Genomic DNA, 58,630 nt, shown 5'->3' on the forward strand with positions numbered 1-58,630 from the left:
TATATATGTGTGTGTATATATGTATATATATATATATATATATACATATGTATATGCTGCAAAACCTTTAAGCCCTTTTTATTTGAAGTGAACATTCGATGGTACAAAAATATCGCTAATGCAATACTTTTTAATTTCTTTTTTAAAGATAATGCACCATGACATGTAACTATCAAAATATTTTTGTAAATTGCATAAGCTCATAGAACCAACAGAAAATGTTCAAATTTTTTTTTCAAACTTCCTGAATAAAAATTTTAACTCCTTTTCAGCACTGTTTTCATTCAACGAAAACACACTTCGAATAAACTATATAGTTGTAAATTTTTTAATCATTTGCTATTATTTACAAATTAATATAAATAATGATGTTTATTGATATTTGATATTTGAAGCTAATAATTGTACTAGCTCCCTTTTACATGTTTGATTACAGAACTGTTCTTTTATTCAATGTCATGTTATTTTTCATGTTATTCTGCCTGTTATTTTTTTGCAATTTGTATGATGCTTATTTACTAAGCAGATTGTAAATTATATTAAGTTGAGATTGTTATTAGGTCAGTATTGTTTCTTATGTAATTTTAATGTTGAATCGAATAAAATCAATTGCAAATAGAAGCATTTATTGCTTGAATGTTGTATGCATTTTTTTGAATTCACCCAATGAAATATGTTTTTATATTTAAACAAATGATTGTAGCCACTAACAATTAGTTTTGTTCTGCTCGGTATTATAGGTTACATAGGAAATATTTTAATCAACCTCTTTTAAAAACATTGGTTCAAATCGTTCTCTCTTAGACATTTTCCTATTATAAATATGCTCACAACTTTAAAACAAATGATCCTATCAGCTTGTGGTTAGTTTTATTCGATTGGATATAAAAAAATTTATAAAATATGGTACTTAACTTTAAAATTTTATGTTATGAAACGATTCTTGATTCTTGATATTCTTGATTGATTAAAATAATTATTGTTGCGAAACTTCGATGTGATTGATGATAATGGAAATCCTTTTCAGAATCAGCATCAAAACTTTATTAAAAAAGCTATTAGTTTTATGAAATCTGACAAACAGTTTAAAAATATAGACTAATCTTATTGAGTTAATCTAAATATTTGTAAGAAAAAAGAAAGAAACTCTAATTACCAAACTTATAAGCACGATAATGAAAGATGTAGTTCAATTATGGGAAAATAAAAAATGTTAAAATTTCCTAATAGCATTGGAATTATGTATTTAAATTTCTATAAAAGATTTACTACTGGTATTACTTTCTTCAGTGTGTTTTATTTTGTGGTTGTGGTATCTGTCACACTTTTAAATTGTTTTAGATATGAGGATTGAATAGAAAAGTTAGAAGTGGAAAACCATTTATCTGAAAAAGAAATTTTATTTCATCCAGTTAATTTAAATCATGGAAAAAAAATTATTTTATTTAATTGATTCAGTTGAAGATAATATGATTTTAGTATTTTAAAACCTGCACCTATTCTTTTAAACATGACTTTCTTACTAATTGATATTTTTAACTTTTAGGTTCCAATACTTCTAAGTTTCAACAGAGAGACGAAATCAATATTTAAAATAATTCTTTTGGTTTGCAAAAAAATGAAATTTTAGTTTTATATAAAAAATACTTTGAATGTAAACTGACTAATTATTTAAATTTGCAGTTTTATTGCTTTAAAAATTCAATCACCTTAGATATCTACAGAGGTTAAAAATTAATAAACTAGGCGGAGCATATAACACCACAAGTTTGTGAATTATTACTCAGTATTTAAAAAAAAAAACTTTCATCTTTGGTTACACGCATCTTTGGTTAATAAATTAATACCTCTAAAAATATAAAAATATAGATTTGAGGTTTAGAAATAATAGCCTAGGTAGAACATCGAACAGCTCCCGTTAATAAAAAATAACTTTTCCAAGTGTCAAAAAGTACACTGGAGGTTGATTTATACTAACCGGAAGTGTAAAATGGCACACCTTAGGTAGATAAATAAATACCTCAACAATCATATAAATCTACATTTGAGGTTGAAAAATAATAACCTAAAGTAGATCATCGAACACCCTCCGTTCATAGCAACCTGAGGTAAAAGATAAAACGCCTAACGTTAGTAAAAAATTACCTTTACAACTGTTAAAAAATACACTTGAGGTAGATCCAGAATAACTTGAAGTGTTAAACACCTTAGGTAGTTGAATAAATGCTTCCACATGTGTAGAAAAATATAGTTCAGGATAAGTAATAATCTAAGGAGGAAAAGGAAACACATTAAAGTAGTAAATATCTACCTCAGATGTAACCCACTGATGTAAGATGAAGCACCTTAGGTTGATAGACATATACCTCTGAAAGGTATTTTTGAGGTATTCATTTGCCCCCTTTTCAACCTAACCATGTATTTAAATAACTTCATCTATACCTTTGAAAAACACCTCATTTATACCTCAAAAATACCTCAATTTTTCCTTAAGGGATACGTTTTTACACAATGAATGATTATATTTCATGCAAATATTTGTGTGTGTACCATGTATGACCGTATCTGCATACGCATGTATATACAATGTATTTTCTTTCGTTTGTATGAACATACATGCACTGTATGTACAAACGCAAAATAAAAAACGGACCATCCTGAATGACTTTTGATCTAATAATTGGACATTCATGTTCTAGGACTCATTCTTTATGATACGAGGAGGTGACCTCAAATATTCTAATTAATTAGTGCAGACGATATTTTAAATTATGAAATCAGACTCAAAAGTGCATTTTCTCTGAACGTAAACATGCCGTTTTTTCAACCGTTTCCCATTTCTAACCCCCAAAATATAGTGAATATCAGCGAAATATGGTCCTCATAGTTTGGTCAGGAGAACGATCTAAAATATGGACGCCTAAATGTTAATTTTACTTTTTGCGTATTTCGCCATATCTCAAGAACTTTTTAAGCGAATAGAAAAGTTTTTACACACAATTATGAAATTCATTTATCCAAAGATAATTCAATGTAAAAAATAAATTTTAGTAAATACTTATTATATTTTTATTATTTTATTAGTTGGCAAAATTTGAATTGTAAAGTACAAAATTTTTTTATCATTTTAAAGTATGTAATTTTAAGTAGCAAACTACAAAATTTCGCTCAAAATGCAAATTTGGAGCGAAATTGGATGTATAATTCCTGAGAAATCGAATTTTAAAGAAGTCATATCTGTAATCTGTAAGTATGAAGGATAAGTATTAATCTTCAATTTGCTAATGAAAAAGAAAAGGAATAAATCTTGCATTGTACATTTGCAAAACAAGCCATAAGTTAATTCTAAATGATTATGTGAGAACATTTTTTTCTTTTTCATTTCATACAAAATTCTTGGCAAAAAAATAAGCAAATAAATATTATAAGAGAAATGAATATTATATGAGAAATAAATATTATAAGAGAATTTTTAAAAATAAAAAGCATATAATATAATACAAATAACTCTTAATAACATGTATTTTTAGAAATCACAAACATCAAAAGCAAATTCCATAATAAAAAACATTCTTTAGTTGGACATCAAAAATGCTTCAAACCCACCGCTTTGTAAGATGATATATTATTGGATTTACTCCCTTATTGGTCGAAGGTTTTAATTACAAAGAAAATTTATGTGAAAGATTCAAGTAACCTTTTGGACAGCTTCATGGCGTACTAATATCTTATTATTTAAGTTTAGTGGAGTTTGTTTAGTGATCAAAAAGTGAAAAAATGCGCTATTAAAATATTCTGCAGCATGCAAAAAATGCTAACAATTAAAACTTATTTTTAATTATCTCATAAAATTATAATAACTAAAAAAGTTAAACAATTTTAATAAATGAAATTTATTGCATTTATGAGTTTACTTTAGTACCTAGTTAATTCTAAAGAAAAATTCGTATTTTCTGTTATTATTTGAAGTTTCCGGAAGAATTGTAAAAATGGATAATTACCACATTAACAAATACTTCATAATATCTCTCCTACAATTTGAAGGAAATTTTAATTGAGTTTAAATAGCAGTCTCAAGAATGTTCACGGTTTTTTGGTTTGACATTTGGTATTTTATTTATGCTTATCGATTTCTTTAAAATAAGTTAAAAATAATTTAATTGATGATTATTTAAATATATTTACGAAAATAGCTTGTAAAAACTCGTCATTTGCTTTTCTGAAGATAGAAATGTGTTGATGTTTTGTTTTTGTAGTCGCAGAAAGCAGTCTGTACCAAGTGATAACGGCAGTCATTTCCTCTGAACAACATATCCTTCAGTTACCTGATCTTTCCTTCCATAATTAATAATGTTTTTACTCAAATGATAATTATTCCATCTACTTGTTAAAGGCTATTATGTTGTATTATGATTTTAGTCAAAATGATAAAGGAAGCTGTATAGACAAACTAACAATGAGATTATATTAATCACTTAATTTAGTCTTTAAGTAATAGTATACCATCAATTTAGTTCTTACTTTGGTTCAGCTCACACACAAAAAAAGGCTCCTAACTGTTGTATTGAACAATCAAAACAAGACATGTAGGAATTTTTGAGCTTAAAAAGTAATTTGTACTTTATTTGAGGGTATTTTAATAGTTTAAGATGATTTAAAAATTTTACCATCGGTAAAACTAGAGTTTTTGTAATCCATTGTGTAAATTAGTTATATCCGAACTTTCTAACGTGACAAATTCTATTACTACTGATTACTACATGAAGAATAAGGTAAGTGTCAAAATATAACCTTTAGTAGCCTGTTACCAATGAGAAGTAGTTGTTTTTTTGTTTCGATAGTAGAAAGGATATTCTTGTTTACGATTGGGCTAACACCAAGAAAAAAAAAGAAAGAAAATGACGCTCCCAGGCTAAAGTTTCGCATTCAAAAGTCACAAAGACAAAGATAAAGTTTTTCCAACATTTTTCGAAACGAAAAATTTGTTTCATGTTTAAATATGTAATTTTTTATTATTATTTTGTTAACTTATAATGTCATTTTTATTCGCAGATTGCAAGAGGTTACTTGTGAATTGTATACAATTTCTATTGAAAGGCATGGTTCATAAAAGGTGCGAACAGGGGTTACTTTGGTCCTAAATTTTAAAAATAGTAAAAGAGGTTTTTTAGAAAGTTTATTAGTTCCTTAAGTAGTGTTAAAACTCAAATTGAAACCCCCATTTATTAACATTATATATTATTATATATTATAGTGACATTATATATTATATATTATTATATTACATTACATTAACATTATATATTATTATATTACATTACATTAACATTATATATTATTATATATTTATTATATATTAGTGAAAAAGTGACTCAAGTTTCAAGAAGAAGGTTAATTTTACGTTATTTGGGAGTGCCGAAATTTCTTTTAAAAACTCTTTGAAAAGTAACATATATTTTGCAACAAAAAATCAGTTTGAAGAGAAAGTTCCTAGAATTTCGGAAAGTATCCAAAAATTGTATTAAAATTGGTGAAAAGTGTTTCACTTCATGTTCTAAAGCCTCTTCAAGATTTCACTTACTTTGAATCTAATGTTATGTCTATAGAAAACAAGTATCTATATTTTTTTCCCCTTTAGACCTGAACTTTAAATAATGGCAGAAGCTGCGATTTTTGCTTAGCTTAGCAGAAAGTTAATTCATGAATGCAGTCAAATATTATTTATTTTATTTTATTTTATTTATTTATTTATTTATTGAAAAAAATTCAATTCAGTATTAAACTTGTTTTTAGTTATATTCAATTGCTACATAAAAAATTATGTCATTTTAGTTTCTAGCTCTGTTCGAATAATGTTTTATATTGAATTTCCTCACAAATTAGTCAGGACACAAAATACCCTAAACTCAAATAATAAATTATTTATATGGCATGAAACATTACTTGAAATGAATTTTTCACTTTTCATTGTAACTCTGACCAATGAGAGTGAAACCAATTCTACTTCTACATCAATCATTTTGTAAAAGTACATAATCTTTAAATGTATACCAAATGTTGTCCAATATATATTGGGGTCTCACTATAATTAAAGTAAAAAACTATTTATTTGTGCTTTATTTATACTCTTCCTTACTTTTTTATTTTTTATTTATTTATTTTAATTTTTTTTTCAACTCATCTACCGTAAAAAAATTCAAATAATAGGGATCTATCTTCAGCGCACATATAAATGCAGATTTCCACTGTAGCGGAAACTTTTACATTATACGCTATTGTTAATATAAGAGCCGTTATGTAAGCATGTATTTTGGCACTTGTCAACAAAAATAAGCAAATGACAAACTCTCTAATCCCATGCTTACGTAAGAAAGTCCTTCTTTCCATGTGGCTTCCATTTTTACTGTAGTAATCTAATTTTAAAAATTTTAGAATTCAATGCAGATAAATCGTGTATATTAATAAATATTCATTAAAAAATTTATTTTATAAAGTTTTAAAACTTTTTGAAAAAATGTTTCTTCTACTTTTTCTTTCCAAGAATTTATTTTTTACTGCAAATTATAAATTTTTCTGTATGTGATTTTTTCTAAATTCTTGCTACAATTATTTTGCATATGATAAAATGAGGGTTTTGGAGTCTTACATAAATCAAGTTCATTTCCCACTTTCCCCTTGTCAGCAAAAATAATCAACTTCCTCCCCCTTTGGGAGTTTACATAATATTTGATCTGTCCCAAAGGGAAAAAAAAATTGTACAAAAATGTTTATAAGTGGTTTTTCCTTACTTCTGAAACAGTATGACGCAGATGGGAGACACCGTTTCATCATGTGCTGGGATCCTCTTGGTGGTGGAAATATTTTATTCGTCTGTAGAATTCTGCTGTAGAATTAATTCTGCAGACAAACGTCTTTTATACGTATAAGCGTTTATTTTAATCAGCATTTGTTTCGTAGATTTTTGCTCTATAATTATTATTTTTTGCTTCCTACTCAGACATTTAAATATAATATAAAAAAAATATTTTATCTGACTATTATTTTTCTTCTCTGCTTATATCCAAAATTTGTCTAAATTGTTCACATATTTTAATTGGAAGATAAATATTTTTAACTAGCATTCTTATGTTTAACAAGTAAAACTTTTCATTGAATACTTTGAAAACAGTGTTGATTGGATCGTATGGTATATAATTAATAATCTCTTCATCTTTAGTACATGATTTCAAGATACTACTCTGGGAGGGATGATAGATTTAATATGGCTTCCTAGAAAATTGGGGTATTGTTTCCAATTTATTTTTCACCCTCAATTAAATCAGATCAGAAGGATTTTTTTTTGTATCGAATCTGTTTTGGGCTTATACCTACTTACGCATTTGGTATTGCTATCTAGGCAAGTGACTAACCATTCTTTTTTTTTTTTTTTTCCTTTCGCTGAATTGAATGAAACTAAAACAACGTAAATAAAACTTGAATTGTGCTTAATTATAGACATCTTTGTGCTTATACTTATTTACGTGCCTGTCTTTTCTATCTAGCCAAGTGAGGTAATCTTATTTATGTATTTTCTTAAATGAATTGAATGAAATCAAGTTGATAAAGTTGGTTCTTAGAGTTGTTGGTTGGTTGTAATAAGGGTGCAAAGCTTGATGTCCCCACCGTCTACGTTGTTTCCCGTCTTCGGACATTTGATAAACTTTATTTTTTCTTTCGTTTTGTTTTTCTCTTTCCTGAACTCTATCAACATATTTTGTGCAATTGTTACCATGATTAACGTACTTCATACATGCAAAGAAATTCATCCAAAATAAACTGTCACAAATTTTTGCTAACTGGATAATGCTCATACAAAAATGTATATATTCTATATAAAGCAAGAGAGGTATTGATTCCATTGTATTTTTAAGCAAAGCAAAAGAAACATTTCTGTTCACTAACAGCATAAAAACTATGAAAGATTTGTGCATAAAAAACTACAGTTTTGTACTTTTTTTTTACTGACATACTTAAGACTTTCATAACTTTTTAACTGTTAGTGAACTGAACTTCAGTGGACTTTTGTATTGAATTATTCAAATATTTTCAAAGGTTAGAGGTCATTCAAAAATCTTCGAAAAAACTAATGAATATAAATCACAAAGAGTAGTATATAAAAAATAATAATAAATAAGTAAAATAAAATAAGCATATGTTTGGTGCACATTTGACGAGACCTTAAAATCTCACCCACTCATAAATATCCCCAGCACGTCTTTGAGATCTCTCTTAGATTAAAAAAAAATTAATGCTCCCAGATCCAGCAGAGATTTCTGAGATATCTGAATATCCATGAAATTTCCGACAGAAATCCAGGGGTCGCATCTGTGTGATATCTAGCTAGCAGATATTTGGATATTGCTATCTGCTATATATCCAAGAGACATCTGATTGGTATATGTAACTTATCACAGTTATCCATGAGATAACCAGCCCATAACAGTGATATTTCAGGGATTTCTGACTTCCACTAGATATGAATTGTATATATTATTTGGATATTTGAGAGATATTTTTATTGGATATTGAAGACCTTACCTTTGTTCTTCAAAAACTTGACATGAACTTGAAACATTTTACTAAACTTAATGATCTAATATTAAAAGTATATGTATGCTTTCCATCTTATAATTTTATAAATAAAATTAATTCAGACATTATAGAATGCAAAGTATAAATAAACTTAGATAATTTAATTTTTTCTGACAAATTTATGAAATTTAAATTTTTAATAGCAATTTTTATCTGAAAGTTTAAATTTTTGGTAATAATTCTTAATCTTTCAGATAAAAAAATATTTTGGAGATTTTGATGTGTAAAATAAAAAGTGTAGATGATAAAAAATTTTCATATTGAAAGGAAGATTCTTCGTTTTAAGAAAACATTCTTCAATCAACAATGTTTGTTTTTTAAATAGTTGAAATATTTAGTCAATTTTGCTTGCATAATAAGCATTAAATTAGTTTTTATTTACAAGGAAATGTTTTAACATTAAATCAGACGAAATTAAGTAAACAATATAAAGCTAGAAGGTTATTTATGACCTTAGTCAATTTATTTATTGTAAAACAAATTCAATTACTGACTATATAGCATCTGTACTAGATTATGAATCTGCATTTATTTAGCTGTTTGACTTTGTGTGTTTGGTAGCAGAAAATTTGTTTACATATAAATCTGCAACATCATATTATAGACTTGCTGCATCTTCTACAGGATAAAACTTTTAGTTGAATAATAATATGCTTAGTAACTTTGCATAATATTTTTAATAGAAGTATAAGCTGAATTTTATTTTCATTTATTTATTTTTACTTCGTTATTTTTACTTTATTATTTTTTAAATACTGGAGAAAATGGACATTCACAAAAAAATTAAATAGAATAAAAAAAAGTTGAACAAAAATAGCTGAATTTCCCTGCCGAAAGTACTTATATTTGTAACAAAAATATTTTACTTTTTTTGATTTAATCATAATGGTTTTAAAAAGTTAAGTGTTGAATTTAGTATTAAGACTAACTAAAAAAGTTTTGTACATCGATTTATTATACAGTATGAATTTAAATAAACAATTATCTATTCTATTTGCTGTAAAAAAAGGTTTTAGCAAACTTTTTGTTACTTGGTTTTCATCAAATTCACCTTCTCAACACTTTGATTCTAAATTCAATTGTATGAACCATGAAAATCAAAATGAGTTTTAACGAGCATTACGATAATCAACTGTATTTGTTTTTCTTTCGATTTAGACCTTTCATGCATTTGCAATTGTGGCAAGACATTTTAATTTGAAACGCTTATTTTTAACATTTACCTGCTTCATAAATTTGAAAAAACATAAAATATAAAATACTTATCTTCTGGAGGGGAAGACCATTATAAATTCGCCAAATTATTATCGATGCTATCGATACTTATTTGATAGTGAAATTAGGTACTACTGATTTAGTGTTAATAGGTGCTGAGATAAAAGCTTCCCAACAGACTCATATAGGAACTTGATATAGCTACTGTATTAATAATTTCTATTTTATGTATAAAAACATATTAGACCAAAAATGCTTTTAAAAAAAATTGCTCCAACAAATATTTGATAAAAATTTTTATCTTTTTTTAAATTAGAAATGTTTTTTCTTACTTTCAAAGTTTTTATTCAGACTTTATATACTATAAACTTCAGATTAAATATTAAATTAATAATTATAAAATATATCAAAATCTTGTAGACAGAACAAGACAAGTGAGTTATCTATGATCCAAATTGCTTATTGTGTTTAACTTTAATTATATTATTCCCATTGCATTTCTTTTAACGATAAACAAAATCATCAGTAATAAATATTAATTAAATTTCAATTAAACTAAGATGTATTTAACATTTAAGGAACAACAGTTATTTAAACAAGTGAAATATCTCGGTTCCTACTTTCTTATTATACATATAGATGATTTCTACTGAGATTTTCCTTAAAAAAAATTTTTTAACTTATAGATTCCACTGCAACTGACTTGTGTGTACTGCCCATGTTAAAAATAAAACAAATGAAGTCTCACAAAAAGTTTATATTTGCCTTTGTCTCTTATATCAAATATTCAAAAAAGAAAAAAAAAACTTACAATTCATTTGTTGAACAAACCATCCCTAAAATATTCATTTTCTTTTTAGTATCTAGCTTAACTCAGTGGCTAACCAAATATTTATCAGCTCTGTTAAATAATTAGATATGTATTTAATAATCTTGTGATATTTGCATAAGATTTTGGAAAGAAATACGTCACACTAGAACGTGCAGTTCTAGTGTGACGTATTTCTTTCCAAAATCTTTTTGAGAACAGAATTGAGGATTTGGCCTAAACCGATCCTTCAACAGTATTCCCTGGATGTCGCGAATGGGGGGCTGTAGAGTACAGGGTAAAGCCGAACTACTTCAGTAAAAAATATAGGATTTTTGTGATATCAAAATAATGTTTGGAGGAGTTAATATAAATACTACGTGAGTATAAATAACAACGAAACATATGCATTAATAACAAAATAAGCAAAACAAATGATAAAAGAAGAATAAAAGCAACAAAAAAACATCAAAGCAAAAACGTGAGATACATTGTAAGCTGATTAAATTAAGTTAAAAATTGAACTTAATTTTTATCCATCTAGTTTTAAAGGTGACTAATTTTTTATTAATTCATGAGTGCCTTTACTTTTCTGTGAAATTTTTTCCACAAGAAATAATCATTAAACTAATTATTCTGTCATCGCTCTTTGTGAAACGAATAATGTTCTTTACAAATTTGAGTTGGCTAAAACATCTCCCATCTTTAGCAGTAGTTACAGGAGCAGTTAATACCAAACGGCACAGTTTATTTGCTGAAGTAAGTGATTTTTTTGAAGTTTTCAGGCTTTCTGAAGACATCGCGCAAACACATGTCCTTATCGCTACATAAATCACATAGAATTCCCAATTCAGCCTGCAAGGAGTGTGTGTCCATTTTCATTTCAGGAAAAAATTGTTTCACTTTCTCAATAGTCTCTAAATTTATTTATTTTTTATTCATAGGCAATTTAATAAGATCGAACAGTGTCCTTACAACACTTATGCACGATTTTAGATTTTCCTTCATTAAATTCATAGTAGAGTAAAAAAAGTAAATGGAAATGATTCCTTAAAAAAGTTGTCAAATCATAAGTTGCTTGATTATCTCTATTTTCATCCAGGTACAATGGAGTCACTCTTCTTCGATGATGAGCTTGAAAATTATTCATTGGATTCTGGCCAGGATTTCAAAATTTAAAAATAAATAACTAAACAACTTTTTCTTTGAATTGAACTTTTTAAAATACCTTAATTTGACTGATAGTCGAATACGAAAAAATTAAGTAAAAAGTCGTAATCATTGAAGAACAAAATATGCATGACGATGCATTTCATTAACTTTAATAAAATATATTTCCTTATTGCTAATATTTTTTCAGTGTTTCTTTTTTCCACCAACTCATTACTGATCGTATTTTATATTTAATTATTCTGGTCAGTAAATTAAATAATTATCGAACCACTTAATAAGTAAGTAAAAAAGAGGAATAAATAAATTCGTAAAGTCAAATAAATATTATTCATCAGTTTTCTATCGACCGATTCAGTTTCCTATGATTTGATAATGTATGATTTGGCGAAATACCGAATAGAAATCGAATATTTTGTCTTTCATGCTTTAGGAAAATATAAGTTTTAATAAAGGAAATGATAAAATAAATTTTTTAAAAGAATTGGTAATAGAATTTAAAATTTGATGAATTCATTAAAATTACATTTACTTGTTGAATTCAAAAAGCAGGATAATAAACCATAATAACAGAATACATTGCCATTTAACTTTATGTTTCACTTTTCTATAGATTAAATAAAATAACAGCATATAATAAAAGAGCAAAATTGAGACTATCATTTCCAAATTACATTTAGTAATTCGCTTTTTTAATTAATCTTTACTTTTTTTTTCCTGCTGCATCAAAAAGATTTGAAGGTGCCCCCAAAATTTTAATTAATACGTTGTTTCCATCGTGGCAAAGTTCTTCCTGCTTTGGTTTGTGAACAGAATCAGAAATACTTTCACAAATTAAACATTGAACTTTGTATCTGTATCGTTTAAGCAGTCTTTTCATCCTAGAAATCTATGCGTATATTTTTAAACTAAGTTAAATGCCTGGAATAATTAAATAAACTAATATTATTTTTAACTTCATTTGTCTGTACGATCAAACTATATACAAGTATTTAACAATTCGCTGTCACATTTTTTGTAAAGGAAGAAGTAATGAAGGAATTCATCAAAAGTGAGTTATTTGGTGCCTTCAATTTTATTCGGAAATGAGATTTCTGCCACGAATGTTTGATTTCAAATGTAAAGAAGGGGATAGATTTGCAAGAAACAGGAAAATGGCGTGATGGTTACATGACGCCAATCTTATTTTTCAATGTTATGTAAAAAAAAACTAAATAAATCAGAAATTCTTACGAATTTCACAAATGTTTTCTAAAGGTACGAAAAGAGAGTGATAGGAAAGGAATTTTAATAAATTTGCCGAATGGTTAAACAAGATTTACCGAATGGTCAGACAAGATTTACCGAATGGTTAGACAAGATTTGCCTAACGTGGAAAATTTTTGGGAGGTCATAATGACCTCCCTCGACCTCTCATCCCGGCTCCCCTGATTAGCAGGGGTGAGGAAATAGGATTTTTTTGCTTTCCATCTATCTGATTGATTTTTGTATAACCCGAAAGGTTAACAAAAACAAAATTTAAAAAAAAATAATCAGGAAAGTTATAATTAATTATCTAACGTTAATGTTTTATTTATTTATTTTTTAACTAATATCAAGGGTTATTTAATTCTTTCTTTGCCTTCAACATCTGTGCTTATGTGACATGTGTGTGACGGCAGACTATCTTTCTAATCTATATTCAACGAGATTTGCCTATTACTTAATTATTTGTTATTCGATTAGTGGTATCGTGAAAAATTATGTCTTCATCTTAGCTGCAAATTATTTCTCATTTTCTTACATTTAGTAGGTTTATTTATTGCGTAGTATAAAAGGACAGTAACAGCTCATTGTGATCAAGGGGCTCATGACGGTTAAAAGCTTTTCAATTTCATCACCACCTGCCTGAGTGTGGAAATGTGGTCAGTATTGTGCACAAGCCGTCTTTACTTTAAGCGAGCAAGTTTCTATCGATCTGAAGGACTTCAAGCAAGCCACAGAGGATCGAACCCCAGTTCTTCACAAGAATTTAGGGCAGTGGCGTACATAGACATAGGTGCGTCCCCCTGCAAGAATTATAAATGCGACCTATCTTATACTTAACACAATATTCTGAAAATTATAATATTAGACAAGAACACTATGAAAGAGACATTCGGGATTGTCCAGATGATAAAATTGATGGTTATTATTTTATCAATTGAAAATAACCACGGAAAAACCGATCATTGATTAAGATTTGGCTCGCTCAAAAGCTTAAATGCGCAATTCAAAATTTCTGAGTTTTTTTTTTCAAAATATATATATATTATATAAGTTCAAAATGAAGATAAAACAAAGAAAAATTATAGACATATGTAAAAGGGGGGGAAATAACAAGTAAAAAAATAACAAACAACAGTTAAAAAAAAAAAGGATGAAATTTAATTTAAAAAAAAACAGGAAAAAAAAGATATAATCTTTTCATCAGCCTACACGATTACATCCGCAAAAAAGAGTGCTTTCTGATATTGTATCAAAAGCAAAATGTATTACTACAATAGTGTGAAGAGCACTCAAAAAATTTTTTTACAAAAATTACAACAAATAAAATGGAACACAATAAGAAAAAATAACATGTAAAAACAGAAAATAAAATAAAATAAAAAGAAAAAAGAGTATAACACATAGACTATAAAGCGAGTAGCGAAATCAGATGCACTTACATGGACGGGAAATTTTTCAAGAATGATTTAAAAATGTTTTCGCCACAAGATTGCCAGATTACAAAAAATGAAAACAAAAGCGCAAATTGAGTGTAACTAGAGGGTTTTAAAGTGCCGTTCTTACTGAACTGCTAAAGTGATTTGTTAGTTACCAAGGATGGGCCCGAAATGGATGTGCGCAAGGTAATATTATACTGGATAATTTAAAAAAGGTGACCATAAATAGTTTTAGAAAATAGATGTTTATTTAAGAAAAAATATAAATAGAAAATAAAAACATAAATTGCCTGTTTTGCAAATAACTTTAGCCACGGATTTGCTCGAAATGGATTTGCACATGGAAAAATGATATACATTATCAAAGAAAAAAAATTTAATAGATAATTTCAACACGGATTTGCCCGAAATGGATTTGCCCGAAATGGATTTGCACATGGAAAAATTAACAAAGAAAAAAAATTTTAATAGATAATTTTAGCCACGGATTTGCCCGAAATGGATTTGCACATGGAAAAATTGTATAAATTAATAAAGAAATTTTTACTAGATAATTTTAGCCACGGATTGGCCCGAAATGGATTTGCACATGGAAAAATTATATAGATTAACAAAAGAAATTATTTAGTAAAAGAATTTTTTAGTAAACAATTCTAACCACGGATTTGCCCGAAATGGATTTGCACATGGAAAAATTATACAAATTAACAAAGAAATTATTTAGTAAATAATTTTGGCAATGGATTTGTGCATGGGAAAATTATATAAATTAACAAAGAAAATGTTTAGTAAATATATCCACAAAAATATACGATTAATTCAATGATTTTATATAAAATTTTATTACTTTAGTTGGGTATCCATTGTTTTTTTATCAAATTTTGAAAGAGTTTATAGATTTGTTTTTTTGGGTAAATAAATATTACTACATATTCTTTTAATTCTGTTTATTTCATTAAAAGTGGTATTTAAATAGATGCACCTAGAAACATTAGAATTCCAAGTAATTAGTTTATTAATATTAAAATTAAAATCATTTCTTTTATCGTTTAAATCAACAAAGCAGATATTTTCAACTATTATAATACCCAAATCCAAAAAATTTAAATTAATATTATTATCATGATTACGAAGTAAGATTAATTCCTCAGGGTAAATATCATTTAATAAAATAGTAAAATTTTGGAAATTAAAGATAATTAAGTCATCAATATATCGAAAAACAAGTTTAATACTAACAAGGGAAACTAGGGAAGTGTGACTCGCCAATTTTATAATAAACTAGTGGGATGTATGCCCTATGAGGAATAATTTTAGGGGGAAACATTCGTTTCGGCCCATAGAAGGTCCTGTGAGAGAAAAAAAATAAGTCAATATATAGACAAATCGGTATTTTATTACTTCAATGCAGACTATTAGTTATTGCAATTGTCTCATACTCCAATTAATTTTGTGGTACTTTCACGTGTGGTAATGCATATTTATTGTCAAAATTGATTTCGAAAATTTTATATATCTTTAGTTTTTTAGAAAAACCTGTTAGGTTAATTTTTTTAAAAAAAATTGACATCAAATTTTCTTAATTTTTTTTTCTTCAAAAAACTTTCCAAATTAATTGGAGTATGTAATTGCAAATCAATTAATTAATAAATAAATAATTAACAATTAATTAATAATTAATTAATAATTAATTAATAATTAATAATTAATTTTCTGTTTTGTTTATTAATTAGAAAATTAATTAATTATCCAGTTAATTACAAATTAATTGGATTATGAGACAATTACAATAACTAACAGTTTACNCATAAATTAGTCACCACCTTTTTCTCCTCATGGCAGCGAAGGAATTTTGTAAGAGTCTCCCACAAATTTAATGGATGAGTAATTTCTATCGCTGCTAAGTTCTTAATGTTTCTCTTAAAAATCAGAAGAGGGTTCTACTCTAGCACGCTAGTCATTGAAAATTCTAAAGCAGTTCTTTTCCAGCGATCATCTCACTCTTTTCTCTAAGTTTTATTTAATACTCCAATTTTTATGCCTATATATATATATATATATATATTTCTTAGAGTAATTATACATGTCTTAGAATAATTATATATAATATATATAAAATCGTTAAATCATTGGTGGTGGAACGTAGCATATAATAAAAATATTAGCAACAAAATATTTTTTTGAAGCAAATGAATTAAATACCTGCTTATGAGTCTTTTAAATTAGAAATTTTACTAGGCAAAATGATTTCCCTTGTTCCAAAAATATAAGTTTCCGGCTCTCCTGATTTTGGCATGTAAAATAACGTTCTTTAAAAAGGTGTAAAAAAATTTGTATGCCTTACAATTCAAAACTTTTTTCGACTATTATTAAATAAAATAAAAAATATATATTTACTACTCTCCTGAGCAAACTATTGGGACCATATATCCCACTTTGCCTTTGGGGATCTGAATCCGTTGAAAAAAAGGTATGGATTTCAGAGAAAGTACGTTTTTGTGTCTGTTTTCGTGACGTAAAATATTGTATGCACTAATTAACTAGCATATTTGAGGATAACCAGACGTACCATCAAAATCGAGACCTAGAAAGTGAAGATCCGATTAGATCAAAAATTATTCAGAGTGGTTCTTTTTTTTTTCCCGCACTACAAATTATCCCGTGTGTATAATGTAAATAAATTTTTTCCCTTCCTGTTGCACCTATCAAATGATTGTTTTCCTTCCTTATAAATAATTATGTCCGGTATAATACAAGAGAAATTGAAAGAATTTCGCAAAAAAATGTTTTTAAATATTTCAAAAAGTAAATACGGTGGTCAAATGACGCTTACGATTAATGTCAATGATTGTGACAGCTAAGAGGTAGAGGAAGGTAAGCAATGTTTTTAAAAGATGGGCGCGGAAACCACGTGGGAAGGTTACTTTGGCAGCTTGAATAAACACAAACTGTTATTGGTTGCCTCGTTCTTGTTCGGAAAAAGTCGGAAACATTCGAATTCGAAACAGACCAATTATTTTGCGATACACGAGAGTAACCGAATAGATTCGTGTTCATAACATTCGGCTGACAACGTGCGAGCAACCGAGGAAGAAAACAAACGCTGAAGATAGTTGAAGCGAGAAATTCAGCATCGCCATTTTTAAAACGCGTGGTTTGAAGCTTTTTCGATCGATCATCCACAAAATGAGTATTGCTGCTCTTTTACAAGCAGCTGAATTTTTGGAAAGAAGAGAAAGAGGTTTGTTATGTTATAGCATTATTCTAACAATTCCCGCACCCATTGCATCCGATCAGCTGATTTTGACACATAATGATTAGTTTATGTTTGTTAATGATTCTTCTTCTTTTATTTCAGAAGCAGAGCATGGATACGCTTCTTCAATGCCCGTACAGACTGACATTATTCGCAGAAAGCCAAAATCCAAAAAATCTCAGGGGAACAGGTACAACTAAAATGGAAACACCCATTTTAATAAAATGAAGCAACAAATAACATGCTGCAGTAACATGTTTCTTTGCGATTGTATGCACATAATAATATGCTCTTAAATAATTTAAGTGTGGCAAAGTTGTTTAAATCCCATTCATCTAACGAATTTTACATGGTTTTAATAATCTTATTCAGTTTAGCTATTTAAATTCTTCAGTTTAGCTAACTTTAACATTCTGTTGACAGCTGTTCACCGTTTGTTTTTATTACACGCTTTTGAAGTAATTTTTCTTCAATGCCCATTCAGACTGAAATTGTTTGTAGGAAGCTAAAATCTCAAGGAAACTGGTACAACTAAAATGGTAACATCCATTTAAATAAAATGAAGCAGCAATTGAAATGATGCATTTCTATATTTTTTGCGTTTGTATATTATGTTTATAGATAATTTAAGTGTGATAAATGTGTTAAAATGCACTCATTATTTCTGTTTGTCTCTCTATTTAAGTAATTCAGTATAGTATAACTAACCTTAACGTTCTGTTGACAACTGCTCACTGCCTATTTTTTTCGTGCACATTTAATTTGTTATGTACTGTGAAAGCTCTGTTAATTGTTTTAATTTGGTGAGTCATATTAAGCTTTTTTTTTGCTCACTTTCTATCCAAATTTATACGTGTACAAAATTAGTTAAACTAATTAAGGCATAAGTGACAAATAGATATATTTCTTAGAATTTTTTTTTTGTTTGGTGCTGCACAAATTCTTCTTAAAAATTATAATACCCTCATGTTCTATTCAAATGCTATGTGGTGTGTTTCTAGACAATCAATTATTTATAATTTCTGTCAGGGAGAGCAAGTTTCTTCCATAGTGAAAAAAATTGCTGTGGAAGACTATCTTACTTTACCCAGATGAAAGAAATAGAAAATCTTTTTCATAGAGAAATATATATTTAAAAAAAAAATTAATAGTTTATAATTGCAATCTAGTTATTATATCAAAGTTATTTAATAAAATTTTTACATAAGAAAAAATTATAAGCAACCTATAAATTATCTCAATTAATTCAGCAGGGGTGATTGTGCTCCGGAAAAATTCTGGATTTTTCGCTAACCGTGATCTAAAAGTTTCTAGAAATCCGAAGTCCAGAAGTTTCAAGAAATCATCGATCACATTTATACGTGTATAAAAATTCTTGTATATTTTATTTAAAAATATTAGAACTAGAATTTATACTTGGCATCTCTTTCATTTGTAAATATTTTTTCTGGTAGAATAATAAATATGATTAGAGATAAAAGTAAACTTACACATAATTATTCATTTAAATTATGTTGCATATAATTCATTTAGAATATCATGTTTTGAAAATTTCAATGATTTCAATTTATAAAGATATTAATTTTTTGAATGATTTTACTCCAAGAAATTTTCAGAATTTTTGAGTTGGGGCCACAATCACCCCTGTTTCAGTGTCTCTGAAGAAAATGGTTTCTTGAAAAATTCCAACCTTGATTTCCGATAATTATCTACTATACTAATATTTTATATGAATTTAAAAAATGTACCTAAATTTAGTACTGAACTCCCCAAGCTTTTAAAAACTTAAGTAAAGTACTATAGATAGGTATATTATTTTGAAGAATTTTTGTTTGATGTTGCAGAAAAAATTCAAAGAAATTGTAAAACTCTTTATTGCTATTCTAATATTATGCAAGACCAGAATAGTCTGGTTGGTAGGGTGTTGGCCCCATGTCCAAGAGCTCGTGAGTTTGATCCCCGCCGGCCGAAGACTCTCCATTTACAAAATGGTCACTGGTGCATGCTAAGTCTCTCTGGTTCTCTAAGTCTTCCAAGTTCCCATAACAAATCAATACCTTTAAGTGTACTGGATCGGAGATTGATCATGCTCTAGTTCAGGTCAAAATTACAATCTGCAGATGGATGGATAGTGTGTGAATGTGTCGTCCTTGTAGAAGGGGCAGTGATGTATTTGTGTGTCAGAAGTTGAATTTTTGGCAATAGATGGCGCCACTGTAAATAAGACGAAACGCACCCCCTTGCCTTAAAATTGTCTTGACAGTATTGAAAAATGGCATGCAACAACAAATATTATGTAACGTGTTTCCAGTTAACCAATTGTTCATAATTTCTGATAGTTGTATACTGAAATATTTTGTGTGCATTTATAAAAATATGCCTTAATATAGTAGCGAAATTTCCCAAGTTTTTAAAAATCCTTGTTTTTCCATAATTTCATTGCTTCATAAGGTATTAATCCCTCTAAAAAAGTAAATTAAGTACGCTAGACTTTGTAATCTGCTAACTAAAAGACTAGAGACTAAACTAAAAACTTTTTTAAATTAAGCACTGAATAAAGGACAAAATTGCCTTCATTTTTTTAATTCATCAATTTTAGTAGTTTTTAAAGTTTATTTTCATAGTTGGATTTGGAAGAAACTTAACTTCTTCTCGAACAGCTTTTTTCAACTTAGAATTTGCAAATCTTTCTATTGTTATTGTTAGTTGTGTGTATGCATCTAATAATAAATAAATGAAAATTTGAATTGGCAAACTTTTATGGTGGATAAAGCTGATACAAAGAAATGTGTTTCTTCCCGTTATCAGAAGTAAGAGAATTGTATAATTTTCGATCATAAACAATGAAATTTTTAAGTTCTGATTAATTTTTTAACTGACATGTTTATACCAATAACATGCTTAACCAATAGATTAAAGACCAAGTAAGAATGGAAATTTTTGAGGGTAATTATGAAATAAATCATAAATTTATTCATTTTGCTAATAATGTGAACAATCAAGAAGGTGTCTGTTTAATTTATTGGAAATAGGATAGACGTGATAACTAGAAGAAATTAAAAATGACTAATTTTTTTAGCAATAGGTTTTATTTATAACTTAAATTTAAACAAATTAAATTTATAAGACTAGAAATTTTACAAGATACTTTTTTTTAAAAATCTAACTATTTTTCGCATTATTCCTTTTAGTTTTATGCAGAATTTTAAAATTCATATTATTTAAGAGGTGGTTCAATTATTTAAACTTAACATTATTTGGTTATTAAATTAACATGCTATTTGTAATTGAAAATACAGTATGAGATTTGTTGAAGTGTATTTGTTTAGTATGTAGTTTTTTAAGTTAGTTGTATTTGTAAATTTTGATTATAAGGTTTCAACAGTTCTTTATATAATTATAAAATATAAGGTATTATTGTACTCATTTCCATAAAATATTGAAGGACTACAGTTAATTTAATTTCTTAAAAAATAATTAGATTAAATTTTCATTCCAATAGTTGCTTTTTAATTTTCATATATTTAAAAGTGTTGGTTAAATAGCTCGGAAATCGATTGACTCGGAACTAGATTGCAATTCTTAGCTTTTTAGAGGATATATATATGTATACAATGAAACCTCACATTATGGACACTCCTACAAAATGGGTGCCTCTTTTTATAAACATATTTTACATTCCCTGTAAATCTTCTATGAATAAACCGTTGTGTACCTTTCCCGCAAAGCGGACACTCGTTTAACCGGACGCGGACAGTCATTTATGCTCTGACATGTTATTTTCTTTCTCTTCAAACTGGACGTTAATTTTTCTGATTTTGAGGGGGGGGGGAGACCATTTCTGCTTTAAATTCTAAGGGAAATATGCAATGGTCCTTCATTCTTAAAGCATGTAAATTTTTTGGCTTAGCCGCAAGTAAAAATATCAATCATTGTCCTTCCTTTGTCTTAGCAAAGAAAGGATGCTGGTCATGCGAAGTGTTTGAGGCTTCAGCATCTTTTCATCTGGACAATACTGGCTATGAGACCCCACAAGTTGGTATGGCACTTTAAATGCCCTTACCCACTGAAAATTCCTTTTTACTGCTAATTAATTTGGAGACTGCATTTTTCACAGTTGGGTTTTTTTTAAAAAAGAGAACAGAAATCTAGTGATTGAGGTGTAAATAAATGAAACATTTATTCAGACATTTGACATATGATCAATTGTGAATGTTGAAGACCCCCATAGGGTCTTGAAACTTACGAGTATGCATTGCTGCTTTTTTTTTCCATCATGGGAATCTTCAATAAGGTATCACCACATTTCATATTAAGTGATTGGAAGGTGTTAGACTGGGGCTAAACCTAATAATAAAACTGTCTGAGGAAGTGACATGAAACTATAAGTGCCTATTTGGTATCAGATGGCTAACTTGAATGTCTGTTTAAATAGAAAAAACGTACTCATTTCTCTGTAGCGACATCTAAAATGATGTATAAATATCAAATTTTTTCATAGATTCTTTTTTGTATTGAAAAATAGTATTTTTTAACGTTAAATAAATATAACTGTAAATAGCTATTGTGGATTATTTATATATCTGGACAATACAATAACTCTAAAAATGGTGTTAAAATTTATTATTAGTGTATCCTTCCTGTTACTGTACAGCTCTCATAAGCAGACAATTTTTTCGGTCCCATCAGTGTCCGTTTAACAGAGGTATATATATATATTTGTTTGATTTTTCATTTTGAAAAAGAGTTTCTTCCACTTGTGTTAGAAATCGATTTTTCCTCTTGAGCAGTTTTACCATGGGAAAGAAACTTGCCATTCCTGCTTTATTGACTAGTTCATTGTTTTCAATAATGCTTAAAAATTATATATTAGTTCTATTCAAAAATCTAACATTCGTTGCCATGAAATATTGTAGATAAAATAAAATGACAAGTAGATAGATTTCATTATTAGATTTCCTCCTTTGGATAAGTAAAATGAATTTAATTGAAGATAATATATATTGTAGGATTTTTTTTAAACTTGATATAAAATTCTTCACATTAGTTTCTGGTGCTATTTTCTGTTGTTGCATTTTTTTTTTTTTTTTTTTTTTTTTTTTTTTTTTTTTTTTTTTTTTTNTTTTTTTTTTGGTTTTAAAGAAATATTAATTCTGATCCTTACATTCTGAACATTAGTATATCTGCGGCAAAAAATTAAGATACATGCTTTGTTGATTAATAAGAGATCCTTTTTAGAATGACTATATATAGCCACTTAAGGTTACATGATTTCCCACTCGGTATTTTCCTCATGTCCATTGCCATGGTTTTGGCAAATCTTGCTTTTATCTCCACTCCAGTATATATTTCTACTTCTTGCTCACACATAGAGAAAAAGCATGATTTGAACAAACCATAGTGATGGTAAAGTGGAGTGTGGAAAACTTGCCCAACCTTTTTTTTCTTCCAATTCCTATATATTCGTCATTCGGGTATCAAAAGGGCAGATATGTTGACCACTTTTTTGGCTCCTTGACGACCATGCTTCATGCCTTGACGACCTCTTCTGTTTACGAAGAGTATACACTTAATAAATGCATCACCATAAATATTTCTTAATTTATCTACGTTAACAGGTGCGCAATATGCAAACAATATATGTTTGGAGCAGAATGTACAGTGTGTCAAAAAAAGTAATAAGGACCACCGTGAATAACTTTTGGATCTAATGATCGAATCTTCACGTTCTAGGACTCTCTCGATGGAGTGACTTCGAATATGCTAATTATAAGTGCAGATGATATTTTAAGTTAGGATGTAACGAATAGTGATTTGGCCAAAAACTGAATGTTCAGTAAAAAAAAATCGGCCAAATACCTATTATTCGGCGACTGAATAGAAAATTTTTTTATAAAAATTATTAATAAGTTTTATTACTGATTCTATGTATACATACATATATTTATATGTGTGTGTGTGTATACATACATATATTTATATGTGTGTGTGTGTATATATATATATATATATATTGAGAGAGAGATAGTTTTGAAAGTATAAATATAAATAGTTTTATGCTTATATAAGTTTAGTCATCATTGAAAAATAATCAAAACTTAGCTATGTCATAAGTATGAGGTAAAGGAGAGAAAAAACTATAATAGAATTATTTCACATAATAAAGCTAATTAGAAATATTTAAGATAAATAAAAAACTGAATAACTGTTATTTTAAAAAAAAAGCTAATTAGAAATATTTAAGATAAATAAAAAACTGAATAACTGTTATTTTAAAAAAAATATTAAAGTGGTAAAGTTCAAAAAAAGAAAAAGGGAAATTGAAAAAAATATCTTAATTCTTAAAACAAAACTTTAATGCTAAAAATAATATTTTCCATAAAAAAAATTTTCATAAAGCGTTGAAAGATATAGTCTATCAGAAACGCTTTTCAAAATGCAGTGCTATTATAAAAAAAATTTATGTAGAAAAGCAAAAGAGAAAAGAGAAAAATCGATCTTAATTTTTGAACAAAAATTTTAAGGCTAAACACTTTTTATAATCACCGTATTTTCTGAAAAAGTGAAGAATAAAGTCTAATAAAAACCCTTCTTATTGCCGTGTTATAATAAAATCAAATGTTTTTAAAAAGAGAAAAACAAAAACCGCTTTTAATGTTTGAAAACATTTTAGCGTTAAAAATCTCAAACTTTTTCACTTTGCTGTATTTTTAGAAAAAAAGGACCATAAAACATAAATGAATAACGTTTATTAGAAACGCTCTTTAAAAACTCAGATAAAAAGAAAAGTTAATTAAAAAAAGCAAAAGTGAAATAAAATTTTTTTTTATTAGTTCTGAAATGTTACATTAACGTTGATAATCACACTTTTACTTGTTTATTTATTTTACCGTACAGGAAAAACGTGACAATAAAAAAATTCAGATTATAAGAAACGCTCAGTTAAAATACCAAACTAAATCAGTACAAAACTTAAGGTTTAGTATAAAGTAATCTAGTTTCAATTTTCTATTTGACTTTTAGTTCATAAATTAGCAAGTTTTAGAACTTAACAAATATGTGTAAAAACTATTTCAAAGAATGTATAGTTAAATATACGTTTTTAGATTATTCTTTATTAAATCTGTTCGAACTCCTCCTAAAAAAATATTTATCCGAACATTCGACCCAATGTTTGGCAAAAAGGCTGAATATTCATTGCATCCTTAATTTTAAGTTACAAAATCAGACAAAAAAGTGTACTTTCACTGAATTAACATACCTTTTTTTGGCAGATTCGGATTTTTGACCCCCAAAATATAGGGTAGCCACACTAGTTAGGTTAAGAGAGCGCTCCAAAGTATTAGAACCATATTTCCCAGATTGCGGCTACCTCTATATTTAGGGGGTCGGAAATCTGTTTAAAAAAAAGCATGTTTTTGTGTCTGATTGTTTGCACTTGGTAATTAGCATATTTGAGGTCACCCTCTCAAGCCATTGAGATAGAGTCCTAGAACATGACGATCGGATCATTAAATCAAAAGTTATTCAGGTTGGATTTTAAATTAAACAAGGTTCCATTTTTTTGCAATTTTAGTTGGCGAAATGAAATAATTAATCGCTTAAAAAAATGTAAAATTATTTCTAGTGAGAGTTGTTTATTTTTAGCGATTCCCACTGAAAATTTGTAATTATCATTTGTCCTGTTCTAGAACATTAGACATTATTAACAAATGTAAATAATTTTATGCTCAATATACCTAAAGTGTCAGACTAATGATTCTTTAGAAATTGTTTAAAAAAATGTCAAGAACAGCAAGTCAGCAAGTGTTCAGAGATTTTTTTCTCACATAAAAAAACCCTTTAATGGGAAACAAAAAAGTAACTTAACGAATTCTTTGAAATAATTTGTTAAAGTTTCGTTTGAAAAAATTTATGGTACTTTCAATATAAATAGTTGAAATTGTGACTTATTTAGCTGTAATAATTTTTAACGTGAGTTGCAAAGAGTTATTGACAGTTTTGGTGCAATTAGAAACAAATGTAGGCCCAGAATGTGCATACCCAAAGAATGTGCTCAAAATGAAGAAAACCTCAGAATTTTGATCACTATTCTAAAAACATATGGCATAAGGGTAAATTGTAATGGGCAAGAGTAGTCGGTGCTTTTTGCCATGTGGTGACTAAAGGAAATATAGTGGCCACCAATGAAATCTATCATTTGCCACTAGGGGTGAAACGAATAGTGATATAGTCGAATATTCAGCGCCCGAATGGCTACATTTTTTTAAAAAAATCATTATTAAATATTTTACAAAAATAAGTTTAGTTGTTGATGAAAGTTAATCAAAACTGATCTATATTATTGGTATAGGGTAAAGGGGGAAAAAACTATAATATTTATCCATTCGAAATATTTAAGATAAATAAAAAATTAACAGCTGCAAAAAAATGAAGTTAAATTGAAAAAAAGAAACAGAGGAAATATATATACATATTCTATTGGAAACGCTTTTGAAAATTACATGCTATCAGAAAAACTCCCATCAAAGCAAAAAATTATGTATAAAAGTGAAATAATAATGGATCTTAATTTTCGAAAAAAATTAGTATTTTTTCTGTAGTAAGTTCATAAGTTTTCCAATTTCTGTATTTTCAAGAGTGAGTGAAGAAAAAAGTAAATAGAAACTCACTTAAGTCTAATAGAAACCCTCTAATTGCTGCATCTTAATAAAAACGTCAATAATAAAAATAAAATAAAAATTTAAAAAATACAAAGCTGGATAGAAGCCAAATCAAAATAACATTCATTACAAATATTCTTTAAAAAAATGCTGTATCATAATAAAACCACTCATAATAAAATGAAAAGTTAATAAAAGAAACCAAAGAGAAACAAAAAATAGTTGTTCTTAGTTCTTAAAATATTACTTTAACATTGAAAATCAAAGTTTTTTATGTTACCGGTTCTTAATGTACAGGAAAAAAGTGACAATAAAGGAATGAAGTCTCAGAAACACCGTAATAAAATGCCACATTATAATAAAAACAGCTAAAACAAAACAAAAAATATTCTCAACCTACATAACAAAAATCTTTTAAATTGTTGACTAAATTGCATTTAATACATTTTTAAAAAAAGTATATAATTCGTGGTTCAGTATAAAGCAATCAAGTTTCGATTCTTCAAATTTCTTTTTCTTTTTTTTTTCATTTGTCTTTCAAAACATTAACTTGCAAACTTTAGAACTTAACAAATTTGTGTAAAATCTATTTCTATTAATGTATTGGGGGAGAGGAATACCATTTTAGATTATTATATATTAAACCTATTCAAATCCAAACAAAAAAGGAAGGAAAAAATACTTTATGAAATATTTGGTCGAATATTCGGCAAAGGGGCTAAATTCCATATAGTAGCTGAATATTTGTAGCGTCCTTATTTGCCACGGCCTCATTTTGACATTTGACACCCCATCCTATTCTCACCATTCCTTAGTTCCTGAAAATGTGCACCTGCATAATGCATGTAAAAGAACAGTTATTTTTTATAACTTCTGTTTTTTTTTTTTTTAACTGTCTCACAAGTTATATGATAATGAATTTCTTATAAGAAATCTTTAAACAGGCAATATAATAAAATTCAAACTCAACTTTTTTTTAGTCTTATTTAAATGAAAATTCATTTCGTGATTATGGGCTGATATAATATTCTTTAATGATTTTTTTTTCAGATATGGCTAACTTTGTTTTCTATCGAGGCCATAAAGTAAAATTAATAATTGACAAAAAGAAACTCCTCAAAGAGTAGGCTGATGTTTGATTTTGTTTTGTTGCTGAAAGATTAAATGGGATTAAAAAAAGCAGATGCAGTAATTTGTCTTTGGCGCACCTGTACCAAATGACAATGAAACAGGAATTGGAATGACAAAATATTAAATACCCCTTTAAAAGTAATATTTCCAACAAAAAAAAAAGCTTAACAATAAAATTAGAAAAGAAAAAACGTAGCAATGAATGAATTATAAGATTTATCTGAAGAAAAAAATATTAAAATCAAATGCATAAAGTTTAAAAAAAAGAATGAACAATGAAAGAATAAATAAAGCTGAGAGCAACAGTTGCAGAAATTCTAACCTTAATATTTTTGGTTTAATTTCCAGAGTTAGTTATTATATTTCATTCTGACATAGAACTTAAAAATTGATTGTGAAAAAAAAAAAACAAGTCTAAAATCCAACCCATTATATATTAAAATCCAACCCATTATATATTTTTTTTAAAATGATGTGTTATAATGATAATATATATATAGTATTTTTATAATAATATAATTTCATTTTTTAAACTAAAAATGATTAATGTATTGAATAAAAATTTCGAAGCAAAATCATTATTAAGGTACTTCAACTGCAAAAAGTGGCCACCAGACAAATCTCTCAGTTTTGCCCTTTAGTAGATCGACAAGAAAAAGGGATAGACTAGCACTTGAGACAGCTGAAAATTATGTAGAAGCATCTTATTGACCTGGTATTGATGCATAATAGTTAGTTGTAAAATTTCATATATTTATATAGATTATTGATCACACTGAAGAGGCAAGCGATAAGTAAAAGACTTATGAGAGTCTGATTCCCATTATTTTTCATTAGCATGCGCACATCACCTTTGCAATTCCTAACACAAAAATATAAGAATTTGTCATGTGTATGTCTCTTTCTTACAGCTTGCCTTCTCACTGTGTGGCCTACTTAAGTAGTACAATTTTCAATAGATTTACTTCAGACTTGACATAATCGATATAGTTTTCATTGCACATAGGGATTGAGTTGAATAGTTTTGAGTAATCCCCAAAAATGTTTTTGTAATTTTTGAACTTTTTTTTTCAAACCACTGTAATTTTATGAAAAAGTATTTTTTAAAATCCTGCGTGCAATGGAAACTATATTCATATAGTTTAAAGAAATAAACGGAATTAAATTTGAATAATTTTTTTTTTAAACTTATGAGTACAGCAAGTTATGAATATTTTTTGAAAAATAAGTTATAAGCATAGTATTATAGAAGCCCTAATTTTTTTATTTGTAATATGATCTAAAATTTTTGTGATTTTTCCAACAAAAAAATTTTTTAAGTTAACTGGACGAAAAAATATTATTTATTGAAAAAAGAATTGAAGAAATTTAAATTCAAAAATTATGTTATATGCCATAAAACAAACTAAATAACAAAATGAATGATTAAGTCTTTATAGTGTATCAAGTATGATATTAATCTACTTCCAGTACTAGAGACAATTACCCTTGATTTGATAGCACATAAAAGCAGGAGAAGTATATAAAAAGTTCTTATCTTTCTACTCCCTCCTCAACACTAGATCATACTCTACTGTTTTTCACAAGAGAATCCTTGTATTTTGCTACTACTTAACAATAATCCATATTTAGACTATTTTCTTTTCTTTCCTTTTTTTTTTGTATTAAAGAAGTTGCGAAACTTTTTAAAAGAATTTCAGTTTTTATTTTTTTAAATGTTTTTTAACTTAAGTGCAGGAACTATAGAATAAGCGTCCTTAAATTGCCCGTAATTTTAGAGGCAATTTTGGAGTTCCTGCCCTATAAGCACAATCACTGCAAAATTTATTTTTCAAAAATCTTTTTTTACAGGCTTTTACTGTGCTGTTCCTCCTTAATCTATATTCTTATACATTTAAATTTTAAGTATGTGCTTCCAGTCCCTAACTTTGCAGATTTTTGAATTTTACTCTACATAAATATTATTTTCTTACATAATTTTTATTCATTTTAGATCTACTCATAATGAATTGGAGAAGAACAGGTAAAGTTTTAAGCTGTTTAGAAATGTGTATTTTGATTTTTTTTCAAAATGAATCATGATTTATGTTTTATAGGCGAGCACACTTAAGAAATTGTCTTGAAAAATTAAAGGAGCTTGTTCCCCTTGGGCCAGAATCGAGTCGACATACTACCTTAGGTCTCTTGACCAAAGCCAAAGCATTTATTAAGGTCAGAATATTATTATTACTAATATAGTTTATTTGTATTTTTGCCTCTATACTCAAACATGATAAACAACTTAAAATTTTATTTTTTCTCCTAAAAAATTTCTAAATAACTGAACTTAATGCTGGAATGAAAATATATATATATTTATATGGTGTCGCATTAAAATAAGGAATACTCCATCTCTGTCTATGCTGTTTATTTTAAACCACAAAATGAGTCTGCCAGCGTTCATATAATCTAAATCAAGATTATAAGATTCATATGTACAGTAAACAAAAAAATATATCACCCTGAATAACTTCTATTCTAATGATCGGATTTTCCTGTCCTAAGTGTCAATCTTAATGGTTCCTGAGGATGACCTTAAATATGCTAATTATGTGGTGCTAACTATTAATTAAATTACAAAATCGGACACAAAAGCGTACTTTCTTTGAATAAATATCTTTTTTTTATGTACTTGCTTTCTTTACCTTTTAAATATAGGAGGTAGCCGCAATGTGGGAAATATGGTGCCCATAGTTTGGTCAGGAGAGCGATCCAAAGTTTGGACCCTTTAATGTTAATTTCACTATTTGAGTTTTAAGTCATATTTTTGAAAGTAATTAAGTAATTCGAAAAAAAAAATTTTGGCCCCCACTCATAAAACCTGTTTATCCTAAGATAATTTCAAGCAAATAATAATTTTTTCTTATTTAATTTAATTTAATTATGGATGAAAAATCTTCTGATATATAAATTTTTTCATACCATATTATTCTATGTATTTTTGTATTGCAAAATCTAAAGTTTCAACAGTTTTTACTTAGTAGAAGCAGAGAAAAATTCCAATGAATTATTTTTAAGAAAATAATTTGCCGACAATGAAGAAATATTTAGATGGAGCAATTAATATTTAAATGTAGATAACCTACAAGAAAGTTCACTTACACGTGTGTAGGGTAAAATTTCATACATATTTTTTTTGCTAATAACCAATTACTAATGCTTTTTTTTTTAAATTATAAAATACAATTTTCTGTTTTAGTTGTCTGAAAATCTATTCACAATTTAATAAAGAAATTTGAACATTTTATTGAATAAAATTTATTCAAAGAATGTTGAGTTATCTATTAAAAGCATGGTTCTGATAGAATGTGATTATGCATCAGCTTTTTTTAATTTTACTTTTAGTTTGTTCTTTAAATAAGTGATATAATTTTAATAGTATACAAACATATACATAGATTTAGAACAATATATTTATTTCTTCAATTTATATTTTATAATTATTATAATGAATACGTAGTCAACATTTTTAAGCATCTTAAAATTTCTCAACATCTTATATATAGTCTCAATCTTAGAATAAATTTTTTAATTATCTGTCCGTGTATGTTTCGCAGAATTATTTTTACCAACTATGTAATTAAATTTTAACCTTTTTCAAAATCTTATTCTTTACGCAACCAGGTATATTATTCTATACCATTCATATACTAATAAATTGTTTTAGCTCTTTAATTTAGGTTTTGCTTTAATGTAAAATTCCTTTTTAAATTATTGTCAAGTTTTTATCAAAAGAATACTTAGAATTATTGCCAGCTAGCTAAGAATTAAATCTTGTTAAAAGAAATTAAAAATATTCTGCTAATCAAAATTATTCAGTGCAAAACAGCTGACTGTTTACTAAGCATACTATTTTTTTGAAAAATGAAGATAAATTATTGTTTGTCTTTTTTAATATTTCCTATTTATTTGAGTAATGAAAAGTAAATGTGTATATGGGCATAGCGAAGAAGACAACAGTTTGCTTTGTTTTTTAAATGAACAAAAAACTATGGATTTACAATTTTATCTTGATGTTCAAACTCTCCCTCTAACTTTAAGAAAGTTGCCCTTTTAAAAAAGATAATATTGCAAAAATTTGCTTAAAATTTTTTTTATATTATTTCTCATTTTAAGCACAATTCAAAGGAAATATTGTTATGTCTGTTGTATAAAATGCTCGATATGCCTTATTTTGTTAAAGAGCACATGCTAAATAGAAAATTATTAAAAGATTCCAAAACCGTGCTAATTTTAGAGTTTCTTTAATGCTGAAATAAAAGATTTTTGAATAAAAAAAAATCTTATAGATGTAATTAATATGTTAGCAAATAATTTTAATATACTTTTTTTAGAAATTATAAATAGAAATTGTTCTTTTATTTTGCCCTAAAAAGACAAGAATGCTCATGTTCCTTTTATGTTCAATTGAAATGTGACAATGATTTAATTAACCCTAGAATTGTAATCTGTTTGGTTGTAACATTTAATTGCTTGAAACAATTAAAATCATTAGAAATTAAACTTATTCTTTTATTTCGTTTAGAGCGGCAGGAAAAATGCGGAAAAGTAGTTAAAAGCCACGTTTACCCTCATACTTACTATTTATACATTTAATCATATAACTTGAGTAATTTAAGTTATAAAATAAAATAAAGGATAAAATATAAGCCCTATTAAAATATGTCCTTTAGCTACACTAAAGCATATCTATAATAGAGTTTGGATCGATAAATAAAAAATATATTTTCCATAAGCTTTGACTAGTGTGAAGACATTAACTTGTAAATAATTGACTTTGTAACTTCTGAACTTAAATTCCAGGAGAGAGAGGTCATTCCATTGTCTCATTCAACTTTTGAAAGTTCAATTGTAAATGAAGTTGTTTAACGTCCTATAAATGTTTTTCAGAGCTACAGTCAAAGAATGAATAAATAAATAAAAATGTACTGCTTTGAAATTTTTAGAAAGTTTGATGAATTATATATTATGTTTTTTTTTAATTGAGGAGCCATAACCATTATCTTACATAAAGCTATTTTTAATATCACATTAAATATTTCAATTTAATGTACTGTGTAATTAAATGAATAATCCCCAGAAACTAAGGCAGGAAGATAAAAGTTGACATGTTTGAGCACTCACAAATTCACGTCACGAGTCATTAACAACAAGCAATTCCTGAGAATGGCAACGTTTGAAGCAGATGTTTAGCGCGCTCTAAAAACTAAAGGACTCGTTTAGACTAAAGGAACTAGTCCAAAGTATCCTTTTCGTTTAGTACAAGTTTTTGAAGTGTGGAAGTCAGTGCTAGAGGAAAGGTGAAAATATTGCCACAAAGTATTTAACATGTTCTAAATATCTTCTCTCTATCTTAGGTGAAACCTCTATTGTCCAAGATAAAAATTTTCCTTCTCGAGATAATCAACAATATTTTTGAGAAGATGTCCAAATGTGCTCATAATCTTTAATATGAATATGTCAAACTTGAAACAAATAATTTAGTAGTGCTTCCTTTTTACAAATAACAAAATCATTTTCTCAAACTTCAAGCAACCAATTGCATGTATTAACAACTGGGGAATATGCAACATTTCATGAAAATGTGGACTATCGTATATAGCACAAATAAATTAGCACTCAAACATCGACTGAACACAAAGGCTATGTCAACAACCAAGGACTCCACCATTTATTCATAGTGAAACTTTGCTGGTTGGATTCTGGTGCCATCGATTGGTACAATTTTTTCTTCACCTCATATCAACCATAAGTATATTTCAGTAGTTGACTAGCTTTTCGGGAGAGTTACTACATCATCAAAAACTCTATTGTGAATGACCTTACTGCGGTAGAATATTTGTTTAACATTAGGAAATCATTAATTTTTTAATATTGTTTTTTTACTCTTTAACACTAGAATGGCCGAATTTTTTACCCACTTAAAACAACCATTTTGACCATTATAAGAAAATGGGAATATGAATTTGATTTTTTACTCAAATATTTAAGACTGTATATGCTTTTTTTACTATTATATAGTTTTTAAACCTACTCCTGCAGTTTTAATTCTTTGTCAAAAACCTTTCAAAACATTTGACTATCTTTTGTGACAGACAGAAGCTGAAGCTATGCTATTGACTAATATATAATGATATATTTTTTCTCATAATTGATTTTAATATCTGCTTTAATTATATCTTTCCAACTTTTGAACTTTATTCTACTCTATTTGTACTATATTTGTGTATGATGGTGCTCCTGGCAAATAAGCTGTTTCTTTATGCTTGAATCTCATCTTTACAATAGTTGAACTTTGTAATGATTTGTCATTTTATAATTTCTATTATAATTTATAATTTATTTTTAAAAATTAGACCCTAGAGGAAAAAGATAGAAAAAACAAAGAACAAAAAGAGCTTCTTCTGGAACAACAAAGAAGATTGAGACGACGCTTAAATGAGCTGGGTCGCTTTAATGTTATAACAACGCACAAAAAAAGACAAATTAGCGAATGCAGCTCTGGGACTTCCTTATGCACCAATTCATCTGCTTCAGATACTGGTAAAATTTACAATTCTAGCTAATTTATTAATTTGATTTTGTTTAAATGATCAGTTGTAATCGATAGTTAATTTTTTCTCCCAATAATTTAACAATGTACAGAAAACAATAATAATTATTTTTTTAAACACATTTCTATTCTTCTTAGCAAATTGTGAATGATGCTAGACTTTAATAGCAACTAAATGAGCTGTTACTTGTTTTTATAAAAAATTCATTAATATCTTCTGTCATAAGTTTGTCGATACCTTCCAGGCCACATGAGGAGTAAACCAGTCCTCTTAAAGTGGGATATTATCAGTCTTGCTGTGTAGCATAGTGTGCTGTTTTTTGCACTTTGTGATGCTAAGCATCACTTTTATTGCGTACCTTATCCTATTATTTGAAAGTAATATTGGTTTACAATTTTAGAGAATTTGTCAAAATTGTTAAAAAAGTTAGTACTAATACATATAATTATTAATAATTTAATAAATACTAACTATAAGAAACTAAAATTGTTAGTAATTGTCCAATTTAATCTCTTCGAATCCTTAGGTGTCCAATTTTTGTACTGCTTTGCTCAGGTTAAGCAGTTTATCCTTATCAGAGATGTCAGCTTCTACATTTTCAAATGCCCTATAACCAGCATTCATTAGTTTTAAGCTTTAGAATACTATCTCAGTTTGTACTTTTTTTCAATGGTAACTTTTATATAATACTGTAATATTACATCAATCAGCAAATTCAAATTGTGACAATTGACTGCTGTTACTTATCAAAATTTAAGGTTTTGTTTACTTTAGACATCTTTGTTTATACTTTCATAGCTGCCAATTCTTCAGCATTTTCTAAATTTGTGTATTAATTTTTCTCTCCACGTTTTGTCAATCTCAAATGTTGTTATATCACATTAAGTGTTTTATCTTGATCAAAAAATTTGATGGAAAATCTGATTTTTTGCAAATACAGCATTCAATTAGCAAAACACTCCTGTAATTATTTCTTAACTATCTTGGAAATGTAACTATAGCCAAAGATTTGTATATTTGTTGCCATTTGTAATGAAATTGTCACGACTAGTCATTGTCATCATAAAGTGATAATTCTATTGTGCGATTTGAAATTCACATATCATAATATTATCATATCAAAAAAGGAACTGAGATTTTAAAAACAAAACAAAAATCTGTAGCAGTAGCTGTCGGAAATGCCATCAATAGATCCATTTGGATTTTTAACCCTGAAAACCCTATCCTAGATGTGCCACTGTTTGTGTCTGATTTCATAACCTTCGTCCACTCTTATTAATCAGCATATTTGTGGTCACCCCCTCCAGACATTAAGATTGAGATCTCAAGGATGAAAATCCAATAATTAAATCAAAAGTTATTCATGGTGTTCTGTTTTGGGTTTTTTTGCTCACCGTACTTCTTAAATAAGTCTTGATTACGGGATGTGCAGCGTTTTTAAAAAGTGCTTAAAGGTGCTTATTTTTGGTTTACGTTTTTTAAAAGCCCTTAAAGGTGCTTATTTTATACGGGGTTTGTAAAAATTGCTTAATTTTTTATCTTTTAAAAAAGAGATTTTTTCTTTGCCTTTTCGATTTTCGTTTTAAATTACACAAAATTCATGATTTTTACAATTTTCTCTGCAATATTTATCAGGAACTAGTTATTTTATCATGATTATCTAAAGTTTTTGAATTTGATTGATTTTTTGTTTATAAATTAAGAACTTTAAACGATAGAAAAAAATAGTTTTTATTATTGTACAGATCCTAATAAGGATTTTTTTTTTTTTCGAAAGTGATTACAATTATTTTTTGAGTGCTTAAAAAGTACTTAAAAGGTGCTTATGTTTTGTTGAAAAATCTGACTATGCACCCTGGATTAGCTTCAGTTTGTAAAATGATCTCTCAACTGATGCTAATGTTACTGGCAAAGTCAGAAATGTGAAGAAAAAAAAGCGATACGCATATCTAGGAAAAGAGGATAAAACATTGTTCTCAATCATCAGAAGATGAGTTACCTCAATTTTTGTCAAGTTTCTCTCTTTTATATCACTTGACAAAATGTTTCATTAACAAATAATTTCTGATGCAATTGAGCTTGATTCTTTTCACAAAATTTAGTAATTGATTCTAATTACTCTTTATTTGTGTACCCAATTAAAGCTTTGGCACTGAAGAACTTGGACATATTGTTGATTGAGGACATATTCTGAAATCTTATGAATTTGGTTCAATTAATACATCAATTATCAACATAAAACTCAACTTTTGTTTGTCTTTTACTGGGCAATTATACATACATCTGCAAGCTCTTTTGTTTCATTGACTAAACTATCAAAAGTCATAAAAAAATTTTGAAAAGTTGTGTTCTACTCTAGAAGAAAGCTGATCATTGATATTTTCTGCTTTTGAAGTTATATTAATGTTTTCTAATATCTTGCTTTGAAATACTAGCATCAAAGTTAATTTAAAGGAAGACATTTATTTCTGTGAAGCAGTTGCTTCTACAATTTTTATACCTTTATTTGATGATAGAATGATATAAGACGAACAGCATGTTGCATAAGTTAACATTCATTGCTATTAAGCAATTTTATCTAGAAGACCATCTAGTAGAACATGATTTCTGAAGTGTTTTTCTACAATACATTTCATAGAACATTCCCAGAGTAAGGCCCATCTGCCTAAACTTTCACTAAAGTAGATGTAAATTATTAAATACAACTATATCAGTAATATTTCCTACTGAATCATATTTAACTAAATTCAGATTGTGCAATGTACATATTATCACATTTCTTTTTTATTCTTGCTTGCAACCTTTCATAATGATTATTCCATTGTAACCTTTCCCTCGAGTGTGCATCGACTAAGCTGGATTTGGTGACATTATTGCACTCTCTTGTGCAACTCTGCTGCATTTTGCAAAATATTCTTAATTTCCGGCTTCATTTTCCACCCTCTGAAATCAAACCGAAAAATCTCTCGATCTTTTTATAATGGCTAATATAATGAAGAAAAGAGTTCTTTGTCAGAAACTAGTTATTTTATCATAATCATGTAATGTCTTTGAAAATTATTTTGCATTTTGTTAATGTATATAGTGCTTAAAAATATCTTTGAGGGCTTAAAAAGTGCGTAAAAAGGTGCTTATTTTTTGTTGAAAGATTTGGCTACACACCCTGTTCTTTCTTTCAGTTAAGAAACTCTGCACCCAATGGTTTCTTTTTATTCATTTTTAATGAAAAACTCTCAAAATATCAAAATTAAATAATTAATGAGTGATTTCTATCGGTTAAAGTGTAAAAAAATCTTTTGAATTTGAACATTTGAGACAAACATGCAGTTAGAAGTAATAGCAAAGTTGCCAGATTGATCACCTTCCCCTGTAATGAAATTAACCAGTTTGTTACCATAGCAGCTTGCAGGGTGCGTACAGACTCCTTATACTCCTTAGAAACTCCTTGGAAATAAAAAAGTCTCCAAGGAGTACTTGGAACTACTTAGATTTCCAAATTAGTCCTTAGAAACTCCTTAGATTATTGCTTTGCATAGATGAACTTACTAAGTCCGCTGATGAATTTACTGTCCAAGCTGGGAAACTAAATGATTTGCAGTGGTGCAAGTGCTGCGCCGATCCGCTCCAATTGTGGAAACATGCTCCAAATTGAAGTAGTTGGCTTAAATTGCTCCAAAAAGGATATTTTTCCCTGGGTATCATGAAGGCACAATTTTGTGGCAACCAAGCTACTGCCATGTGGGTTGCTCTGGATTCAGTGGGAAGGATTCTTGCACTTTCATATGCAACTCTGATTTATTTTGCAAGATATTCTCAATTTCAGGCTTCATTTTCCACTCTCTGAAATGGAACCGAAACTTCTCTCGAACTTTCGGGGACCAACTAAACATTGCCAAATTTTATTAACAAGAGAAAATTTTATTTCTCTTGTTAATTTCATAGTTATTGAAGTGCTATCAACTTCGTCAATGGCAGCCTAATGGCTTTCTTGCGCTATTCTATTTATAGATTAGTACCATGATCTTTGAATTAATTTGAGGGACCATTCACTAAGTACATATTTTCATGTTGATCCTCAGAGCAGTCAAGAATCACAAAGCTTCATAACCTCAAAATTTCCATCTAACCTTTATTCATTTAATTTAATAAAGATAAAAATTAATTGAGTTTCTTAAACATAATAATTTTATCTGAGGGACCATCCACTAATTACATATTGTATATAAACATTGATTTTACTTAATTGATTTTTTTTTAAATAATATTTTTCTGTTTTTTACTTAATGCATTTTATTATTCAATTATTACTTTCAAAATTTTCGGTGCTCTTAACTTGTTCAAGGAAAAAACTTAATAATATTTAGAGGCAAGCATGAAGAGAGGGGCTTTCAAAATTTTAAATGCAGCAAAAAATCTTATGTTTTTCAGATTTGTCATTCAAAAATACTTTAATTTATCTCTTAATGATTTAAAAATGATCTTTGATTTAAAACAATTGATATAAAAATTTTTAATTGATTTAAAACAATTGATATAAAAAATTTTAATTATCACAGATTTGTGAAATATTATGAGTGTAGGGACAATATAATAATTTACTTCTGACAAAAATTTTTTAGCTTCAATACTCATTGTATGTGCATTTTAAAATTATTTAATTTTTTTAATTATTTCATTAATGGAATACTGTACTAGGTAATCAATTTTAATTAAAAAAATTTAGGTACCATTCACTAATTAACATTAGTAATATAAATTTATTAAAGTTTGCTTAATTCTTTACATATTTTTATAAATTCGGTATGATCAATATTAATCTTGTTAATGTTTTGTTGAATATACTATTACAAATAACATTTATTTAAATTTTAAGAAAATTACACTCGATAACCTTAAATAATAGTTAAATTAATTAGAGTTTTGAATTACCTTTTACAGAATTAAATAAAGTAATTATTAATTTAGAAAATAGTATGAGCCACGCAATATTGAATTTATTTAAATTGCTTTTGCAAAAATCTCTTCTTTTTTTTTTAAAGAAATATTTTGGCTATATTAAATTAATTTTTAGGTCTTTTCCAAACTGAGACACCATTGATTCACTTGCTGTATGATGAAATGGTGTCTTTAGTTAAGGCATTGTTAGGGCGTTTTTTAAAGAGTTCTGCTTTTCTTAGTTTGTCAGGAAAGGACTTAAAATCATTGTATGTAGAAAACGCAGATATTTGGCAAAATTCAAATTTAATAGATATTGGACTAGATACCACAAATGTGATGACATCCTTATCTTCAGAAAAAAAATTTATGTATTTAGGTGTCAGGTCTATGGCATGTGCAAAAAAGTTATTAAAAGCATTGCCTCTTGAAAATAGGTTACTGTTGCATCTTAAAGTGTTACATCCTGTAATGAGAATGGAAGACCCTTCTATTAAGGCATCTTTGTTACTAGATGAATGGACGAGGTTACATAGAAAACCAGAAATTTATTCTTCTGACTGAAATGAATATGCACCAATTGATATGTTTTGGAAAAACTATTCTGTGAAGAAAGAAAATTTGAGAAATATCAAATATCCTCTTTTAGCAAAGCTTTTTAAATCTCTTTTGTGCATACCACATGGGAATGCAGATGTTGAAAGAAGTTTTAGTGTGAACAAAAAGCTACTTGACAATAGGGCAAGTTTAAATTCACATAGTATTAATGGTTTGAGACAAGTTATGTCACATATCAACAAAATAGGGGGTTTAAATAACTTTAAAGTTGACAAAGATATGATTACAGTGGCTCGTGCAGCATTTAAAAATTATTCTGCTCGATTAGAGGTTGAGAAAAAAGAAAGTGAAAGGAATGTGAAAACACTAAAACTGAGGAATGCAGATTGAAAGCTGCTGAAATTTATTTGTAAAAAAAATTGAAGGCTTCTCAGGATCTTATAGCCACAGCTGAAAAAAATATTAAAGATGGGTTAAATAATAAAGACATGTCGATTATGGAAAGCGAACAAATCCTCTTATCTGAGGAAAAGTCAAGGATAGCAGAATATTTAACAGCATTGGAAGGTACCAAATAGAAACTTAATTTTTTAATGCAGGGACCTTCATAAAAAGGAAAAATATAAGACATGTTATTAATGAGCGAAATTGAAAATTCTTGTTTTAATTCTTTTTATTACATATGTTCCAAATCTTCGTTTCGCTGCTCCAAAATTGCTTTTTGTTGCTCCTAAGCCATGTTTAGTCACTTGCACCACTGGATATGACTTAGCTGTCAAAATCTAGCAGTTTAAGAAAACTTTTAAAAGAATAAAAATTGAATTGCAAGAGTTAGAGGAAGAAAAATAACAGCAAATAATTTTACATGTTACAAGCAAACTTAATTAATTTGCTGTGATTTTTTTTTGTTTTTTGTATAAAATGCCTTAGATTTTCTTATGTATTCAAATTTAAAAATATAAGATTGGTATGTTTTTATGTCAATCCTTAACATCTGTACTTTAACAAGATTTATTAAAATATATGAAATTGGAAAATGTATTTATGTGTTAAAATGATAACTTAATTTATTTTTCTTGACGAAGTTTGACAAAGTCAAAATTTATTTCAAAAGGGTTAGAAATTAAATTCAAAATATACATTTTTGCAAGTTCCTTATAATAACTGCTTTTTAATTTTTAAAAAAAACCTATCTTTTACACAAAGTTTTTAAATTTTTGATAAGTCCTTAAAATTTTGGACTCCTTGGATACTCCGTGGATTTCTTCTGATCTTTGTATGAACCCTGAGCTTGACTATAGCTGAAATGGAGGTGTACACTGACAAATAATATGCAGCATGTACACAGAAGAGAAAAACGGTGTGTACGATATCAATTATTCATCATGTGGCGTATTAATGGAAATTTCATTCAGAAAGCCTGTGAGTAACACTGAATTAAAAGAAAATAATTATTCAAAATAGCTAAATATTTTTATTTCAACTTATAGTTATATTTTTTCTGAAGGTGCACTCTCAAATCGTGTGTGTCCCACATCGCAGGGTCTGCTATTGAAAAATAAATCTGAGAGAACCAAATATTTGTACGGGGAATTCGTATTCATAAGCCTTCAAGCATTAGCTGATGGTAGCAAAGCGTGGTTGTTTGTAACAAGCAGAGAAACATCCTAAAAAAATAAAACATTAAAGACTTGAAATGTAGCTTACAAAAGTTATACATTAAATTTAAACAAACATTATGAACCAGATATTTACACATGCTTGCAACACGGATAGGGACTGACTAACGGTTTGTGAGAAGTAAACAGTAAGAGCTTAGTGTAGTAACATGTTAATTTATATACATTTATAACGAGCGTAGAAGACCCAAGCAACCTCGTCTGCACATGACGTTATAATTCGATGCATAGAATGTAGCTGCAGTTGTATGATGCCTGTTCCGTAGGAAAATTTAAAAATTCCATGGCAGCTGAGGCATATTATGAGGTGATGTCATCTTTAAATCGTTATCGATTAAATAAAAGTGTACAAGCCTGTAAGTGTGGAATCCAGCAGAAAAAGCGTAGAACTTGATCGCTTTCCCTACATCTGTGGAGGTGTAATTTAAACCACTGTAATTAGGCTTCTGAGGCTAATTAAATTTTTGCATAAAGAAGAATTAGTAACATAATTTGATACTCAAAATTATTTTCATTCTCTCCTTCTATTAAGAAAAATTAATTTGTATGTTTTTATGTACGTTGGTCTATTAGTTTATAGTTTCTCATATTTTTTATAGTTATATTTATTTATAATTTGGTCTATCTTTATAGCTTATGGAACATTTCTTTAAACTGCACCTGTCCTTGAATTATTTGTATCCCATCACTAGACATACACAAAATATGTATTAGTTTATTGTATAATTTAAATTAACTTTCTTTTAAACAGATGAAGTTGATATAATGGGTTATAATAGTAACCAAAGTGATACCGATGACCATAGCAGTATCCAGAGCCTGACTAGTGATGGTGGTGTAGTCATAAGCACCAAACGACATCCACTGGATGAACAAATGACCATCTAACACTGCCAGGTTCCTCGTCCTCCTCCGCTGATTAGCACAATAGACTGTGTCCAGATAGTTTTATTATAAAGGAAGGTCAGTGGACCACACATATATCTCATGATCTATAGTTGACTGGGAAAGGTTGTTGAAATCTTGTTATATTTACTGATCAAATAAGGCAACAAAAATATTAATGAGATATTTAAATTGTATGAATATTTTGCCATACGATTGCTGTTAATGTTCTTAAACAGGACTTAAAGTATATATCTAATAAGTATTTCTTAAGTCTATGTGTTAAGATTACCAAAAGGATGTGTATAAAATATTTAATTTATTCTGGAGTTTTAAACTTTTTAAAAATTCAACTAGTGTGGAAATGTGCATGGAAATATTTAAATAATTTAAGTCCTGTTTAATGTACATAAAGATAAATATTTTTACCATCTGGTCTTTTAAATGCACTTTCTACCAAAGTATTAAAAACAAATGTAGGAACTTTGTCCTACATGTCGAATTATTACCAACAAGATGTGTAATTCATAAGGTTCAGATTTACCCCCATAATCACCAACTCAAGTCGTAGATAGAAAACGTCTTAACTGTGGGCAGTCTGCATCACATACCTGCTTTGCTTTCAGTAATCACCACCTCACCAAAAACTGTTTTTTTTTCCCACACCTCAGTTTGCAATGCTATTTTTTTAGAATTACTGTAATTGATTTGCTTCAATCTCGTGATATTTTCTGATGTGCTTTTATAATTTTCAGTTGGCAACATTGTTTGTGTGAAGTTTTGTTTCTTTTCTACTGCATTCAATGATGCTCCCTAACATTTAAAAACAGGATTTCTTTTTGTAAATCGCGTACAAATTGCATATATTGTGGATAAATTTCTTGAAAATAATTTTACTAAAGCTTGCGCTTATCACAACTACAAAAAAAGGTGTCTTGATACAAAGTAATGTACAAATTCAATGCACTATAATAATTTTGATGATTTGAATATGTTCCAATATTTGTTCTAAAGATGTTAGGATTGTTTGATGATATTCAATGTGAGTAGTTACTAACTTAACAGCTTCGAATTTCAGGGTGGTGGTAGCTGTTTCTCGTGCATTACCTAAACTTGCCTGTCGCTTTGGGCGGACATGCATTGATGATTATGGGGAGTAGTCTCATACATTCCTTTCAAAAAAATTAGGTGCTTACATATGTTTTGTCATGTTGAAAAATGCTTACTGAAAAGATAAACATTTAATGTTTTGATTAACTTTTCTTTAGCATAAAAAGTTTCATAGCAAAAAGAAGAAAAAAATGTGGCAAAAAAATGCTGATCTAGAGCCTTCCATTGTAATTCAGAGTTGACCCTCTGATTGCATAATCCCAAGATTTCTATACATTTCTGGCCAAAATGTCATCTATTTTCAACGATTTATTTTTCTAATATTTGATCAATATATTACGCATTTTTATTACATTTAAATTCTTATAAAATGTTCAAAGTTTTTAAAAATTTGATTTACAATAAACACAATTTCTATTTAAGAATTATGCAGTTAGAGGGTTAAAGACAGCTCTTTAAAAATTTAAGCTTAGAAAAATAAAACATGTAAATATTCTGTAGGGCACCAATTATAAGTTACTTATAGGTGTGTTTTACTCAATACTAAGTATATACACTTATATATACACTTGCTTATTTTCATTTCTATGTTTTTGAAGAGCTGACACATCAACTATAGAAAACTATTTGGAAAAAAACTTATGATTTATTCAAAAAAGCATATTTAAACTTTTTATTGTAAGTGTAGTGTATAACAAAAAGATTTTATCCTACAAATTAAATTACTAAAATTTTGAAGAAAAATTTTTTTTAAAAGAATTCTACTAAATTGAAAATCATTTGAGGGAAAATATGTTTGCAACTTCATATTTAGTAGCTTCATAAATTTAAAAGTAAAAATCAAAATTTGAAGAAGGTTATGTTTTGAGTTATAATAGCATAGTGGTTAAGGTAAGGACTAGGTGGGGGCTCAGATTGATTGATCTGAAAAACATAGACAACTGATTTAGAATACTTGCTACCATTATGCCATTGGTCACAAAATTGTTTAGTCGTTAACCCCTTAGCCAAAACTGACTGTTGCAGAAGTACTTAACTTTTTTTTAATTTCATCATAAGTTTCTTATCTATTAAATTATATTGAACAAAAGAAACCTGATACATATTTTAAGATACTAAAACTGTATATTAAGAATGATAAGAAATTTCTGCTTTAAATATTATTTATTGATTTTAATTTTTTCTTGTTATTTTGTTTTTATTTTTCTTTAAAGACTTTTTAAAAAACTTGTAAAGGGTGCTCTACAACAATTATAAAGATATACATAACATGTTACATCAGGCAAAAATTTAAAGAATGTTTGTGAAAACCAAAATAAATATTTATTATTACAGAAAGTGCATCTTCAATTACTATTTGTGAAAATAGATTGGAGAAGAAAAGAAACTAGAGAAATCTTCATTATTCCCTTATACACCTAGCTTTGATTGAGTTGAAAAAGTTTGGTAGATGTCTAACAATGAAAAAATATCTTTGAAATTAGTAACTTTCTGCAAATTTAGAAAAAAAATTGTTTAAAATATTTATATTATGTTTGAGCATATGATAAGGTTATTTATAAAAAAAATTATGTTTTTAACTAACTCTTATTCTTATACTCAAGTAAACAATCTCTTAAGTATTTTATTGGTCTTACTGCTCTAAAAACTTAACAAATGTTCCAGTAAAATGCATAAAAAATGTAAAAAAGGCATTATGTTTTTTTTTTTAGAAAATTTTAAGAACTTGAAAGCATACTTTATTTTGGCAGAGAAGGCAACATTTATAGACTCGCACAATCTTGCAATATGTGTTTGTTTTGGTTTTTCTTCCATTCCATGTTTTAAAAAAAAAAAAATTGTCCAATATATTTAAAATCAATGTTGAGTTCTGAGTAGTTGTTTTCTTATATCAATAGAAACTCAAAAAAGAAAATTATTTTAGTTTATTTGGCAAAACTTAAATGAGTTCAATTGAAAATGTTAGGCACAAAAGATAAAGCATTTAAGACTCCTGTGATATTCTTATTTGGAAACCAGTGTAGTAACCATTGATAAAGTATAACTTACTGCTTGTAACTGAGCATTTGTGATATGATAATCATGTTTTAATATTCAGAATTGCAAATCAAAGAAATATCCTAAATAATATAATTGTGTTATAAATATTTTTTTACAAAAGTATTGACCTTACTCATTTTAAGTGGCATGAAATCAGAATGATAGCAATAATTATGCATGATTAAGCATAAAAAACATAACATTTATCTGCCATATTTGTTTTTAAAAAAACATTCGAATGTCACCTTAAAAGTTTTAATCCATTTATTGGTCACAGTTAAATAATCTCTTAATTCTACTTTTCTTTCTTGTCTCTTAAATTCTACTTCTCAAATTTGCGTTTGAATGCTATAATTGCGTTTTGAATATTCTTCTTATTCATTAAAAATCATCTAGTATTTAATTCCTTCCTGTTCCTTTAGTTAATACCTTTTTAATAAAGATTAAAGAAACAAATTTCTTTTCCCTTTTTCAAATATTGCTCTAGGTACTTCATTTTAGTCCATATTAATTGCCTCCCTTTTTTTAATAATGTATTTCGTGTAATTACTCCTGATGGAATCTGATAAATATTTTCTTTTTAAATATATTTTAGCAAATGATAAACTACATGGAGTTGTCTTAGCTGGTATAATGAACTCAAGATAATCTGTTGTTTTCCCAATTTTCTTTTGTTTTGCAGTGATAAATATGTATAAAAAGAGAGAAATCTTCAATAAGTGAATAAGATATCTATTTAATTGGGCAACATGTAGGATTGGAAGGGAATTGAAATATTCATTTTGTTGAAAGAAGTTTGAGTTGCAATTTTCAGTTGCGAAAGCAATTAAGAAAAGTAACTCATATCAGTGTTGTAGTATCTGTAAAATAGATATGTCTTTCTACAATTCTAAGGCCTTAAAAAAAAAAAAAAAAAAAAAAAAACTAATCCAGATGGATTTTTTTGGGGGGAGGGGAGGCTTTATTGTGTGTTATTTTTTAAAGGGGGGAGATGGGGCAAATATTTAGTATATCTTAAAGATAATGAAATAATTTTATTGCTAACTCTATAACAGCATGTACCATAAATATTGAAAAATATGTTAAACATAAAATTTATTTTAAAAAGCTGGCAAACAAATAATATCATTAGACAGTTTATATAATTTTTTTTCGATTTGAACTAGCCAAAAATATTTTCTTAATTTCAGTAAATTAATTTAATTTTATTTGAACTCTGTCATATAGATATTTTAAAATATTTTTTGCTGATAACTATGTAAAAAGCAATCCTATTAGAAAAATGCCAAATTCTCTTTTCATCTTAGTGGATCTTCTTTTTTTCATTCTTTACATTTTAGTTTAGGCTATTATCAGTAGAAAAAAACATAAGATGGCCTCTAATATTTACTTATCAGTCACACTTGCAATTAAATAAGTAACACAAAACATAAATCAGCTAGCTCGGCAGCTATTGAACGCATGTTTTCTACACGTGGGCTTGTCTGGTCCAAACTGAGAAACAGTTTCAATCTCAGATAAGCCAAAAAGCTTAAAGTTGATAGACATTTAAAGAGTGAATCAGAACTAGAAGAAACAATTAAAGATGTTTAATTAACTAAATGTCTTATTCATTCACCGGTACATCATTAATTATGGATTGTAAATTATAGTATTTTCTAATAAAGTGAATATTATGTGATATTGAGTTTAAAAAATTTTGGTAAAATATCAAAGAGCATAATGTGTTCTACTTCTCTTATGCTAAAATATTTTTTATTCTTTAAAATTTAATACATTTCCATATAGTGAAATTTCAAAAATATATTCAAATTCTTTGGTCAACAGCTTTTTAAAAAGTAATCAAGATTATTAGCTTAAAAAAGGAAAGAGTAATTTGAGGAAAAAAAAAAGGATTTGCAAACCAACTCCTTTTTTATCTGTTCTTAAAAGAAAATTTAAATAGAGATGTAACAAATAGTGATTCGGCCAAAAAAAAAAAAAGAAAACAAGCCAATTACCAAATATTCGGTACCTGAATAGCAAAATGTTTTTAAAAGAATCATTAACAAATTTTATTTTTTATGTCTAAATAAGTTAATTCATGAGTGAAAAATGATCAAAACTTAGCTATATTATTAGTATGGGCTAAAAGGAAAAAGCTGACTAACAGATAAAAAAAACGAAAGTTGTAAAAGAAAAGAGAAATAGAAAAGATTTAAAAAAAACGAAAGTTGTAAAAGAAAAGAGAAATAGAAAAGAATCTCTTAAACTTAATTGCTAAAAATAATATTTTCCGAAAAAAAAGTATCCATAAAACGCTAAAAGAAATATATTCTATGAGAAATAATGCTACACTATCATGAAAATCAATCTTAAATTTCAATAGAAATTGTAAAGCTGACCAACTCTCAGTTTTTCAATTACCCTATTATCAAACAATAAAAATTTACCAAGTTTAATAAGAACCCACTTAATTACCATGTCGTAATAAAAATGTCAATAGAAACAAAAGTTTTTTTTTAAAGTAAAAGCTAGATAAAAAACGAAACAAAATTTTTTTTTAATTTTTAAAAGAAAAATTTAGCACTAAAATTCCCAATTTAACTTTTTCAATGCCGTTTTTTTTTTTTTTTTTTTTNTTTTTTTTTTTTTTTTTTTTTTTTTTTTTTTTTTTTTGGTAGAAAAAAGGGGCAATAAAAGAATAATCAAAAGAGAAAAAAAAAATTTTTTAATTCTTAAAACGTAACTTTAGCTTTGAAAATCACAAATTTCTATGTTAGCACTTATCTATAACTGTACCAGAAAGAAAGTTAATCTAAAAGAATTAAATCTATCAGAAACACTTCATTAAAATTCTATGCTATAATAAAATATAAAAAAAGCGAAAACGAAACAAAAAGTAAAAATGTTCTCAGATTAGATAAAAATAAAAAGTGTCGAAAAATGAGGAAATTGACCTGCCCCTGAATATAAATTTTTAAAAAAATTGTTAGTACAAAACTTGTGATTCAGTATAAAGTAATCTCGTTTTAATTCTTCAAATTTCGCTTTTCCATTTGTCTTCCAGGACATAAATTTGCAAGCCAAGTGCAAGTTTTAGATCTTAAAAATTTGTATAAAAACCATCTGTAATGATGTATAGTTAAAAATACTATTTTAGATTATTCTTTATTCAATCTAATCAAAATTAAAAAAAACTGCCAAAAAATATTTTTTCAAAAAATACTTTGCCAAATATTTGGCCGAATATTTGTTACATCCCTAATTTAAGTATGGTTTGTTTAGGTGTACTTTTGGGGAGGGGGTAGACATCTCTAGTCTGCTTCTTCCCCAATATTACCTTGCTATTTGAATCAATCTTCAAAAAATAGGATATGCTACCCTAGTTTCAATATTATTATCTTCTACCTACTCATAAACTAAATCCTCCTTAGTCATTTTGTTTGCTTTTTGGTTCCAGAAAAGCAGAACCAACTTTTTTTTAAATTGGCCCTTATTTAAATGAAAAATCGATGCTTATTGGAAGACAAAAAATTTGGCCTCACTGTTAAATTGTACAAAAACGTTTGATTTATTACCCGTTTTAGTAAATTTGCAGATAAATTCACTTGAGTGGTTCTTCTCAGTTAGGAGTTAGCAATAAATTTAATATATTGCACTTATTATAAAGAGTTAACTCATTTAAGGATGATTAAGGATGACATTAAGGATCTGTGCCAAAAAAAGTTATGGGAATTCAAAATTATTTTGTTACGGTAATTTCTCTTTGACAAAAATTAGGGATACTGGACATTACAGTTCAAATCCCATTAAGACAAAGTGCAGCAAAAAAATTTTTAATAACCAAAATTTGTGTTGACCAATAAAACAGCAAAAATTACTTAAGATTATTTTGATTCCAAAACATTAAAACAAAAATGTCAAGAAATATAAAATAGAGACCTTAAACATGTGTTGTTACAATGATATTTAGAGTAGCCCACAGAAGCATTTCATTTCATCTAAAATAATAGTTTCATAAAGTGAAATGGGTCTTTGAATGACATTTATATCAGATGATAACTAGTGGCGTAAAATAAATGACTGGTACTTATATATAATTAATGATTTAACATGTTTAGTGATTTAAGACAGAAATAATTAAATACCTGTACAGAATAAGAACAAAAAATCAAAAACATATTTGACAGGTCAGCATTTGGTGGATACTTTGAAAATTACTGCTATTTGACCTAACCACATGATATTGAGGCTTTAGTTAGTAACCTACACTAAAATTGACTTACATTAAATTTCTATAACTAACTGCATTATTTAGCAGTTGTGTGCCCTGTCATATATATCAATGTGACCCCCTGGTGAAAAATGTTTTCGTCTCTTAATTTAAATCATGTCTATAGCAAAGTAAAAAATAAAATTTAGAAATGCATTAATCTCTTTAAAGTTAGACATTTAAAAAATATTTATTGACTTTTATATGAAATTTTGTATTCTACATTTGTTTCTAAAAAACTCCACTTTTTTCCAAATTGTTCAAAGCTCAATTGGCATTTCTTGCTGAAATAGAAACCACCAAATGAAATACTCATTAAAGAATGATGTTTATGAAGGAATTTCACCTTCATCAGGGAAAAAATGCTATTCGTTTCTCTTTCTCCAGAATCACAACCTAGTCTCAGCCACTCACACCCTTGTCAATAGTCCATGCCCCTTCTTGTGTTCTGTTGGTGACCTCTACCTCTGTTTCAAGAACAAGTGAATTATCCTCACTTGTCAAGTCCAGGTAAAGCAATAAATATGTTCGAATAAAGAAAGTGACCCCAATGAAGAAGTTGTTTTCATTAGATGCAAAATTTACTTTGACAAAAATGGAAGCTGTTGTTGTTGTTCATTTACGTCGCACTAGAGCTACACAGTGGGCTATTGGCGATGGTCTGGGAAACATCCCTGAGGATGATCCGAAGACATGCCATCGCAATTTTGATCCTCTGCAGAGGGGATGGCACCCTGCTTCGGTAGCCCGACGACCTGCATGTGAAGTCGAGCACTTTACGGTAGAACAGTTTAACGAGGACCCATATCGCACACCCTCGGTCCCTAAGCACACTGACCGCAGCCAGTGATGCTTGACTTCGGTGATCAGTCTTTATGTTCGTATTAAATGATACAATAGTTATTGTTTTCTAAAATAAAGTGATGAAAACTGTTTCTCTTCATCTTATTCAAGTTTGACTGTATATTGATAATTTAAAGATACAAATTTGGATATGAAATTCTTTTCGAGCGGGGTATTTTTGTGAATTAAACTTTAGCTTATGGTTGGTACAATACATTTTAATTGTTTTTTATGTAAGAAAAAATTTTAAAAATCAAGAATTGAAGATTGTCTCTGCTAAAAATTCTTTTTAGATTTTGCACCTAAATGACTGAATTATGAATAAATACTTGAATGAAGCAGTTATTGAAAAATATAGGTCAAATGACATGCATTTGTTTTATATAACTTTCAAGAGACAAAAATGATGAACAGCTTTCCTTAATTTTCCACTTTTCTAAGTTTAATACATTTTTGTACAATATTTTTTTTTTCTTGCATTTTCATTTATGTGCCCATTTTGTTTTCTGGGCCAACTTAACAAAGAAATTAAGGTGGTATTAAATTTGTATATACCCTGCTCAAGGCAATTGAGAGATATGTTTTTGGATTAAATCTGCATATGATGAAATTGGTAACTAATATAGGTTTTTTAACATTTGAGGAAGAAAAGAAAATAAAGAACTAGCAATAATTAAATTTTATTAATGGTACTTGCTGCTGTAAAAAAATGTGCAGTTCTTTTATTTTATACGAAAAAAAAACCTGATATCTGAGATAAAATTAGGTTACAATAAGGGGTATGGTTTTTCCTGATTGACAGCATTATAACGCACATAAGGTATGGAATCAAAAATGGGACAAGTATTCTCATCCACTCTTGCAGAAGAGAGCAGTCTAACTGCTGAATTGCTTTCAGAAATAATAAGCATCAAGTAATTCCAAACATGTTCAATTAAGCTCATGTCCGAGGAACTTGCTATATACCAATCGAAGAATACCTTCCTCAAATAAAACAATTGCATGATGTGACATGGCATTATCATCCATAAAAATGAATTCTCTGATTGCTTCTGAATAAGGAACCTTAATAAATTTGAGAATGTCATCCCTAAACCATCAAGTGTGACTAAAGGGCTAAAGATTTTGCAGCCCTATGTTCACCTTTTAAGGGGTGCAATTGGTCGTAATTTCATTTTAATGAAAAACAAAGCACAACAACTTTCAGTTCATCGTATTAATTATCTGGAATATAGAGATATTTGGTAATGTAATGGCTAGCTAGGTCTCAAAACTTCAATCCTAACAAGCCTGTTTTTAAAGCTACAAGATGGGCAATTCCAACTTACAACCCTCATCCATCCATCATCCATTGCTGAACTAAAGAGACCCATTGCCACAAGAATACTTGAACTGTCTAATTTCTTACATAAAATCACAGTGAGTGTGTGACCTATATATCATTGAAAATTAACTATTCCCGATCGCAACGCTCAAATTCCCTCTCCTCTTCTCAGTTGTATAGGAATGTACTACGATATTTTCTCTTTTCTTGATATTTTTCGTATTTGATTGTCGCAAATATTTTTTTTAATTTTACACGACGCTTCCTCTTAGAACTATGATCAATGTAATTTTCAGTTCCATGTAGTTTTCTTACAAAACTTAAAAGTTTTTAATTTATTTCAAAGTCGAGAGATAAACTTACGTATTTCCTTCTCCTATGACTCTCCACCCGCTAATGGTGAAAACATGCGAAGTTTTGCCATAGGTAGAGAGTTCTGCTCTACACCTCCTGTAGCCCATTTCGATCGCCAATAATGGCACCAAACCTTTAACTTTTATCGATCTTTTTTTTTTTGTTAGATTCACCAATCTCTGTTTAATAACTACTGACTGATATATGTTAACTTGAGCGTACATGTTAATTATAACTGTTGGGCTTAAAATAAATTTATACAAAGAAATTAGAAAGTGAGGGTTTTATTTTATTTTCAATATTTTCTCAACTTATTGTGCAATATTGTAGTGCAAGACAAAGTTGTTATGAAGAAAAATGTTTATCAGATCCAGCTTTTTAAATTTCTGAAGTTGGCTGGTGTACAGCTGAAAAGAATTACATGAAAGTATATTTACATTTTGCTGACAAATTTTGGCCAAAAATCCACATTTCTCATTAGAGTTTAAATAACTGTAAGAAAATAGGTTTTACAATATGTTTTTCCCTTATCACAATTCAGTATTACAATTATCATAATTTAACATTTTTTCTTTTATTTTATAGCAAAATTTAAAAAATTCTGGATGCTTAAAACACCTATTCATATTTTAAATATGCATATATTTAAAATAGTTTTTAAATGTAAACATTAGTGTCTGTTGTGTTGGAACATCTTCTCTGTTATCCTTCTTTAAAATAGGCTTTACGCCTTAATTTATCAAAAATAATTTCTTTTGAAGGAATTCTTTAACCCGAAATTAAAATAATTTGCACATTAAAGTAAACCTGCATAATAATGCTAATCCATTAAATAAATGTGCATTTCTTTATATCCCATACCACAAGGCTAAATTTTTTTGTTTATGTAATTGTTAATTTTACCTTTCATGAGGCCAGTTATGATATATTTCTGCTTACTTTTTTGCCATTACTGTATACTCGCAATTATCCATTACATATAAAAGTAAAATTACAATATTTTTTAGTTTTGTCTTGATTAATTTACATTCTATTTATGTGTTAATAACTTCATGTCATTGTAATATGAATATCATTGTCTAGTTTATGTGCGAACTTTTAATTTTGTCTGATTGCATTCATTTAGTATCTTTTTTTTCTTACATGATCTGCTACCAAACAGTACAGCAGGGGTATAGAATATGTCCAATCACAAGGAACGAAATAAAAGAAATTCTTTGGTCCAATTTTTTAAAAAAATTATACAAAAATTTTTATCGTTTCTCATTAAAAAATTTTAACTATGAAAGAAGGAATGGAAAATTATCCCTGCAAAGAATAGAATATTTCTGATGTTAAATATAACACAAACGTCATGTCATTTATCAAATTTTTTTTCTTAGTTTGAATTCCTTAAGTTTATGAGTGAAGCCTTGAATTTAGTTTTATAAATTATTACTATTTCATTATGTTTTAATTTATTATTTTTAACACAGATGCTAGTTTATTCAAGAATTGCGTAAAATCAAATGAATTTATTTTTCTTCGTTGAAAAAAAAATTTTAATTTATAAACTTTCTAAAAATATCTTGAAAAAGGTAAAAGAAAAAAAGTGCTATAATTTTAAGGGCAATTTCAAACCAAAGAAATTATGAGAAATATTAAGCTCTGAGAATTATCTGCACCCCTGCAGTACAGTACCAAAATAAAGCTCATTCATTTTTTTTTAATTTTATTAGCATTTTTTCAATTCCCAATTTTAACCAAGACAAAAATTTAGTATGGATAATCGAGAGTATACTGCACTTCTGTGTTATTTAATTTAAACCATATTTTGTGATAATTTTTAATGCTAGATCCTACTTAAGCATTACCTTTTTTGTCTTCGGTTAATAAAAGCACTGAAATATATGCGATTTATATTTCAGCTATAATTTAAGTATGTATATGTTACTAAGTTCTTTATTTATGAAAAAGGAAGCTAAAATTGTATATAATTGAAATTCCGAAACTTAAATATTTTTTTCATATGAGCTATGTTGTGTGTGTTTTAGAAGCATTTCTAGTTATGCCAAAATGGTAGCTAATGTCATTTTCAGCTTTCTGAAGAACTAGTCATCAAAATTTAATCTTCAGCCTCTATATTTGAAACCCACCGAGCATCTTCATGGAAGTGGAAATTATTTTTAACAATATACTGCATATTTCATGTTATTAAATGTGTATAGTAATTTTTCAGTGTTATTTTGTAATGATTTATGAAGAAATAAAACTTCTCGGTGGGTTTTTTAATGTTTGTTCTTTGTCAGCTCATACTGTTGTTGCTTTTTCAAATATTTATGTTTTCTATTTGGGCACATTCATTGTTCTTTTAACTAATTTATGATAAATAATGTATATTTTGTATTGAATCTAATTTATTTATTTTTCTTTTAAATTTCATCAAATATTTTTTTTTTTTTACAAATTTTGTTCTTAACTTAAATAATGACTACCTAAATTATTTTTTTTTTAAATTATTTATTTATTATGTTTTAAAATATATATTTTTGCTATGTACTTATCAGTATGTATTTGCATAAATTTTAGTGTAATAAAATTTAGAGCTGGACTCATTTTTATGAAAAAAACTCTTGGGCAAATTTTAATATTATTACTCAATTGATTATCATTAAAATTGCTCTTTTTTTATTTTGATTATTAAAAAATTTTAGATCCTTTTGTTATAATAGCATCTAATTACTGAGTTTTCAAAGTAACTTTGTGACAAATGATAATTTAACACTGGTTTAGCAATAAAAATGGGACTAAAATAAAACTGTATTTTAAAATAAATCGAAAAGCAGGAAACAAATACTTGTATTTACACACACACCTATGTATATATATTCAAAATTTTAACCATCTTTGCTAATGCAAAATAATTTTTTGTCACATTTAACTCAGAAAAAAATATTTATTTTGTATCATATGTTCCTATTAGTAATATGTAATTAAAATAGTTTTAAAGTAAATATTTGCATTCTCTGATGTCAGGAGCATTAAAGTCAACTTGGCAATAAATTATTTTGTTTATCATGTTTAATAATAAAGTTGTTAACATTTTCTCAGTAAAATAACATTGTGTTTTTGTGTAATAATTTTGTCAAGCCTGCCAGATCTGAAATATCAGTGCCTAAGAATATTCATAGTATGTTAATGAAATATATTTTAGCTTATTATTTCTTATGTTTAAAATGCAATAAAATGTGAAGTTAATTTGTAAATTAAATATTAGCTATTTAATGTTTTGTAATGTCATGCCAGTAAAAAAAATATGTAGTTTGTTGGCTGGCCAATTACTTTTATGTACATCTTAGTCTTGTTTGTCTAGTTTTCTTCTGTGTTAATTTATTGACTATATTTTCAATTTAATATCAAAGAACATTCTAATGCTCTTGAAGTAGAAATAAAGTGAATGTGTTACAAATACTTTACTTTGTGTTTTAAAAATTTACCAAGAAAAGAAAAAGATTAAAAATTTACTTAGTCTAGGGGTGTACAACTTTTTTGAGACACTTGCTCAGCAGATTGACTAACGAAGGACGAATTTTTGCATGTTAGGGCAAATATGGTAATTTTTATGTAAACATAAGCGCTAAATTTTTTATCAGTAAACTTAGTAATATATTTGCAGGAAATCAAATGCTTTTAATTTCTAGAATTTTGAAAAAACTAATGCTTTTTGTTTTAAAAATTTTCCCATCAAAAATACATTTATCAAGAAAATATAAACTTTGGAGAAAAGAAATGAGTTTTTTTTTATCATATCACATAATATTAAAGTTAATTTTAAAATAAATTCTAACAACAAAAAAACTGCAATTTTTACAGGAAGAATGAAAGTATACTTAAATTGGAATAAAATATCTTAATTGAAGAAAATTATGGGGTTTAAACAAAACCGTTAATAGTTAAATATAAGATTCAATATTTATTTAATAATATAATTCAAATATTACTTCGATTGTATTATTAGAAGTTTTACGAATTTTAAATAGTGAACGTTTTATTTTTATCCAATTAAAATCACAAGCAACAAAAAATTAAAACGGTGAGCAGTTTAAAAATTCGCGTCTTCCTCCACTTTTCGAATTTTTTATGTCGCTATATCAGGATTCTAAATATCCCATACAAATGCATGGCGCAAATAGCCTAAAAAACGATAGAAAAGTAACTTGGATTTACGATAAAATGTGCACAATAAATTGCAACAAAAAGTGATTAATTAAACTCGCGATTACCTACATGTCGAAATAACATCGCAGTTAAAATAACGAGATCGTTAAAATCACGCAGAAAATACTAGAAATAATTTCGTATATCGTATTAAATGCATCCGGATTAACTGCATGGAAATAGGTAGATATAACTGCCGAAAAAACGATCAAACTGTCACATGGATTAATGGACGCTAAAAATAAAGCGAGTCTTAAAAGTGATTACTGAAATTTGAAATTCGCGTATCGTAATATTCATATAAAAAAAGTTTGATATTTTTAAAACCATGTGGAATTCAGTAGCCTTAACCACTAAAAAACAAACAACAGAGATTTACAACACAACTTGTGCAAATTGAGCTCGTCAAAAAAAGATGACATACGTGTGATTCAATATTCGAAGAAAAAAAAATTTCCTTCATTATTCAAAAGCTCCGGCCGGCCGCAGGTTGTGCACCCCTAATTTGTAGATTAGTTATCCAGGTTATGTTACACTCTTAAAATTATAAAATTAACATCTACAATAGATATTTTTAATGTATACCAGGATATATAATTAATGGTGTAGCATAACAACTTTCTTGGAAACCTTTTAATACATGAGTGTACTATACTTAATTTGATATGTATATATATATATATTATTTTGATTTATTTGTAAAAGCGATTTTCTCTTGATACCAGAATTGATTACAAATTTTTCAAATATTAAGTCTTCTTTTTTACTTGTTGAAAGTAAACAGTTATATTTTTTTGCAAATGAAAGGTCTTGCCAATACCATAGTGTTGATACTCATGTTTTTATTTCTTTTAACAATATGGAAAGGGAAGCCTTTCAATTTATTAGAATTAATCCAGATTGTAAAATTAGTTTACTGTTATGTTGAGAAATATTCAATGGAGTATACAATATTCATATACATAGTCTTACAACAATGTGTTCTCTTTTAAAAAAAATGCACTCTTTTGCAATAAATTCTATTTTTAATAGATTGTGTGTATGTGTTTGCTTCCATTAGGCAATGCTTTATACACCAGAAGCAGGTAAGATTTTTTGAGGCATTTTACCCAAAATCTGGAAATAATACAATTGGAATATAATACAATAATACTTTGAATTGATAAAATGACTTATCAATTCAAAGAAACAATTAGGAAAAAAAAGATATTTTAATGGAACTGATCGATTTTTTTGTTGTTCTTGTTCTTTATTATTATTAATTTTAATACTTAAATAGAACAAACTCATTTAGATGAGATATTATTGAATTTATGATAATTAATTTGATACAATTAATAATTTAATTAATTTAGATGCAATTATTTTGAAAATGCTTCGCCCAGGGCCACTAAAACCTATGGCATGCCCTGGACCAGCCCTTAACTTGAATTTTTTTTCAATTGCTTTAAAAAAAATTTTACTTTGAGTAATCATTATTAAGGTCAATAAGAGCAAGGGGGAAATAAAAATGAAACATTATCAGGCTATTGATAGGCCAATCAAATTATACAAAATGGATTATATATTTCCTCTTTCCAACAGCAATTAATTATTCAGAGCTAGGAAACTTTTATTTACTAATTTGTGATTCCTAATGTAGATAATTTTTTAATTCAATTTTTACAACAGGGTGNCTAATTATATATTTCCTCTTTCCAACAGCAATTAATTATTCAGAGCTAGGAAACTTTTATTTACTAATTTGTGATTCCTAATGTAGATAATTTTTTAATTCAATTTTTACAACAGGGTGGAGAAATTCTAAACATGTTTTTAATCCTCTTTATTTAATTCTTTGAATGATAGTTAAATAGTATACATTTGTTGGTTTTTTTTTTTTTTTTTAATAGTCTATGTTTTTGTGCAATTTTTGTTAGAATTTTTTAACATCATCCAATTCTTTACTGTAATGAAATAAATTTTTAAAAAAATCTAAAAATTTTCAAATGTGTAGTTTTAAATGATTGACTCAAAACCACAAATCACTTATTTTTATTGCTTTTAGAAAAATTACCTAGAATTATTTAAAATTATCAAGCGCCATTTTTCTTAATCAAATAAAACTTTTATTTTCCACCTTTTTTGAAAGGTATTGAGCTGTCAAATAATACTATATCACCAAAAGTTTATTAAGTACAAGAAATTTAAAATCAAAAATTTAACTTACAATCCAACAAGCCGAGGGTAAAGGTCTCTTAAGTAAGCCGTTATGAAAAATCTAGCATATGTACTAGGGCTGGGCAATGTCAGAATTTCG

General features: G+C 27.6%; 1 protein-coding gene across 1 annotated transcript; it reads left to right on the forward strand.

Annotated features, from left to right (window-relative positions):
• Window positions 1–17,447: 17,447 nt before the first annotated feature.
• On the forward strand, window positions 17,448–45,478 carry LOC107451629 (max dimerization protein 1). Its single transcript, XM_016067785.3, has 6 exons — window positions 17,448–17,749; window positions 17,867–17,954; window positions 29,552–29,581; window positions 29,655–29,769; window positions 33,954–34,140; window positions 42,075–45,478. The coding sequence occupies exons 1-6, from the start codon at window positions 17,695–17,697 to the stop codon at window positions 42,209–42,211; spliced, it is 612 nt and encodes a 203-aa protein (XP_015923271.1). The 5' UTR covers window positions 17,448–17,694; the 3' UTR covers window positions 42,212–45,478.
• The last annotated feature ends 13,152 nt before the right edge of the window (window positions 45,479–58,630 follow it).

This window comes from Parasteatoda tepidariorum, chromosome X1, assembly GCF_043381705.1.
Source record: "Parasteatoda tepidariorum isolate YZ-2023 chromosome X1, CAS_Ptep_4.0, whole genome shotgun sequence".
In the NCBI taxonomy this organism is placed as follows: Eukaryota; Metazoa; Arthropoda; class Arachnida; order Araneae; family Theridiidae; genus Parasteatoda; species Parasteatoda tepidariorum.

Excerpts from the sequence above, each read along its gene's own strand:
- LOC107451629 (XM_016067785.3), top strand. The coding sequence starts at position 17,695 with ATGAGTATTGCTGCTCTTTTACAAGCAGCTGAATTTTTGGAAAGAAGA. Across the intron at positions 17,750-17,866 it reads TTTGGAAAGAAGAGAAAGAG|AAGCAGAGCATGGATACGCT; the intron begins GTTTGTTATGTT and ends CTTTTATTTCAG. Across the intron at positions 29,582-29,654 it reads AATGAATTGGAGAAGAACAG|GCGAGCACACTTAAGAAATT; the intron begins GTAAAGTTTTAA and ends TATGTTTTATAG.